Here is a 53,875-nt window from a genome sequence, read left to right on the forward strand (position 1 = left end):
GTTTTACCCTAAAATCACTTTTTGGCAAAAAAAAAACCATTGATTTGGTTAATAAATTACTGATTCAGGTGGTCGAATTGTCAAATCAACTCGAACAACGGTTTTTAGCCATTTTTGTTTTTTATTATTTTTTTATTTGTTAAATTTTTTGTCAAAGTGGGTTGTCTGTTTGGTCCGAACAGTTGGACCATTTGACATGGGAATTGAACCCCAAAACGGTTCCTTGTCCGGTCCATTTTTAAAAACCATGGGACAATTCATTGTTAATCTTAAAAATTAGTAACTAACAAAATTTTGAACGGGTATAGAAGGTGAAGCATGACAAAGAGAATAGGGAAATTCTAACAAGGACCCAATTTTATAAATTCCTTAAATGTATGATATAAGTTATTGTGGCTTAGTTGGAAAGATTACAAATACAAATATTTACTGTGCAAATACATATGAAATAATACAAAATAATATAAAATACAAAGTTTGCATTCTATTTGTATTTGTAGTCCTTCCAAATTAAGCCTAAATTATCAAATTCGTACCCAAAAATTTAAGACAATTTAGCTTTACTGTCATTTAATGGTCATGTAAGTTTTCACAAATTACGGATCTGTTTGCATTAGGCCAAAGGCTGACGTTACGATTGCTCTAACACATCATTCAGGGGATACAGTCTATATTGTGGGGGATAACTTGCATGTCATCAAGTTCATGCAAGGCCATAACTACTCTTGCTCATGGCGTAGTAAACCTGTCCTCACTGATGCAATATCTTTGGTGGCAAAGCACCCTTCTATCCATTTCTTTGAGGATATTCTAGTCACTAACCATCGGGAAGTGACCTCTAGAATTTGCTGGGCGATCATCGCTCCATCTGTAATTACTTCTTATTTCAATGCATAAATTCCATTTTCATGTTAAACATCAATATATTGGTCAATATTGATTGTAATACTTGAGATAAGGATAATTCCACAAAAACATGGCCATCCCTCATCTGCTCATCCACTCTAACACGTATAGGTTCTTTAGCAGCAAGTAATCCTAATTGTTTAGGTCATGGTTGAGCTGGCCTTAGGTGAGACGTGGCAGCCTAGTTATCGCTTGGTCACCCCGGCCATGTCGGTACGGCCTGGTTAGCTCCGCAGCATACACTGATTATGTGGCCCTGGCTGAGCTATACGCTATTACTGTAACCCCTCATCTTATCTACTCAGCCACGTCAGTTACACGTCACGTGGATAAGCATGACCAAGGATAGGAGGAGGGATGAGGACAATTCTACTGGGGAATAGGACTCTATCCCAAAGACCTCGGCGGTTAACTTCATCCCGACAACCCCGGAAGCCCAATCAGACTAGGACACGGATCTCCGACTATAAAAAGGTATCTCCCACTCAAGGTAAGGGATTCCAACTTCTAGCACCTACTGTTACTTTTCTTAGACCATCATCCATATTGCTCGGCCCGGCCATCCATCACCTTCTACTGACTTGAGCATCGGTGTATTTACCCAGGGATAATTCCTCGGGCCTCTGACATCCTTTCTTGATCACAGGTCTTGAAGCGAGATTCCGTCCTACAACCTCGGCTCTGCCCTGTTGGCAAGGACTATCTGACTGCCTTACTCGGTTCGTGCACCACCTCGGATTGAGCAGCATCAGATTTGCGTCGTCTGTGGGATTTCACAAAAAGCCTTTCTCGAAATCTCTTCTTTACTGCGCAACCAAGAAAGCGATCAAGATGCCTAAGAACCAATTTGAGCGATCAACAGGCCGATCCCCATCTCGGGAATCTCGCTGTTGTGGCCCTCCACATCAAGAAACCCCACAGCCTTCGACCACGGTTGACCTCGTACAGTTCCAGGCAATGCAAGAGAAGGTCGGCAAGATTTTCAAAATGATGCAAAATCTGGGTTCCGTAGCACTGCCCAATTAGGCCACTCCTCTTTCCCCAACTCATACAAAGGATGATCCTTGTCCCAAGGACCCCAAAACGCGCCAGCAGACAAGAGGGGAGTGCAGTCTCATCAAGAAAGACTCGACAAGCATAATAGGACAACCATAGTCCAATTTGATAAAAGACTGACAAGCGGATGTCACCCCACGTGGTCTCTGTCGCCGAGTCCAGTTTGGTAAAAGAACATTTTGCACACCCCTAGACGGAAAGGGCCACGCATACCGCGGCCCTGGACAATAGGGACGCTGAGATCCATGAGCTTCAACAACACCTAGAGGAGTTAGAGTGCAGCCAAGTTCAGAAGAGCACGACACCACCCGTAGATCAACTTGCATGGCCAATCACCCAGCCCAGCAAGGAGCCACCCTTTGTCCAAGAGATAATAGATAAGGTAGCCCTTGCAGGGTGGCGGGCGCCCAAGTTCGACAAGTACGACGGGAATATTGACCCATCCAACCACATCGCGACACTGAAAGCTCAGATGATGTTGCACTGATTGTTTGAGGGCTTGATGTGCAAAGCCCTCGTGGCCACCCTCAAGGGCCTGGCCCTGGCTTGGTATTCCTCTCTACCCCCGCGCTCCATAGCATCATGGGAGTAGCTGGAGACCCAGTTTCTGGCGCAATTCATAGCAAGCCATAAGCATTAGAAAACTATGGCTAGACTCATGCAAGTGCGGAAAAGGAAGGTAGAATCTCTTAGAGACTACCTAGCGAGGTTCAACAAGGAAGCGCTACAAGTCAAGAACCTGAACTTGTCCGTGGCCATTACCGCCATACAGCACGGGCTCCGCCCCTCACCGTTCAACTTCTCCATCTCCAAAAATACTTCCCAGACCCTAGCCGCGCTAATGAGCCATGCACAGAAATACATCAACACAGAAGAGGCTCAAACGCAGCTACAAGACGAAGAAGAAAAACCAGACAAGAAGAGGAGAGACACAAAGGATCAAAAGTCAGAGAGATCGGACTGGGACCATAAAAGACAGGATCGTCGGCCTGACTGTAGAGCATGGACACCCCCACCAACCTATCGAAACTTCATGCCGCTAAACACTCCGTGGTCTGAAGTTCTGATGCAAATCCACGATCGAAGCTACGTTGGTGGCCCGAGAAGATGAAGACGCAGGGCAATAAAAGGAACCGAGACAAGTACTGCGAGTTTCACAGCGATCATGGTCACGACATGGACAACTACTTCGACCTCCGCAACCACATTGAAGACTTGATCAGGCGCGGGTACCTCGGTGGGTTTGTCGAGAAAAGCGAGAAGCTAGCTCGTGAAGAGTCGTGCATAGAGAATGCTCGGCCACCACCCCGAGCTCCTTCGGCCGGAGTCATTCACGTGATATCAGTAAGCATAGCTGTTGGAGGGGAGAGTAGTTTGGGGCGCAAGAAGTATGTGCGACTATGTGAAATTGACAATCGAGGACAGAAGAAGAGGCTAGACCAGAGGACTGCATGGCAATGTTACCTAACCTCTTGCCGAGGACCACGCCCGGCCGTGAAAACATTGATGGATGAAGCTTACGATTTGCAGGACGAGGTGAATACACAACGTGGTCAACCTGTTGAAGACCTCATCCAGGTGTCGCTCAATGAGGAAGACCCCGAAAGGACAGTTCAGATAGGCTTTCTCCTGTATGGCTGTCTCCAGGAGGAACTAGTGCAACTGCTAAGGGATCACGCTGACGTATTTGCTTGGTCGGCGGCGAATATGTTAGGGTTGACCCTGAGGTAATCACACATCGCCTGAACGCCGATCTATGCTACCGACCTATCAAGTAGAAGAAATGGAGTTTCGCTATAGAACGGTGGCAAGTGATCACTGACGAGGTGCAGAAGTTGCTTGATGTCGGCTTCATTTGGGAAGTAAAATACCCTGGCTAGATGGCCAACGTGGTAATGGTGAAGAAGGCCAATGGGAAGTGGAGGATATGTATCGATTTCACCGACCTAAACAAAGTCTGCCCCAAGGACAGCTTTCCCCTACCGAGGATCGACCAACTTGTCGATGCAACGGTAGGGCATGAACTCCTAAGTTTCATGATGCCTTCTCAGGATACAACCAGATTTGGATGCACCTAGACGACCAGGAGAAAACAGCCTTCATCACCGACCGTGGGCTATACTCCTACAAGGTGATGCCTTTCGGCCTCAAGAATGCCAGCACTACCTATCAGCGGATGGTGAATGAGGTCTTCAAGGATAAGCTCGGCCGAAACATGGAGGCTTACGTAGACGACATGTTCGTGAAGAGCAAGAAGGCCGAGCATCACCTTGCTGACCTAAAAGAAGTCTTCGGCACCCTCAAGAAGTACAAGATGAAGTTAAACCCGACCAAATGCGCCTTTAAGGTCAGCTCCGGTAAATTCCTGGGATTTAGGCCATCCTCGACATGCAATCACCTTGGACTCACAAGGAGGTGCAACGCATCACCGAAAGAATAGTTGCCCTTAGTAGGTTCATGTCCAAATCCGCGGACCGGTGTCTGCCCTTTTTTAAAGCCCTAAAATGTCCGAAGGACTTCCAATGGACCGAGGAATGTGAATGGTCCTTTCAAAAACTGAAGCAGTATCTAAGCTCGCCACCTCCCATCACCAAACCCTTCTTTAAAGTCCTAAAACGTCCGAAGGACTTCCAATGGACCGAGGAATGTGAATGGTCATTTCAAGAACTGAAGTAGTATCTAAGCTCGCCACCTCTCCTCACCAAACCGAGCCCAGGGGACGAGCTGTTGCTCTACCTCTCATCCGGGGATGAGGTTGTCAGCTCGGTGCTGGTCAAAGAGGAAGACCGGGTATAAAGGCCGATCTACTACACCAAAAAAGTCCTCAGCAGCATGAAAACCTGGTACTCCAACCTGGAAAAGATGGCTCTATCATTGGTCACCTCGGTAAGAAAGCTCAGACCGTACTTCCGGGCTCACAACATTCGAGTGCTCCCCGACCAGTCCCTCAAACAGGTACTCCAGAGGCCGGAAGCATCTAGCCGCCTAATCAAAAGGAGCGTGGAACTAAGCGAGTTTGACATTGATTACACACTCCGTCCTGCGATCAAAGCCCAGTCTTTGACCAACTTTATCGCTGAATGTACCTTCATGACTCAAGTCTCGGCCCTAGCACCACCAGTATGGACTCTCCATGTGGACGGTTCATCAAACTAACAAGGCAGCGAAGCCAGCCTCATACTCCTTGGCCCAGATAACACGGCATTGGAGCACACCCTCAGGTTCAAGTTCAAAGCATCAAACAACGAAGCTGAGTATGAAGCCCTGATCATCAGATTCCGACTTACCCTGGACCTCGGTGCACGAAGGATAGAAGCGTTCAGCAACTCTTAGCTGATCGTAAACCAAATCCACGGCCAATTCAAGACTCGGACACCCACGATGGCGAGCTACTTACAAAAGGTGTAGGAGCTCATCCAAAGGCTCAAGCAGTTCAACACCTAGCAGATTCCCCGAGTCGAGAACATCCAAGCATATGCCTTATCGAAGTTGGCTAGTTTGTCGAAAGCAGACCTGAGTTCGACAGTGCGGATAAACACCTTGGCCTAGCCGAGCATTGCACCAATGGCCCTACTCATCCTCCCTGTGTAGCACGGCCCATCCTGGATGGACCCCATCATTCAGACCTCCGGCATGGCACACTTCCAGAAGATAAGATAGAGGCTAAGAAGCTCCAGCAAAGATAAGCCTGATACTGCCTCATCCAGGGATAACTCTACCACCGCTCACATACTCTCCCGTACTTGAAATGTCTTTCCCCAGCCGAGGCCAACTATGTCCTCCAGGAGATACATGAAGGCATCTGTGGAAATCACCCCGACGCTTGAACCCTAGCTCACAAGGCACTCCGGCAAGGATACTTTTGGCCGACCATGAAGCAAGATGCAACATAGCTCGTGCAGAAATGCAACAGTTGCTTGTGACACTCCAACCTTCACCATCAGCCAGCAGCCCCCTTGAAGTTGATCACCAGCCCATGGCCATTCGCGCAGTAGGGCATGGACATCCTTGACCCCTTCCCTACTGCGGTTGTATAGAAAAAGTTTCTCTTGGTGGCAGTGGGATACTTCACCAAATGGGTGGAAGCTGAAGCACTGGCACGCATTACCGCACACAATGCCTGTAACTTTTTTTGGCAAGGTATTGTCCGCTGGTTCGGTATTCCATGGGTCCTCATCATGGATAACGGGACGTAGTTTATCGACCGAAAATTTGAAGCTCTCTGCATCAACTTGAAGATTGACCATCGAGCCGCTGTCATACATCAACCCCAAAGCAATGGGCAGACCAAGGTAACCAACCGGACCTTACTACACGGCCTGAAAACCTGACTTGACCAGGCCAAGGGAAGGTGGGTCGAAGAGTTTCCGAGTATACTCTGGGCATACAGGACTACTCCGCGGATGGCTATTGGAGAGACACTCTTTAGTCTAACCTATGGGGCCAAGGCCATGGTACCTATGAAAATAGGCTCCCCATCTCTCCGGATCGAGCTTTATGATGAAGATCAGAACGACGAGGATCTGGTGGAAGAAGCACGGGACCAAGCACATGTAAGGATGGTAGCATAGCAGCAGAGGATGGCCAAGTGCTACGATTCCAAAGTCTGAAGACAGGAGTTCAAAACAGGTGACCTCATCCTCCGCAAAGTCTTTGTGCCCGCGCCAGGAGAAGGAAAGCTCGAATCAAACTGGGAAGGGTCATACGTAATCACTAGAGTCCTCGGACCCGACACCTACAGACTCGAAGACCTCGATGGCTGACCAATACAAAGAAGTTGGAACACCGGGAATCTTTGAATGTACTACCAATAGTTCATTATCAATAAAGAGTTTATTCAAGCTATAAGTGATTGCTCAGCACACTATACACACCCACCACGCACGACACGCGACACACTACACACAACACATTGCACACACATCATGTAAGCCGTGCAACACACGCCGCACAACACATGTTGTGCAACAGACGCATAGCTTGGTGCACAACACTAACTTGGTTGACCTTTGAACGGCCGGAGCCCATGACGCATTGCTCGATGGCATATTTCCGACCAAGCAAACTGCCTTGGATGACCACGACCTGAGCTTAAAGAGGAGAAGAACGCCCCTGCCCATTAGGGCCTGAGGGCGGTCATTGAATTCCACACACCCACTGACTAACAATCAAACCAGAGCTAGCCGAGTAACGGCTAGCCCTCAAAGAGCTAAAATGCTCCCGAGACTAGTAATTGGGCATCCCAAAGATGAGAGCTTGGAACACACTCCGGCTGCCCAAGTCGGAGACCACAAGATCTTGGCCAACTTCCAACCTCGGCTGGAATAAGACCAAGGACTAAGGTTTCACAAAAGAGGAAGGGGAAAACGGTACACATGCTTGGAATGTGAAGGTAAATATGTTTCCATTAATTGAAGTAGCGGTACATAGATTAAGGCTCGGCATATCGAGCCACTACAAAAAAAAAGAAGGAAAAGCAGTACATGGAATAAGGCTCGGCATACCGAGCCACTACAAAAAAGAGAAGTGAACCACACAGGGCTCAGGGAAACTCCGTGGCAGCTCATTCCTCGGCAGGGGGATCCGCAGCCTCTTCCCCTTCCTCCCCTTCCTCGTCCCCGCCATCGTCGGTAGCAACAAGGTTGTCCACAGCATGCGGGGTCTCATCATCGTACACATCCCAGTCTTGTGCAATGTTGGCCAGTTCCGGACAGTGATGCAGCGCCCTCCTCCGGAAGAGGTTGAGCCCTGTCTCAAAGGAGCTCAAGGCGTACTCATCCATCTCCTACTTATATTTGACCGGGCCCTTGAACTGAGACACGGCCTCTGCCTTCTCCCGCTCTTTCTCTACCCTTAGCTCGGGGATTTGCTGCTTCAAGCCTCGAATGACGTCTGCCTGCTTGGCTATTTGCCTCTTCAGCTCCACCACCTCTGCCTCCAGCGCAGTAGTGCGCTTGGCAGCTACTCAAAACTCGGCTAACTGTGACTTCAGATTCAGATACTCGGTATGCTCTTTTTCGTACATACCGCGCAGTTGCCAGAGGCGGTCAACCATAGCAATCGCCGAGCATGCATTCTGTGGACAAGAAACGATTTCAACACAAAGAGACTTCGATAAAATGATGGGGACAAGTATGAACTTACCTGAGTTGTAGCACAGACGAGCGAGCACTCTAAGGCTCTACTTCCAGATTCCTGGCTTCACGATTGATGGCCACGGTCAAGAGCCCGCGAAGAAGTTGCTCTGGCACCTCGGGCGTCTCAAGCCTATCCTCGCTGCGGACCAACCACCGCGGCATGTGGATGGCCGAGCTGCTGCCCCCGACTTCCGTCTGTGGAGGAATGAAGGCCCGACAAATGTCCTCTAGATCCACCACTACCACATCCTCATCATCATTCCCCTACTATCGAGCCCTCTTTTGATGTCGGGACGCCCTCTCAGAAGATCTTAGCGAGGGGACAACCTTTGGGCGGACCTGTGGCCGCACACCAGCCCGGTTCTCTTTCATTTGGCGAACAATCTCTTCCTCACTCACCATCTCCACACCTGCACCACAGAATTATAATAGAGTAAGCATAAGATCGAAAAAAGAAAGGATTCAACAAGTAAACCGAAGCAAAAAAAAATAAACCATCCACCCTGTGCATTAGTCCGACGAGCATCAACATCTTAGAGCATGTGTACGCCACCACATCTATCTCACCTATCATGCTCAGGGCTGACCTCTCCTCCCAGGTAAGCATGGGCCACTTGGGCTGCGGTACCTTCGTCCTCGGCGTCTACAGCGCGGCCGTGAAAGGTAGGCCCCCAGGACAGTGCACAAAGAAGAACTCCTCCTTCCAATGCTTCATAGAGGATGGCCCCCCGACCAACACTCTGATGTTCTTCCTGGCTGAGAAATAATAGTAACCCTGCTGGTGAAGCTTCAACTGGAGGAGATAACTCACCATGCCCAGGGTCAGTTCGATGTAAGGACTGTGCAATACGACATAAGGTTGGACATAAATCTAAAAGAGTTCGGCATCAGTTGCACCGACAACACTCGGTACCATTCAAACACCCTGACTACCCCTTCGTTCAAAGGAAACCTTCGCCCGACTTACAAGCTGCTCTCGTACACACATACCTTGCCCGACCAAGCATTTGTTAGCCTCTCGTCGGCCTGTGGACACCTCATCTCAAACTCCTCGGGAATGTCATACATGGCTCGGATCCGAACCAAGTCCCCGGGAGTCAAAATGCAGGGGGTGGTCCCGAAACAATGACCAACACGCATAGGAAGCTCTACCTCCACTCTAGAAGGACCAGCATCGGCCTCCTCCACCTTGGCAGCCTTAAATTCCCCGACCTCAGACTCATAGTTGGAGCCACTAGAACTGGAAGAAGAACTAGAAGAAGAAGAAGAAGAGGAACGGGAAGATGGGGAAGACATCTTACTGAACTTGAAGCCACGGAATCAGAGCGCAAGTCGAGTAACGCCAACAACCCCTGCTGAGCTATCTAAGCAGCTCCTCTCGCAAATGGCGAAGGAGGAATGCCCTTCCTCCCCTTCTTATAACCCCAGAAGCGCAAATTGAAGCCAGATCAACGGTGGAGATCAAGTGCCACTCTAACAAAGCTCGGGAAGACTAATCGATGCGATTGTCACCGCATGCATGAGACCTCGAGAACCGAAGCAACGGTAAAGACATTAATTGCATCAGTCCGCCCTGAAGTGCCGGTCCAACCAACTCTACAGACCCCACGGTCTGCAGAGATCGTCGGTCCAACCAACTCCTCAGATCTCCTCAAGATGCCCAACGACGGACCCTGACCAAAGGAACTCGTGCTGCACCCCAACTGGGCACTCCACTCCTCGACTTTGAAACTGGGGGAGTGATGTTCGGATTCCGAAATTTCAAACACAAGTTCCTCATCTGCTCATCCACTCTAACATGTATAGATTCTTCAGCAACAAGCAACCCTAACAATCACAAAAAAATTAGAAATGAAGATTTTAAAGGGGAAACGTCCTCTTAGTAGTTGGTACTGTTTCTGTGGCTGAGTGAAGTAGCTCTTGTTCTGGGCAAGAGACATGCGAGTGCTGCTATGGACTTTTTCTGAGAGAGAGAGAGAGATACACTCATGCTTTCTACTAAGTTGGGTAGAGCATAATGGTGGGACAAGATTGGTGTAGACGACCCCAATTGGCTGAGATCCATCAAGACTGAGTTGAGATTAAGGAAGGATTGAGTTGAGTTGAGTAGATTGGTTTTTCCTGTCATCAAAATTTCACCCCTAATTAATTACAATTTGTCCCTTAATTAGCCAGTAAATAAAGTGTTGCATTGCTTTTCCTTTCGACTTTTAAACAAGACTTTTTGAAAAAGTGCTTATTTAAATAAGTACATTTTAACATTTGGTATTAAGGCTGTAATTGAATTGGATTCAGCAAAATCTGAATATGACCCATTTACTGAAAATTTTTAACCGAATCCAATCCGAAAATCTAATTAGATTTAAAGACCTCAGATTTGAATTTGAATCTAATGGATTCAGATTGGATTTGGATTTAATTCAATTCCGTTTTTTTAATACAAAAATTAAAATTTTAATTACTTTTCAATTTTTATCTTTAATAAATTAATGTAAATATAATATACTGAATTTATTTATATAAATTCATATATAATATACTATATAAAAATATATATTTTTATAATTTCAAATATATAAAATTTATATCAATAAATGTTATACTATAATCAGATTCGGGTTTTAACCAGATCGGGTAGAGTTAAATCCAAATCCAATTTGATTACTTAAATACATAATCCAAAAAGCCCAAAATGTTTTACCTTTTCTAAATGGGCGTTTTGGGTGAAAAAGAACTTGTTGGTGAGAAACAAGGTTATCTAACTGCTAAAACAAATATTTTTTTTTTTCAAAAAATCTCTAAAGTAAAAGTATTGGTGACCCACCGATACGATACACATATCAACCAATATGGTCCAATGCAAGGTTTTTGAACCGTCATTGACTCGGACGGTCGGACTGTTCGGTTCGAGAATGTCTAGGCAACTGGTTCCGTTTTACCCCAAATTCGGTTTTGATAAAAAACCGTTAAAAAAATCAACAACCTGTTGACCCAAGTGATCAAACCATCAACCCGTTGACCCATTCAATAGTTTTGACCATTTTTTATTTTTAATTTTTTAATTTATTTATCAGAATGAGCCATCCGTTCAAACCGGATGGTCAGACGATCAACCTAAAAACCGATGGCTAGAACGGTTTCGTTACATGATATTTTTTAAAACGTTGATCCAATGTGTAATAAAATCTTGAACCTTGCAAATAATTGCTTAATATAGGAACTCCTGAAAACAACCATAGTGAGCGCACCAAGTAACCATTCACTATATATATATATATTTTTTTTTACAGTTATAACATAAATGCCCCCGGTCTACGCTGCAAAAGCTGAAACCATTCAAAGCAAATTTCTATGACAGCTGTCAAAATATTTATGGGCTACTTGTTCACAAAAAAGCAAAAAGGTGTGCTTATTAAGAGAATACAATCAGTCATTTAAAGAAACTACTTAATATGAAAATCACTACTCATCACTCCAAATCCTAAGAGAATACAATCAGTTATATATAGAAATAGAAACTACCTAAATATGAGAAATCATCCAAATTGGCTTCCCAATATTGCTAGATTTACGCACGAATCTGTGCAGTGGTGCAGCCATTAAATGACCCAGAAACGTGCAAAGTGCAGTGTTTACAACCATGATTTTGGCTATTTAAAGAGAAGAGGAACATTTTGGTTGTTCATCTTACCTCACCTCCCCGCATCCAGCAACCAGCAGCAAAGAAAATGAAGATGTTCAACTTCAATGGAAACATTCTCATGAGTGTAGTAGTAGTACTGGTTCTGTGCCTGAGTGAAGCAGCTGTGGTTCTGGGCAAGATAGATGTGCGTATTACCAATGAAATAGGGAATGGATATGGTCTGAGCATTCATTGTCGATCCAAGAACGACGATCTGGGGCAGAAGATGCTCAAGGGGAACATGTACGCAGAATGGGCTTTCGATGCTAACATCTGGGGTACAACGCTTTACTACTGCGACATGGTGTGGCAGCTTGGGTGGGGCCATTACGACGTCTACGTGGCCTCGAGAGACAAGTCTAGGTGCCATTATAACTGCTGGTATTCCGCAAGGCAGGATGGGTTGTATGCGTATGATGAAGTGAATGGAACTTATTCCTTTTGGGCTAGATGGGAAACCAACCCTTCAGAGTAAGGCCTTTGTCAAGGGACAATAAAGAAAAAGCTAATAAGGGTTTGAAAGAGAATGTTCCTTCCACTTTTCTTCTTTCTTTTCTTTTTAATGAATCCCTTTGTTGTTCTTCTGCTTCCTTTATTTTCTTTGTTGTGGGAAGGAATGAAGAATTGAGGTCGGGAGGTGCTTTTTATGAATAAATTGAATGGAGCAACAATGAACAATCTGTTGCTCTAATGGTAATTGTGTTGATATCCCCTCTTTCTATGCATTTTGAGACAAATTAAGAGACTTGGTAGCCGGAGAGCACATTCAGTAATAGCAAAGTTCTTATACTACATGCTTCTTAGCAAGGTCCCTTCTTTTTTGGGGATTTTGAAGGAGGTGATCAATGGGTTGTGATTTCCATTTACTAATTTATCTATGTTAATTGATGGTGCTCATGGTTCGGTTAACCAAATCGTATGCCTAGCTTTCAAATTGAACTGATAATACCGATTTTGAAAAATCGGTAACCGAAATTGAATTGAAGTTGATTGGTTGATTGGTTGATTGGTTTGGTTTGTCGGTTTTTTGATTTTTTAATTTTTAAAAAATATATTATAAATAAATATATAATAAAAAATTAGAAATACAAGTGGCATGTAATAAATGAAACGTGTTTTTTTTTAACCAACCTAAGAAACAAAAATAATTCTTTAATCCCTTGATGTCATATGGGGTGAGTTCTTGATGTCATAGTTAAATAATAAAGTTTTAAATAAAAATAATACAAAAAATATATAAAAATTTAGGCACATATCTAATATTTCATATTAAAGAAAAAATATAAGTATGATAAACAAGAATTATTTTTAGAGATGATAAAAATGAAATACAAAATTTAAAACTGGCCTAAATGAAAAATTTTCCCCTTTTGACAGTTGATCAACAATCTAACCTTTCAAGCCAGATATGTCACCACTCGAAGTCATAATTAAATAATAAAATTTAGAAAAAAAAAATTAAACATAAAAAATTTTGTAGAAAATATTTGAATACTTCTCTAATATTATATATTCATCATATCAAACATAGAAAGTGATGAGGGCAGATTTGACCCTCCAGTGAAATTGTGACATGTGGCACCTCGTGACAACTAGGCGGCAGCTCTCCAAGGAGCTCGCCAACTCACCAAGGAGCTCGGCAGCTCTCCAAGGAGCTCGCCAAGGAGCTAGGCAGCTCTCCAAGGAGCTCGCCAAGGAGCTCGGCAGCTCACCAAGGAGCTCGCCAAGGAGCTAGGCAGCTCTCTAAGGAGCTCGCCAAGGAGCTCGCTAAGGAGCTCGCCAGCTCACCAAGGAGATCGGCAGCTCTCCAAGGAGCTCGCCAAGGAGCTCGTCGCCATAGGTAGCTCGCCACTTGCAGGGTAGCTCGGTACAGAAGAGCAGTTCGGCATATCGCAGGAAGATCTCCTGTCTGACAACCGTACCTGACAAAACTGGTGGCAACACCTACATCTCTTGCCAGGCGGCGTCGTACCTGCCGTCTTTGAAAAGCATGGCACGCCTGACGAGTCCGTACCCTGCAGTAGCAGCCTGCACTTGTCACCTCAGTCCTGGTAGTAATGGCTTGGGCAGTGGCGGTTACGCCTGATGTGACTGGGCACCACTATATAAGGACTCCGACCCCCAAAGCCAAGGAGGAGAGAATGGAAAAAATGGAGGTAATCCCTGCTCTCTAGCTCTCTCATTTCTCCAATATCATCTTCAAGCTCTATACAATCAGAGTGCTAACTTAAGCGTCGGAGAGTCCCCGCCGGGAAAATACCTCCGGGTCCTCTGATTCAGTTCTCGCAGGTCCCTCAGCTCCTGTCGCCTACAAAGAGGAGGAAAAGATGGAGTTCTCGCAAGTCCCTCAGCTCCCACTGCCTACAAAGGAGAGAAGATCACCTCATGCAGAGGGCAGTCGGGTTGCGCTGCACCAGGGAGCTCCACCATTCTCTGAGTCACAGGCCGCCTAGGAATAGGGAGCTCGTCACCAGGGAGCTCGTCACCAAGTAGTTCGTCACCAGGTAGCTCACCACCAGGGAGCTCGTCACCAGGTAGCTCACCACCAGGGAGCTCGTCACCAAGTAGCTCGTCACCAAGTAGCTCGTCACCAGGTAGCTCGCCACCAGGCAGCTCACCACTAGGGAGCTCGTCACCAAGTAGCTTGCCACCTGGTAGCTTACCACCAGGGAGTTCGTCACCAAGTAGCTCACCATCAAGCAGTTCGTCACCACGCACTTCACCACTGGGTCAAATGACGGGGTACTTAGCCAAAAAAATTGATACATCACAAAAAAACGATTACATCAGAAAGTGTGATAAATAATTATTTTTATAGTTGTAAAAGTATAAAAATTGTAAAAATTTTTAAGCACATATCATCATCAATACAGTTATACGAGTTGATTGGTCACCATTTTTATTGATTATGCCACTTTTTCGGTTTTTCTAGTCCGCCCCTCAAACTTCCGTACTTGGGGCGGCCCCTTCAATTTTAAAGAGTGTAGACCTGGGCCCGGCCCCTCAATTTTAAAGAGTGTAGACCTGGGCCCGGCCCATAAAATTTTAAAGAGTGTAGACCTGGGCCCGGCCCATGATCACCCGTTGCTAGTTGCTACTTAGTACTTACTGAGTTACTGGTCGGATACTCGGATACGTTTTTTTTTTTCCAATTGTAAGTCTCAACTCGATTTCTCTTCCAAAAAAAACCTCGACTGGATTGCATCCTTCTCCATCGTCTCAACTCTCAAAACCCAAGACACCTGGTGTTGTCTCGAAGAAGCAAACACATAAACAAGCACATCAGAGAGAGAGAGAGAGGGAGAATGGGTCCTCGACAGTGTGAAGTCTGCAAGGAAGCACAGTCGAAGTACAAGTGCCCCTCATGTCTGACACCCTAGTAAGCAATCACTCTCTCATCTCCTCCTTCCATACCTAGAAGCGTTAAGGAGGAGAAGAAGACGAAGAATAGCTCGTTATTCAATCTCTTCTGAAAAATTTAGGGTTTTATCTTATCTTACTAATTATCTTCGTTTTTTTTTTCGGGTTTCGATTTTTTTTTTCTATTTCTTGTGGGTTAAGATATATGCTTGCTTTTGTGCTTGGTCAGTTGTTCGCTGGCTTGTTTCAAGAAACACAAAGGTATGCTTCTCTTCTTTTTGTATAGTCATTTACTGAATGGAGATGGTGCTGAATGTGTCCAACATGAGAGAAGAGAAGTTGTTTAATTTTATATTATAATTAATAGTATTTAAAAATAAGTTGTGGATGTTTTGAAGTTCGAAGTTGGGATTTGGGTAACATATCGTATTGAATTCGACATTCTTGAATGTAACCCCTTCCCATCATAGACAATGGTAAGGGGACATCGCTAAACACTGCCAGCACAAATCACTTGCAGATAAGTAACAAACAAAACATAACACTGGGGGGAGGGGGCATTGCAATCAACGTACCTCTGTTATCTCCTCAAAGAAGACGTTCCTTAATCCTTACCAACTCGTCATGGGAAGCCACATGGTAGAACATTGTAAAGGCTTTGGAATTCTGTTCAATGAGCTTGTCAATGACCTTGTCTTTCTAATGGAATGTATATGCATCCAAGTACCATCCTCAGCTGCCTACATGCATCTATTTATAACTTATAGTTACCTTCCACTTCAATATTATTAAAACTCAAAGCAAACCCCCATTTTTAGCATTGAAGAATGGAAGCCTGATCAGCTTGGACGGCATTCCCTTTTCTTATTGCTCTGAATATCATGGAAAAATTTCCTTCCCCCCTCCACAGACACCACCTACACTTGAAAGGATCCTAGTTGTCCAGGTTTGTTTAGTTGTATTGTAGTAGGATTAGATGATTAGTAGTGGGAGTTTCATTGGTAGTCTAATTCCTTATTTGAGTGTTCCTACGGGTTGCCTACTTGTGGGTTTGTCTTTGTTCTAAAGCAGTTAGGAATTGTATCTATCTATCTTGTCAATTTTCTAGTAGAAATTGGAGACCATAAGGGGAGATCTGATCCCCTATTGTGAGTCCATAAATTGAGTTAACACCTCATTAGGATATGTTCCTGTCATTTATAACCATTGTTAAGTGTATTCAATGCCTTCGTCCTGATTTATTTGAGTGATATATTCAGTAGAGTTTAGTATTTTCAAGCCAAGGAATGTTGATAGGGAGGGAAAATGGTGAAATAATCAAATTGTTATCTGTCAACTGGTAATCTGTTCTTGTTGTATTTTACCTACTATCTTTTTTGGACAGATCAGGGACCTTTTCTATGCATATAATCTATTAATTCATAAAAAAATGTTTTCTTCTAATTTGTAAGATTTGACTCTATAAGTGGCCATAAAGTAAGACTTTAGGAAGACTTGTGGTGTGGTGACAATCCTTTCTATCTATAATTTCCTAGACTCTATTCTTTAACCAATCATGGAAACAAATGAATTGTAGATCTTGTGACCTTTTCTTCTTCTGGGTTATCTTGCGATCTTGTTTCTAGAAAGGTTTTTAGGAATATTGAGAGTGAAGAGTAATTCAACTAACTGATCACCTTAAACAAAATTTCCTTCTTGATGGCCATGACAAGAGAGTGTGGTTAATGGCCCTAATTGGCCATTTCTCTTGCAAATCATTCTTTTAAGTCCTAAATAAATCCCCTCTATCTCTCTCTTTTCCCTACAAATGAAGTTTGGGATAGACGCGCTCCACCAAAAATCAAGGCATTCATGTGGGAGGCTGCTCTTAGGATAATTAATGTGTGTGGCAATTTTCGAAGAAAAATGAAATCTTGGTGCCTCTCCCCTTGTGTGTATGTTTTTTGCTATGGTTGTGGGGAAAGCATTGACCATCTATTCCTTTCCTGTTCCTACTCATCTAATGTGTGAATTTATTCCTCTCTACACTTTGGATTGAATTAGTCTATCCTGCAAACATAATGGAGTTGTCTTGCACTCAATTGTGCCCTATAAAGACAAAAAAGGGAAATTTTCTATGGTCATGCACTAGAACAAAAATTCCATGGAGTCTTTGGTGTGAAAGGATGGTGAAGATAGAAGGATTTTCTTCTACCTCAACACATCATACATTAGGCTCCAAAGAGAGACCAAATGCGGAGCATGATTCTCCGAACCTATTTGTAATCACCCCAACTAGCTTTGATTGCAGAGAGAAGTAGGGATCTCAAGTTTGGTAGGAAGGTTCGTGGGTGTGGACTTGGAGGAAGATAAGGTTGAAGTGTGGGCTAGATAGTGGGGGTAAAAGAAACTGATGGGGGTGAGAAAGCTAAATGGAGGACTGTTTCTATTTATGTTTCACAATAGAGAATGGGCGGAAGAGGTTCTAGAAGCAGAATTGTAGAGGACAAGGGAGCTTGACCTTAGGCTGGGATGGTGGTTCCTGGCAACAAACGCATTAAGGGATGATAGGGTGGGGAGAAGAGTAGTTTGGATTGCGGTAGTGGGGATTCCATTGCATGCCTAGAGTATTGTAACTTTCGAAGAGATACGACAACAAAAACAGAAGCTGGGACATGTTAGACATGGCAAGATTGTTGGTTGAAGTAAAGGACGTGTCGGGCATACCAAGTCAAAATGAAGTTGAAGTTTGTAGGGGACACGATTTAAGGATAATGGTGGAGGGAGAGGATGGAACAACACTAGGTGGAGATGGTCGGAATAGAAGGGCTAGAGGGAATGAGGAAGGAGGGAAGAAAGAGGGGGGGAAGAGGGTGGAGTGAGAATAGTGCTGAAGTTGGGAAGTCGGACAATCAGCCAGAGGAAGAAGATGATGTAGAGGTGGGAGGTGAGAGGGGTAGAAGTGGAATTTCAAATAGAGTTGGGGAGATGGGAGAAAATGGGATGGACACGTGGAAAAAAGACCTAAGGAAACTCAATCGACAAGCCCAATGATAAAAGAAGAGGTTTTAAACAAGTGGCGGGTGAAGTAGGAGGAGATTCGAACTCAAATGGGGCCCACTTTAAGGAAGTTGAACCTGATAGAGCAAAGTCGGGTCTTCATATGCAGTTTGGGAATAAGGAGGGAAAAGGGCTCGATTCGAAAACAAACGTCGAATTGCACAGGTTCAGATCTGAATTCTTGGTTCAAGATTCGAACCTGTGGCTCTGATACCACTGAAAGGGACGGTAGAATCCATCGAATGGACGCCAAAACAGTTGCGGAATGGGTGGGCGAATTTCAAAAATTTTCTACCTACCTTTCAATTGGGAATCGCATTCCCTAATTTTAGAATCAAGATTCAAGGATCCTACTTGAACCAGAACCAAATCAGATCTGAACCAAAAGTGAAGGGAGTAATTATACCTGATCCAGAGAAAAAGATTTCTCCCAAAGTTGGTGTTTACACCCAAAGAAGGAACCAAGATCTGCTCCTGTTGAAGATGACACAACAACTGTGGAACAGAACCAGCAGGGTGCGTCCTACACACTGAATCCTTCACAAGAATCCTTTGGATGACAATGAGCACCAAACCGAATCAACCTTTCAACAAAGATTGATAACAAGAACTATTCTTGATCTTTTTCTGACAGAGAAAACGAACTGTGACAAATGGATGGCGGCTGCAACAGGAGGAAGCTAGAGAAATAGATAGCAAATTGCTTTTTTTTTTCTCTAAAGTTTCTGAGATCCTATCTCACAAAACTGCAGGGTGTGTTCTGTTTCCCTAGGGTTCGAATTCATGTAATTCGATTAGGGTTTCTTCCAGTTGCTTAATGATTAAGAAAAAGATTTCCTGATCATATCAGGAGTTGCCCCTTATCCAAATCAGTATTTGGATTAGGACTCTTCTTAATCCTATCTGCAGATTAGATAAGCTTTTGGGCTCATCTTAATCTCAGATTCGCCCCTTATTAATGACTGATCAAATCAGCCCAGTTCGAAATGGGCTTTAGGCCCAATAAGGTTATGTGCTCAAAAGTCTTTCAAACTGCTGCCCAGTTGGGCTTCTTTGTATGGCGTGGGACCCAAGCATTGATCTACACACCAGCCACATGGGTTCGGCCCAACCTCTGTTACAAGGCCTGACCAAATTCACTGGAGAGCCCAGTGAACCCCCTGAGCCCATCACATGGACCCTATGGGCCCAACACTTACACTAAGTGGTCCCTGGACGAAGCCATCTTATAAAAACCCAGGGACTGTGGGCAGGTGCAAGATTAGCCCATTAGGTGTTATCCCAAATGGCCTTACACTTAACCTCTCAGCTCATAATGATCAAGCACTGCCTGACAAGAGAGGACCTCTCCCTCGGCTGCAAGGAACAGTGTTGCACTCTCCACTTACATGGATCCCGGGAATTAAAACCATTTGCAAACAATTTTGAAACCATACTAAATATATATCATATATATAAATTTTGCAAAACAAAATTCCAACGATTGAAATCAACTGCCGGCAGTTTGGTTTCCATCAGAGAGAGTGCATCCCCGATCATTACCTTTGTCTGACAAAGGGGCTGATCCCGTCACTATGATCACTCACTCAGATGAATTCTTAGACTGTCCCAACATACCTAGGTTTTGACCCCCGCTAAGGATCTCACTGATTGGCATATCAAAGACAGCCCAATCTGACACCTAGTGCAGTACCATAATCGGGTCTAGGGGTCAGGTGTAACTTTCCAGTTTTGCCCATCAATCTCCAAGGTCCAGGGCAATACTGGAAATCTGGTCCGGTTCAAGGGTTCAATTAATCATACACTGCATGTGCCTTGGGTTTCACCCTGGCGGCTAAGACAAGCCACCCCAACAGTTGGTAGCACACCAGTGTCATCCTTGGCAGGATAAATCTCCCCAGACTTATCCAACGGCTGTGAACATTTAAAACCAACACAAGTCTCATTAAGTGTCCAGTTTTAGGGTCTTACATAGAAGTATACCACACAACATGAATCAAACATGTACTTCATTTATTTACATTAAATATCAAAAGTACATCAAAACTGATTGAAGCTAAGGGCATACAAAAACTGTCCAACAGTAAAGGTGGGAGGTGAGAGGGGTAGAAGTGGAATTTCAAATAGAGTTGGGGAGATGGGAGAAAATGGGATGGACACGTGGAAAAAAGACCTAAGGAAACTCAATCGACAAGCTCAATGATAAAAGAAGAGGTTTTAAACAAGTGGCGGGTGAAGTAGGAGGAGATTCGAACTCAAATGGGGCCCACTTTAAGGAAGTTGAACCGGATAGAGCAAAGTCGGGTCTTCGTATGCAGTTTGGGAATAAGGAGGGAAAAGGGCTCGTCGAAAACAAACGTCGAAGAGTTTGTGCAGGAACAATTTGAAGAGTAAGAAATCAAGAGCTCAAGAAGATGAATGGGTCTGGGTGGTCGCTCATTTTGATGGAGAAAATAAAATAGTGAGTATCTAGGGACACACTTCAAACACAGTTGTAGGCGTTAGAACGGGAGCGAGGGAGGAGGAAGAAGAGATCGACTTAGTGGGGAAGTAGACAACCGGAGGAAATCAGGTAACCTCGGCTTGCGATGATTGTCAAAACCAGGAAGCGATCACAACTCAGAAGCAAGACCAGTAGCCAAAACCAGTGTTTGAAGGTCTTCTAATCTCAGGAAAGGTGTGCCTGGAAGGTGAACCGACTACGACAACAACCAAAGAGAGGAAAGACGAAAGTTGGTAAGGCTTGGCATCGTCCCAGGTGACCCAAATAGTGGATGAGGTATGAACTCGTGAAAACTCAGTTCCTTCAGTATCTAGATTGGAGGGAGAGCACCAATTGAGGGAGAAGAGGAAGGCATGGGGAGGGGGGGGGGAGAAGAAGGAGCTGGGGGAAGAAAAAGAAAGCCTACTACAAGGGGGGGGAGGAAGAAGAAACGGGGAGAATGTACAATAGAAAGAGAAGATCAGAGGGAGGCAGCCTAGGTACTGAAGAAGGAAATAGATAAGGAAGAGGGGCAGGAGATTCGAAGAGAGGAGAGGGAGGAGGAGGGGAGAAGGGGTGAGAAGCTGGGTGGGTTGGCAAGTGCTAAAAAAGGAGAAGCGGAGATTAATGGACTTGTAGAGAGGGAGGTATCGATTGGTAAGTCTCTAGGATTGTTTTTCTGGGGAGGAGAGGAATTTGCAAGAAGAGTCTCCGCACAATTTGAAACAAAAGGGAGGAGAAGGGTAAGAGAAAGGAACTAGTTGGGCTGAACAAAGTGTGGGATGAGGAAGGGGGCGAAGAGGAAATGCTAGAAGAGGATATGTGAGAGTGGAGTAAGATCTGATTAAGGAGGGTGGAAGAGGGAGGTGAGGATGAGGATACTGAGTTGGAAGTTGGAATGTGAGGGGTCTTAGTGAAAGTAGCAGGAGGGCATCCGTGAGGAACTTGATTCGACACTACCGTTCAGAAGTAGTCATGCTGCAGGAAACAAAACTAGTTTCCTTAACATGAGTTTGAAGGAGGAGATTTGGGGAAAGGGAAGCAGGGAATGGTTGGAGAAGGATGCTGTAGGGTTGTCGGGGGTCTAATCATTTTTTGGGATCCGGGGGTCTTCAGAAAAATTGGTGAAGAGGTGGGTAAGTATTCAGTCTCAGTCTGCTTGAAGGAGGTGAATGGAGATTGGTGTTGGGGGGTAACAAATGTCTATGGGCCAAATTCAGAGAGGGAAGAGTGGAATTTCTAGATGACCTGAAGAGTCTAAGGGGGGTTTGGGAGGGACCTTGGTGTGTGGGGGGTGATTTCAATATGGTAAGAAGGAGGGGGGAGATGAAGGGAGGTAGGGATAAGAGGGTGAATATTGGGATTAGGAGGTTTGAACAATTCACTAACAGTTGTGAGCTTATTGACCCACCATTAAATGGTGGGAGATTCACATGGTTGAATGGTCAAGTTCCGACAATCCTTAGAAGACTGGATAGGTTTTTATTTTCTGGGGATTGGGGGCAGTATGTGGGGGAAGTGGTTCAGGAGGTTGTGGTTTCAAGTTTATCGGATCACAAGCCGATTCTGCTGAGAAATTTCTTGAAGATGAACGGACCAAAGCCCTCCAGATTTGAGAATGTCTGGTTATCTGAGCCGAGCTTTATGGAGTGGGTAGAGTAAAAATGGAAGAATTTGCAGGTGGAAGGTTCAGCTGCTTTCAAACTAGTGAGGAAGTTACAGATGTTAAAAGAAAAGATTAAGGGTAGGAGGCCAGAGATGGTGGGGAGGGAGGAGGAAAGAAAAAAGGAATTACTAGAGGAGATGGCAAGGCTAGACAGACTAGAAGAAGGAGCCTTCACGAGGGAGGCTAAGTTAGAGAGGGAATACCTGAAGGGGGAACTGGAAAGACTAATTCTGAAGGGAGAAATTAGATGGAGGCAGAAGTTGAGGGCCATTTGGATAAAGAGGGGGCAAAAATTCAGCTTATTTTCATATGTTTGCAAATGCTAGAAGAAGAAGAAATATGATCATGAGGGTTAAGGTGGGGGAGGAGCTTATGGAAACCTGGGAAGGGATTCAAAGGAAGGTGGTGGAATTCTACAAAGGTCTCTTTAGGGAGAGAGAGGAGGGTGGAAATGGGTGTCTTTAGGTGGCTTGGAGCCCAAAAAGCTATCCACCTTATCTGCAAACTGGTTAGAAAGAGAGATAGAGATAGAAGAAATCAGAGAAGCACTAGAAGAGATTAGTGGGGACAATGCCCCTGGACCGGATGGGTTCAATTTCAAATTCATTAAGGCTGGTTGGGGCTTTTTGGAAGGAGATTTCTCTCAGATGATTCAGGAGTTCTGCATTTTAAAGGAACTAGACAAAAGGATCAATGCTACATTTCCACCTTCATTACAGTAGAGGGTGCAGCCTTGCTAACTCGGGGAATAGAGGGTGCAGTTAGAGATCACAAAGGAAGAACTATGAGCTTCATAGGACTGATTGGGGTTGGAAACTCCTTGGAATCTGAGATTCATGCACTTCATCAAAATCTGAAAATAGTCTAATCTTTGGATGGCCAAATCTAATTGTGGAAGGGGACTGCAGTGTGGTGCTCAGTTGGATGGAGAAGAGAAGTGAGGGTCCTTGGGTCCTCCAATAAGTGATCAGAGATTCCATTATCATTGGTGTCCAATTTGAACTGCGTTTTCAGATGGATACCTCAATCAGCTAATACTCAATGTCCTTGCAAGAAATGGAGTAACCAGGAATCAACTTATTTGGGGAACACCTGGGCTGGGTACTGAATAGTTTTCAAGGCGCCAAGGTGAGGCTAGGCGACAGGGGGGCAACTTGTTGCCTAGTCGCCTAGGCGATGGATTTTTTTTAAGTGAAAAATACACATCCTAGGTAGTTCCCTAGGTTTCATAACCATCTTTCCTTAATAACTATCCATAATTTTCATAAGAAAATTATAATCTTCATGTTTATGTCTAGAAAATTAACATATTTATGAGAAGAAAAAGAAGAAAGAAAAGAAAATTCAAAAAATATGGGGACTGAACCCCTATTTTTGTTATATGAAAAGAAGAAGAAGTTTTTCCCTTACTTATTGGTTCAAATTCTGAAGTCTTGGTTCAATACAGCAGTTAGCAATGTTTGTGTTGATTAAGCCCTTACAAATAAGAAAATAATAAAAAGAAATTAGTTTATAAACACAAAAAATGAATATTTTTGTTTAATAATGTCTATTTTATAATAATAATCTAAAAAAAGTAACAATGTAAAAGTATTTTATAAGACACTATACAAAACTGCTAGGCGACTGGGCGAGGCGAGCCTCCAAGGGCGCCTTGTTGCCTAGGCATTGCCTTGACAACTATGTGATGATATATATATCCAATATCAGAAATATTGGATACTCTTAGAAGCTTTATGTTGATTGTACTGCCTTCAATAAGGCATTTTTTGATAAGTAATAAACTTTATTAATATAAGTTATATAGCTAAGTAGTTGCATACAGTACAAGCATTCCCTAGAAAGAGGCGCAAAATGTGAACTCTTCCAAAATAAAAAAAGAAGGTGCAAATTACAACTAAGCCCAAAATAATTGTTCCCTTGAAACTCCTCGCTTAGCTAATGTTCCATCCATTGCATTAGCTGACCTCCCAACCCAATGAATGCTCATCCTTGTCAACCATTTAAATTTCTTAACTTCATTTCTACAGCACCAAGTGTCACAAGGAAAGATCACTATTAATTGTAAATTTCATATTCTGTAATACAATATAATCAATGTCATTTAGCAAAATAACAAGTTAGAATCATGAATTTTCATATGACAAGAATTCGAAAACATAAGCAAAATAACAGCACAATGATTATGAACAAGTACTCTGGTATTGTAGTAAAAATCAGAGCAAATAAGTAATGAGCAACATACATATTATTAGAGTACAATACAAGTACGGTGTAGTACACAAGGCACCTGCATAATCCTTGCCTAAGAGGGTGTGGAAGATTTATGCAATAAAGGCATGATATGAGGCATTCCCTAGAAGATGCCTTATTTGAAGACATATGTAGAAGTACCAGAAGAATTGTGACTGATATTGTATTGTCAATCATGGATTAGTTACTTGTGTCATGATTTTTTTTCGACTAAAGGTAAGGTAAAGTTTTATTGAATCAGGAATAATGATACAAGAAAGTCCCCTCAAAAGTGTCTTTTGGGCCGGGACACTAGAGATTCCAATCCATTACAAACTCCAGAAATTCCCAGGATACAGCCTAGCCCCCAGTTGGGTAGCCTGATACCCCTTTACAGCCGAGACCCAAGTTAGAAGCTTTCCAAAAGCAAATGCAATCAGATCTTCCGAGTCTTTGGAAGTGCAGCGGAAAATTCTTTTGTTTCTCTCTGTCCATATAGAACTGATTACAGCAGCCGGAATGGTTCCCCAGACACTTCTTGCTAGCTTTGACAGCCCCTGCAGTTTCCAGCAATTCAGCAGCTCCTTCACAATGCTTGGCATAGCCCAGCTAACACCGAGTGCTGAAAGGAAATGGTTCCAGATCTTTGTCGAGACAGATCAGTGGAGAAACAGGTGGCCACTGTCTTCCAGATTTTGCCCACATAGCACACGTAACAAATGATCTGCACACTTCTTTTTAACAGATGGGTTTTAGTTAAACATCTGTCTAAGGATGCAAAGCCCAAACCAAAGCATTAACCTTTGAAGGGGCTATAGGATTCCAAACTTTAGCATCAGGAAAATCTTCTGGACTGTGGTTAGACAGATGCCTAACAAAATATTTGATAGAAAATTAGTCATGTGGATTCCAACTCCAAGCCCAGCTATCCTCCAAAAGCCAATCCAGGGGCTGAATGTAAATCAGCTCCAGCAGTTCAGTTAAGTTTTTAATTTCCCAATCTTGAAGGTTCCTTCTGAAAGAAGGGCACCTGATTACAGAGCTGCCATTAACCTCATAACACTCTGAGACGAAAGCATCTTAGGGATCTGCAATTTGGAATAGCTGAAGGAACTGATCTGAAAGAGGAGATTCCCCACACCATGGGTCCTTCCAAAAAAGCAGCCTATCCCCTTTCCCCAGCCTGGGTCTCAATCCTCTGCTGAATACAGGAAGAATGTCCATGATCTTTTTCCAAACTGAACAGCCCAATCTTATTTGATTGGTGTAAACTTCTTATTTCTTCTATTTTGGAATTGTGTTGTAGTTTTAGTGGTTGTTCTTGATTGGTTGAGTTAGATGTCAGATGGGATCTTGTTGTAATCTATTTTTTTAATATTTTTTCTATTTTCTTGTAAAAAATTCCTTGTTGCGCAGACATCTCCTTTATAATAGGGATGATCATCGTGGGGATGGACTTTATCTTCAAAAAAAAAAAAAGAAATCATGGTAGGGCTGAGCTTACCACCTTTGCTAAGGGCTTTTGTCTGGTGCAGACCCCAGGCTCGAAATATAAGCCAAGGCCTGGGTAGGCATGTGGCCAGGATTGGTTTTCGGGCCTATGATTTTATATACATTACACATGCCATGTGTGGTAGAAAGATGTACTTTAAAAATTTAAATGTCTTAACTCAATGATTAGATTTAAAGATTAAAATATTTGGACAACCACCATTTGCAATCATTAACATTATATGATACTATTGAAATATTCTGATACAACTTTTATTGCGCCAAGATAAGTATGGGTATTATGTAGTAATAGATATATAACATTTTTGTTTGGAAAGGTAACGTAAATTTATTTGATATATAACATTTTATATTATATGGTATATAATGTATATGAAAATATATACCATATGAATGCATTGCAAGCCTGGCTAGAAATGATTACCCCAGTGATTTAAAAGGCGTGCCTAGGTGCATTTTAGGGTATGTGCCTCGCCTAGGTCCTAGGTGCAGCCCTTTCAAAAGGTGTGTGCCTGATGCACCTTGTGCCACAGCCCAGGTGTGCGCCTTTTGACAATTTCACGCTTTTTTTCCCCTTTTGAACCTAGTGGCTGGGCTGGGGGACCATAGATCTAACATGGACTTGTTTGGGCTTGCATTGAGGGGCGTGGCACAAAGGTGGCTAGTAGAATCAGGAATGTAATATGTTTTATATCACATTAGCTACTTGAAGTAATGCAATTGAGTAAAAAAAAGAGATTGTGGGTTTTACATGCTTGAAAATGTTTTATATGTTTGATTTTATTTTTAAATTTTCATTTGAATACGCTTTACATGTTATGTTTATGTATTTTAATTTTAGATAATAGGTTTTTTAAAACATTTATTTTAAAATTTAAGTTTATATTTTTCTTAATATTATGTTTATTATTTTTATTTTTGCATTTTTTTTTATTTTGTTGACATTTTTTTGGCGCCTTGCCTTGTGCCTTGCGTCTCGGGCGCAAATTGGCCCTTGCGCTTTTAAAACACTGGATTACCCCTACTTGATAACTATGCTTGCATAAAGCACTACGAGAAATTTGTGGTGGCCTACACTGTTGTGGGGTTGTTTTCATTCAATTGGAAGCTATGCTAATGTCATCTTTAACTAATTAACCAGTTTAGCAAATTCAAAAGAAGCCTATAGTTACCCATCTATGTGTATCATGTATTACTGTTTTCCTCATTAAGCAAATCCTTGCAATGGTTTGCATCTTTGTACTGACATGGTGCTTTTTTTTTTTTTTTTTGATGAATGTACTGACATGGTGCTTATTTGAATATAAAGAAATTCCATGCTCAAAGGCAGTAACATCTGAGGCATCTGAAGCAAAACCAGGTAACACTATAACTCAAGTTGCTCACATCCACTTATATTGCTACATTTGTGCTATGACATGAAGGTGTTTCTCAATTTATTGTATACAGAGACTTGTCAAAAGAAAAAGAATATTGTAGATAGAGTTGCAGTTACTGTGTCATCCCCTCCCCCCCCCTCTCTCTCTCTCTTTATTGTACATCATGGTATTTATTACAGTCTATATCTTATAGGTCATCTAACCAAATAGCTTTTTATTTACAATCCACCCCCCAAAAAAATTTGTTGTCTTTTTCTGTTCACTCCTTGCTTTACCACTTTGCAACTCCCCCCCTTCTCTTCTCACCCAAGAGAACTTATAATATTTATTGTTTGTGCATTTGATTAGTTCCACCCTATATTGAAGATGATTTATAATTGGGAAAATGAATTCATCACTCGTATTTAGAGTTGATACTTGTAAGCTTGATGAGGCAAAAAAAAAAAAGAAGAAAAAAAATGAAAAAAAATGTGAATGTATTCAGTTTTACATGTTTTTTGTAGTAGGATCCCAAATTGTTGTTTTTGGGTAGCTTTGTTGTCAGTTTGGGACCAGGGGTATTTTCATCATTTTATAAGTCAGATTATGGTCGGGGGCAATTGGGTGCATATCTGTTGGGTTTTGGTCTCTTGGGTCTTTTTGTAACAAAAGTTATATTTTGGGGGTTCATTTGAAGTTAGTTTTGTTCTCAAGGAGTTGCTTGTGAGAGGGAAACATTCTAGAGGCTTATGTGTAAATATTTTAACTGGCTTGTCAGCAAGCTAGTGGGTCTTGTAAAAAAGAAGGGGGCTGTTTCTATAGAGGCCTTTTTTTTGGGTTCTTTCTCTCTTGTTTGAGCTGTAGCTCAGCCCTAGCTAGGGTTTTCAAGTATTAGGAGCTTGAGTTTTGAGGAGTCAACCAATTTTGGCACCTTCCAACCCCTATATCGCTGCGTGTCCATGCGGGAGGCCAACTTGCTGCCATTGTTACTGTATCAGAACTGTTCCGGGAGGAGTTTTACTTCAGGTTCAGGTCTGAAATCCCTAAAATTCCAACTTGTTTTGTGTTTTCAGCTTTGGTATTTCTTGTGCTTATTGCTGTATCATTGAAGTGTTGCCATGTAATTTGTTTTTCTGTCCACATCAAGTGGTATTAGAGCAAGTTCTTTCCTTGGGTTTGCTTCAAAGTTCATCTCCTTGTTGTGTTTTGCTATATTATCATGACTGCAAGGGGTGGACGTGGTAGGGGTGGTAGAAAACCACAACATGTCACCGTAGAGGTTTTATAAGAGACTATAAGAGGGCTGTAAGGACAGATTGAACATCTTGCTCAACTTGTAGCTCAAAATGCTGCTAGGGATAGTGACGTAGGAAGTGATGTGGGGCTAGGAAGCAGAAGACAAGCTCCTAGAGTTGATAAACAACCCATTGGCATTATTAGTGAAGAATCAATTGAAGACATTGGGCAACTTGAAGGTTATCAACATGAAAGGGATAACAACCAATGGTGGGAAGACCGAATAGTGCAAGCTTTACAATTCTACAATCCTATCAAGGTGTTCAACTTCATATTAACGAGTTTGATGGTGCGTTGGAACATGAAGAGTTTCTAGATTGGTTGGACAACATTGAAAATTATTTTGATTGGAAAGAAATGAATGAAGAAAGAAAAGTGAAGCTTGTAACAACAAAGATGCGTGGGGCAGCCTTGGATTGGTGGGAAAATTACCAAAGGGGCAAAGAAAGGAAGGGGAAACGAAAGGTTAATTCCTAGGGAAGAATGAAAGGAAGATGAAATCCCAATTCTTACCACCAGATTATGAACAAATTCTTTACCAAAGGGTGCAGAATTTAAGGCAACGGGAAAAGAGTGTAAAGGAGTACATAAAAGAGTTTATTAACTCTTCAGAGTAATATGACAGAAACTGAACAATAAAAGGTTAGTAGATATATCAATGGTTTGAGGTTGCCAATACAGGACTAGGTTAGCCTACATTGCTCATATAAAGTAAAGGATGCATATCAGCTAGCTTTGAAGGTTGAAGCTCAATTGAGTTGGAGCTCGGGGCGAAAACTAAGTGCCGTCCAAGGTACATCTTCATCAGTAGGCCAAAGTGTTGGGGTTGGTAAGGGTCGTGTGATCAACCAAACACGGCCTATAGTCCAGGGGACTCCAAATGCAACCAAGAGCAATCAAGGGCAGCCCATTGTTAGATGTTTCAGGTGTATGGAGTTGGGACATTGTTCCAGTGAATGCCCTAACAGAAGGATTGAAGGGCAAACACATCTGGTTGATGAAGTCATTGATGAACAACAAGATGATATAGGCCATGTTCATGATAGACAAGTTGTTGAAACTGCTGAAGCTAATGCTTTAGAGGAAGAAAACTTGGATGGGGACATTGAGGTTGAAGCTCTAGTGATATGACACTCCATGGTTGCACCTAAAGAACCACTACCGGGGGATTGGTTGAGAAGGAATATCTTTAGAACACGTTGTATAACTGGTAGGAAGTTGTGTAACTTGATTATTGATAGTAGGAATAGTGAGAATCTTGTTTTTCAAAATTTAGTGGATAAATTACAACTCAAAACTGTTCAACACCCCCGACCATATCGTATTTTGTGGTTCGACAAAGGAAATGAGGTAAGAGTTTCTTCTAAATGCTTAGTTAATTTCTTTATTGGTAATACATTTGAAGAATCACTATGGTGTGATGTTGTCTCAATGGATGCATGCCATATTCTTATGGGACGCCCAATGGCAATATGATTGTAAGACCATTCATCATGGGAACAAGAGCACATACAACTTTGTGAAAGACAATAAGAAGAAGATAATTCTTAAACCAATGCAAATTGATTCATTTCCAAAGAAGGAAACCAAGCCAACCACTACTCTCTTCACCTCAAACAAATTGGCCCAAGAAGAAGGAAATTTGGATATTGTTTACGTGCTGGTTGCAAAAGAAGCTAGAAAAGAAACACCTATTCTAGAGATGGTGAAGAAGCTACTTCATGAGTATGCTGATGTGATGCCCGAGGAATTACCCAATGGCCTTCATCCTCTAAGAGATGTACAACGTCATATAAATTTAGTGCCAGGAGCAGCATTGCCTAACTTACCCCACTATAGAATGAGTCCTAAGGAGCATGAGGAGATCTAAAGACAAGTACAGAGTTGTTGAAGAAGGGGCTGATCTGTGAGAGCTTAAGCCCATGTGCTGTACCAGCTTTGCTCACACCAAAGAAAGATGGTAGTTGGCGTATGTGTGTTGACAGTCGTGCCATTAATAAGATTACAGTTAAATACAGGTTTCCCATACCCCGCCTTGATGACATGTTAAACACATTGGCTGCCTCACAAATCTTTTCAAAGATAGATGTGAAGAGTGGGTACCATCAAATCCATATCTGAGAGGGGGATGAGTGGAAGACTGCATTTAAGACTAAGGAAGGTCTTTATGAATGTCTAGTTATGCCATTTGGGTTGTCTAATGCTCCTAGCACCTTTATGAGGTTTATGAACTAAGTTCTATGACCACTTATGGGGAAGTTTGTGGTAGTTTTCGACTGAAGAAGAAGAAGAAGAAGAAGAAGAAGAAGAAGAAGAAGAAAGGGAGGACTGGCGGAGCCTCTGTTTTTCAAAAAAAGAAAAGTAAAAAATGCTGAAACTCTGAAATCTGAAGAAGAAGAAGAAGAAGAAGAAGAAGAAGAAGAAGAAGAAGAAGAAGTACCTGCTCGAACTAAGGTGCAAGTGTGACTGCGATGGAGCTGGGCTGCTCGAGCTTGCAGAGTTCGCCTCCCTCTCCAGTCGAACCAAAACCCTTCTCTTAGTTTAGTTGTATACCCTCGTCTTCGTTTAGTTGTATACACTATTCTATAGTTGTCTTAATACTAAACTGATACAGTGTAACAGGTTTTTTTTAAAGGAATACAACAACCAATGAAATATCAAACTAATAAATTAAAAAAAAATAATTATTTTAGATACATTAGGCGCCCGCCCAGGTGCCTAGGTGTCCGCCTAAGTCTCTGGCAGGCGCCTAGTGCGCAAAACATATGGCGTTTGGGCGAGGTGACCTTCAAAAACTGCCTAGGCGTCGCCTTGACAACTATGGCTGCATGTAATTTGTTTTTCTGTCCACATCAAAGCTCTAGTCTACTCCTTTCCAAGGAGTGATTAAACTTAATTTTGATGGATGCTCATTGGAAAAACCAGGGTCTTCACAAGTTGGTGGAGCCTTTAGAAGCCGTGGTGGGGAGATAGTACAGTTCTAGTCAGGTCCCATGGCACATGGTGACTCCATTTGTGCAGACATTTATTCCCTTCTTAAAGTGATTCATTTGGTATCTTATTCTGTATAGTTATTTTTTGGAGTGTGTACAATCCTCTCTTTTATAAATTTCTATTTTTCTCAATGATACTACAAGTTACTTTGTTATCCATCCAGAAAACAATGAGAGTGAAAAATTTTGTATTAAAAATCTTAAATAATGTTTTGTTATTACCCTTAAAAGAACAGGTCTGAAACTGTTTTAGTCATTGGGTTGTGTGAAAAATAAAAAGAAATTAGAAAAATACTAAATGGTTCCAGATTGTCTTTAGGCTATTTTGTATCAAAATAAGCTTAAAACAACAGATATTATAAGCTAACACCTACTAATACATGTATTTGGCTAACTTTGTATATGCAAAACTATTTCAGCTGCTGGTTGCCAGTCCAGGTGATCTGATCATCCAGTCTGATATATAGTTTGACAACATTGTTTTCAACTTCGATGACATTTTTTTATGGTTTTTAGCTCCATGTGGAAGTGAGTTCTGTTGGAGAAGCACTTTCTCTTACGGTGCTTCCTATGCTAAACCCAGGATGTAATGTGATTAATATCCTAAGAGATTTCCCTGCCAATGGGAATGACTTGTCAACAAACAACCTGGGCTAATAAGCATAGAATCAGCAGTCAGACTAGCAGATTTAACCAGTGTTTGGAAAAATTCTTCTCTTCAGGATGTGTATTTAAGGGTTGTTCTGAATATAGTTGTCAAGGCGTTGCCTGAGCAAGTAGGTGCCCAGCAAAGGGTGCCTTGCCTAAACACTTTGTTTATAGAAGCTAGGCGCCTACCTAGGTGACTAACATGACAAGGCGGGTGCCTTATTACAATATTTTTTTTTGAGAGAAGGTAAAGTATAATTGTATTAAAGAAAAAGGACCTGTGTACAATGAGAAGCTGTACATAAAACTAACCAGAAGGACCTCAAAAAAGTACAATCAAAAGTATCACCTTTAAAATCAGTATGTATAGACAACCAACTCCTAATAGCCCCTGCAGCTGAATTGATGACCTTTGCTTCGGTAGAAGCTTTGTGCTAAAAAGTCCTGTCATTCCTTTCTAACCAAACAGCCCACAGTACTTCCATAGGGATGGAGGACCGGCAAATTTTCCCTTTCTTAGTCAACCGAGGTATTTGCCATTCCTCCAACAAAGCTTTCACTGAGACTGGCATGCACCAACTTAGATTCAGGGCCTTCAAAAAATGATTCCTCACTGCTGTGCTAAACTTGCTATGTAAGAAATGATGCCTAAAGGACTCCACCTCCACATTGCATAGGTGGCAAACTAAATCTGAACAATTAAAGCCTTTTTTCAGTAACATCTCTTCGGACAGCACCTCTCCAAAGCTGCCACCCAAACAAAAAGCTTTACTTTTGAGTGAGACAGTCCCCAAAATGGCCTGGCTAGGAAAAGGGGCTTCATTCTCTCCCACTAGAAAGTTGTAAAAGGATCTGACTGAGAAAACTCGTGACTTATTCCACTGCTGTTATATTGCAATATCATTTATATTGCTGCATCTTACTAATAGTATGTTACTACATCCTATATATATATATATATTTTGATGAATATTTCTACATCCTATATATATACATATTTTGTTTTAAGCTTTTATAAAACTAGAGAACTAGGGAAAACATAGTGTTTTTTTTTGTATGAAATTCTTATTTTCTAGGTGTTGCCTAGGCGCCTTGACAACTATGGTTCTAAATTTACAAGAAGTAATTCTGGTGATTCTCACATATCCAAAATTGAACCTTATTCTCAGAACCAAAGTCCATTAATTGCAATATTGTGTGGTCACATGCTTTGATAAGGAGCCTTGATGTACCATGTATTGCTATATTACTATCAAAGAGAAACGTACTGCTGAACTTCCATATAAGGCTACCAGGAAAGTTTATTAAAACTAGAGTATATTTCCAATCCCACAATCATAAATTGGGAAGGCAAACAGCCATATAAGGCTACCAGAGAACAAGAGACACAAATAGTTAGTTAAGTCTACTAGTTTACTTATCATGTGAAAATTCATTTTACTTGAATCATGCTTTTCTTTATTGCAACTGTTTTGATCTATTCTGCTACATGTCTTTCATTTATGTGATGACAGGTCCAATATTATATCCAAAAAGATCATATCAAGTGGATGACCCGAGTCAGGTGCTTCAGAAGGTTCAACTAGAGGCCATAGGTGCAGTCCTTTAACTAGCCTTAGGGCCATTGCTTGTTATTTAACTTACATTTGATTTTCATTCATATAGTACTTAGCTTCTCTGACATCCATCGCTGGTTTAAAGAAAAAGGTAAGCATTCCAATTTAGTTCTTGTCAATGATATATGAATACACAAGCTGAATGTTTTTGTTCAGTTACTCTCCTACTTTCTTCCTGAATATCTACTCTTGATCTAATAAAGTTTTGTTGAAGTTTTTAACTTGCCTTTTTTGTCTCTGTACAGTGGATTCCACTGAAATTCGCGATGCCTTGAAGAATGAAGAACTTCAGAAACTCATATACCAGATTGATTGTTCTACAGATGCAGAGAATGTAATAATACAACTTCAATCAAATTTGTGGAGCCAATTTTCTTTACTTCATCTTGTCAATTCCAAATTTCCTTATAGAATAAATAACCTTTTAAATAAAGGCCCAAATACAGTGCATTTTGAATATTTGTTGCACGTTAAATCGAAATTTCAATCAATCACGTTAAAGACGTCACATGGTCTATCTACTTTTCATTGGGTTCATGTTTCACAAAGTGTACTTTCATGTTCCACAAGGTGTACATGTACTTACCATTAAAGACCTTAACAATGACAAACATTCAACTGTGACGTGTCACCTTATCATTGGTTCAAGTTTTTTGCTTCATGGTGCAGTTCATGCACCATAGATTTTGCCTTAAACAAATGTAGAACTATTGACAGTCTTGGTTTTTTTATTATTATATTTTTTTTCTGTTTTGTTTATTGAATACTAGCAAGCAAACCCATAAAATGCATGGGGTTGAATAGAAATTTGGTTAGGTTTGGGTTGGTAAATGTGGGTTTTGACATCAGTTTTGATCCAACACAAGGTCAATGTTTAGGATTGGTGTCTTAAGTCAGTCCACCAGTCCTACCCTTCCCTCTTTCCCTGTTGGTGAGTTTGGTGTAGAGCTATACCCCCTAGGGTTGGTAGTTTTTGTTGGGAAGCCTATCTGGAAATAATCAACACTGGTGATCTACTCCAAAAGAAGAGACCCAATACTTGCTTGTCACCTCAGTGGTGTGTTCTATGTAAAGCGGATGGGGAGACTGGTTTTCACCTATTGGTGTCTTGCCACTTCACGAGGTCAATTTGGGATTGGGCTTTCTCCTTATTTGGATGCAGCTGGAGTCCCCCATCAGACTTGCAGGGCCTTTTCTCCCCTTTCTTTTTCAGGTGGCGGATAAAAAGGGGAAGGACAATGTGGAGTGGACTAAGGGTTGCAGTATGTTGGACACTATGGGAAGAAAGAAACTCTAGGATATTCTCAGAAACTTAGAGAGGAGCAGCAGATCTGAGGGCTATCATACATATTAGGGCGGTACAGTGGCTGAAATCTTTGGAACTATTCACAGATTACACTGTGGATGACATGTTGAGGAAGTGGGGTGAAATTGCAAATTGCACGTAGACCAAGTTAGTAATGAGTGTGGCTTGGACCCCCCCATCTAGTGGATTCTTGAAATTAAACTTTGATGGGTGTAGTAGGGGAAACCCGGGACAATCGGGGATAGGGGGTGTTTTTAGGGATGAAAATGGGGTCATCTCTGCTATGTTCTTAGGCCCAATTGGAGTGGGTGACTCCCTTAGAGCTGAGATCTTTGCAGTTATGGAAGGAGTCCGGAAAGCCAAGGAATTGAACATCTAGAAACTCATAATTGAAGGGGATTCAAAGGTGGTGATAGGGTGGCTGATTAAAGATCAAAACGATTTATGGAAGTACAATAATGAGAGGAGGAAATTCAAGTGGTTGGTGCGGGAGATGGAAGTTAAGACATGTTGGATTAAAAGATCGGCTAATTCCCTTGCTGACGGTTTAGCTAAACAAGGGGCAAAAAGGGATTCATTGTTTTGGGCTAAGCTGTAACGTTAGTGTCTTTTTCTTTTTTCCTTTTTTGAAGCTCTTTGTGACTCTTGGAAGATAAGTGTGTTTGTCTTCCACGTAAATTTTCTACTGATGAATTAATGAAAGTTTTATTGATAAAAAAAAAAAAAATGTTTAGGATTGGTCCTTGCCTTGATCCAAACCACCTAATCCACACTCCTGTTTTATTAAGGAGGGCCAAGGGGGTCATAGAGATTTAAAGAGGAAATAAGAATTTTAATGGGGGGAGGGGAGATGCTACAACATTGAATTATTGACTATTGGGGAGAGTTTTAAGAATTGGGGGGAGGGTAGAGTTTTAAGAATGATTTTATTAGAGAGAGTAATGATGAATTTTATTAGAGAAAATTAGAACCTAAGAGAGTTTTTATTGTGATTTCTTATATTTTTAATAATTTAATTTAAAAATAGACAATCACATGTGTGAGAAGTGAGAGTAGGAGGTTCATGTGAGCTCTGTGGTCAGAGGGCCCTTGGCTTCCTTACTTTCTTTCCTCTTTCCAATATAGATATAGATGACAACAGGGTTATTTATGTCACTCACTCTAAAGTCCTTGTGTAATGGGATCTCTCTCTCTCTCTCTCTCTCTCTCTATATATATATATATATATATATGAAAGAAAGTTCATGTCCATATCAGTTTTCCTCTTCTCAATCTTTTTCTCTACTCTCTTCCTTGATCTAATCTTTCTAGTTTCTCTGTTTTGATTCTTAAAATATTTTAAGTATAGATCATTCTTGAACTAGAAAAACAAGATGGTATCAAAGCAACATGGAGAAGACAGTAATGATGATGTAGATGTTGATAATGATTAGATCTAAAATTGATTATGGTTTGATCTGAACTGTTAGGTTCTTTTAGTGTTTGACTGTTTGTTATTCCTTTTTGCATTATTCTTGGACAGTTTTCATTCAGTTCTTGTTTAGTTCTTTGGTATCTTTGAATCCCCCTTATTAGTCCTGTTAGTTTGATCTCCCTATTCTAAATCTCTACCGTCTTTTGGGATTCCTATTATCAGATCTGGTCTTTTACTATAAATTGTAAGTCACAAATTCTAATATAAATACTAATTGTGGGAATTACCATAAATGGTAAGTTCATATATTATTATAAATAGCAATTCATTTTCTTAAAATAATAATCATGTCTTATCCTTAAATTGGTTGATTTTTTAGAAGAATGTTGGAGAGTTTATTGATGCCCAGGATGGTGTCCTAGAGATTTGGTCAAAAGTCCAAGAAAATTGGAGATCTGCTTCAATTTTGGTCGTGGTGACTAGAGATTGTTTTCTGGGTTGTCATTTGACATTGTTTGGTCACTTACATATTTTGGCAGAGATAGGAAGTTGCAAAGAGGTTTTTTGTGAAGTTGAGAGCAAGTTCCCACCTCTCGTCCCTCTCTATTATAGCATCAACTCATAATAGGGCTTATCCATGCAATATTTTGGGAGTGATTTCCTAATCTGTTGAATAAAAATTGGTGGAAATATTATTCATTCTTGAATATCCTGGTTTTAGATTGTTTTTTGAAAAATAATTTAAAATGGTCAATCTTAAGAGAAGAGTCTTGTAATTTTGCCTAAAAGTCAAGAACCATATAATGTTTTATTGGGTGGAATCTTCTGTGGTGCATAGAGTGTACTTGGATCATTCTGGAGTGAACAATTTGGATTCTTGAGGTTCCCAGGGCCTTAAGTGTAAGAGTGCCCCTTATTTCTCCAATTCTACTACTCTCTAAAGGGGTGATTTCTTGTACTTTGTGTATTGAGTTGTATTTATCTTCTAGAAAATGGCCCTTGGAGTTGAGTTGATCTGTTTTTGGTTATATGATCATCAAATCTTGATATGGATTCCTTTGGAGTGGTTACAAATCAGTCTTGTTCATATTCTACTGGAAGAGTTCAAAGGTCCAATTGATGGTTGGAGGAACATCAGGTCTGACAATTATATGACAATGGGAGTGATTTCTTGTTTGTGAGCTTATTTATTTTGGTTGAAGATCCTTGGTGATGCATGTTGCTAACTTCTGTTTCCAGCACTAAGATTCATTGTGAAATTCTTGAAATGCTACAAGTCTTGATTATGGAGGATTTCTTTTATGTTTAGGGCTAACTTGTTTTTTTTTTTGTTATTAGATTATTAAAGTGTTGCTTTCCAGGCAAGAATTTTGGCTTGGCAGGTGGTTTCTCTTCCTGTTACTTATCCAGGTCTTCCTCTAGGTGCAAAATGCACCTCTCCTGCCATTTGGGATCCAGTTATAGAAGGATTGGAAAACAAGCTCTCATCCTGGAAAGCTAAATACCTCTCATTTGGGGGGAGAGTTACTCTTTTGAAAAGCACTCTTGCCAATCTTCCCACTTATTTCTTATCTCTTTTTCCAATCCCAACAAAGGTGGCCAAGAAGCTGGAAACTTTGCAAAAGGGATATTGGAAGGTCTGGGAGGAAGAAAAAAAGATTCATCTTGTTAGCTGGGATTAAATCTTCTCCCTATGGAGGAAGGTGATTTGGGGTTTAGGAAAATTAAGGTTTTCAACCCGGCTCTCCTTACTAAATAGTTATGGAGATTTGCTCATGAAAGAAGTGCTTGGTGTTGGTGGAGGAATCTTATTGCAGCTAAATTCGGGGTGACTAGGGACAGTTGGAGTTATCTGGTTCCCTTTCCAAACTAGGGCTGTTCCATTTGGAAAGGTTTGAAATTTGTCCCCTTGTTTGTGGAAGGCCTAAGCCTCAAAGTTGGAAGAGGTGACAGAATCTGTTTCTGGAAGGACCCCTGGTGCATGGAGAACCCCCTGGCTGTTGCTTTCCCTTTCTTATATCAGTGTGCTGCAAATCAAGATGCCCTGATTGCTGATTGTTATTCCTCCTCAGATAATGGGGTGACTTGGGTTCCTCAGTTCAGAAGGAACCTGTTTGATTGGGAGATGGATGAGGTTGTGGGTCTGCTGGCAACTCTTCAAAATCAGAGTATTGACATCAATTTGGAAGATGGGTGGATTTGGAAGTGGAGTAAGGATGGTTGCTTCTCAGTTAAATCACTGGCTCTTAAGCTAAGTAGTTCAGATGCTGTGAACTTCCCAAATAAGCAGATAACTCTGTCAGTCCTTCTAAAGTTAACTTCCTAGTATGGACTATGGCCCTCAATAAATGTCTATCTAAAGTTAACCTGGAGAGGAGAGGAATTCAGCTCCCAGATGTCTTCTGTGGTCTGTGTGGACTGCAGCCAGAATCTACTGATCATCTGTGCCTGCATTGTCCTGTTGCGGCCCAGGTGTGGAGATTGCATAGTTGTCAAGGTGACACCTAGGCGGGCGCCTAGGCGACAAGGTGCCCTTTGAGGCTCGCCTCGCCTAATCGCCAAGCAGTTTTGCACTGTCGTAAAATACTTTTTTTTCTTTATTTTTTGACATTATAATTATAAAATAGGCACTATTAAACTAAAATATTCATTTTGTGTGTTTATATACTAATTTGTTTTTATTATTTTCTTCTTTGCTAGGATTTAATCAATACAAATATTGCTATATGCTGTATTGAACCCTCAAAGACTTTAAAACCTGAACCAATAAGCAAGGAAGAACTTAAAATTTTGTCTAATCAACACATTTTCTACTTCTACTACTACTACTACTACTACTACTACTACTACTACTACTACTACTACTTTTTCTTTTCTTCTATTCCTATTACAAAATAAGGATTCAGCCCCTATATTTTTTGAATTTTCTTTTCCTTTTTTCCTTCTCATGAATATGTTGATTTTCTATACTTTAACATGAACTCTATACTTTTTATGAAAATTATGAATAATTATTAAGGATATATGGCTATAGTACCTAGGGAACTACACTAGGATCTATGTTTTCTATATAAAAAAATCCATCACCTAGGTGACTAAGCGACAAGGCGCCCCCCTGACACCCAGCCTCGCCTTGGCGCCTTGAAAACTGAGTCTGTGGACTCATTTCATCAATGCTGCGGGGATCAAATGGGTCATGCCAAACTGTCAAAAAATTGTTAAGCTGTTGGAAAATCAGTGGTTTGAAGGAAAGAGGAAAAGTAATCTGGAAGACAATCCCTGCAGCTGTTCTTTGGTCCACTTGGACTAGAGAAACAACAGAGTTTTCTGCAACAAAAAGAACCCAGAAGAGATTGTGCAGTGTGCTGTCAGCAAATTAGCTTCCTGGATTGCTGTCACTCCTGCCTTCAATCATTTGAATGTATTTCAATGTCTGAGAACTCAGTCGATCTAGTGTCTGCAACAGTTTGTTGAGTAATGGCCAGTCCTTTTTTGGGCTGGCTCCTGTTGTACCTTCTTTCAGTTATCAATGAATTTACCTTACCTTTTCAAAAAAAGAAAAAAAAAAGAAGCTTTCCAAGCAAGTTGGCTTGTGCTAGCTTGGGGAGAAATGACAGTCTTGGTTTTGTCTTTTGTTATTTTACTGTTTCTGTTTAATAATTTGCAATGTGTCATCTCTCTCTCTCTCTCTCTATATATATATATATATATATATGTGTGTGTGTGTGTGATACACATTTTCCCCTTCTCAAATTTTCTCTTTGCTCTCTCATCCTTCATCTTTTTTTTTTTCTTTTTGCTTATCTTTCTAATTTCTATTTTGTTTTGATTCTTAAAATATTTTAAAGAAGCTTAAATCGTTCTTGAACTAGAAAAATAAGAAAACAAATGAACATTCAAACTGTGTATAATCTATTCATATATTTCATCAGGAACTTGATAAAGCCATGGAAAGGGAGGACTTCCGCAAATTCACTGACAAGGTATAGGCTTCACTTGCTAATAATGCGATTTCTTGTGGGTAAATAATATCTATTTGATGAACTAGATGTGATTTCCCTTGAGTTGCTGATTGATGAGGGGTATTAGAGACTTTGATACTTTGTTTTGCAGATTCTTTCCATTATTAGCCCACAAGAACAATCAATTTTTGCTGGAAGATGACATCACAGGTAATTTGGTGACTTGGTGTTGGATTTGAGAAGCATCTTGTAATGCTCTAGTTGCTTCTTCAACTTCAGTTTGCAAAAGAGCCTTGATGTTGAAATCTCTGGTTGTTGCTGGCCATACATGTAAGAGAAACTAAACTAAAAAGGAATTCTTCCATTTCTGCCACATGGGCGGTACAGGTTCCTCAATAATTAAATTATATTGTACCGTAAATATGAAATGTTTATGCCAAGAAAAGAATCTTGTTTATTAGTGTAGCTGCGTACTCATAATTTAATAGAATCCATGAATCTTCATATGCTGGTGACACTTACCACCTATCTTTTGCACTTGAACTTGATCAAACTTAATGTGATTTTCATCTATGAGAAAGAAGGGAAAATTGGGGAGCTACAGAATTGCCAGTGGTTAATGCAAATGTACATCTTGTTTAAACGTTTAGAAATAACTTTGTGATTATATTCTTTGCATTTCTTCTTTTGTTTCTTTTTCCAATCTTTAAGTGGCATATAAAACTATAATTTAACTTGACAGCCTTATGAAATAAGAATGACTTCAGCACCAATACTATTTATCTCAACCAAGCCTTGTCCCAAGTCCAAACTGTATGGGGTCGTTCTATATGAATCTTGTTCCACTATTCCACTTTGTCCAGTGCCATACCCATTGTTTAATTATGGACTCTTCAATCATCAATAATAGTTATTAAGTCAATTTATATGTGTAGCAAAGTATGCCACTGTCTCTGTGTCTCATGGCCTCTCATTGTAGTTAAATCTTTCTTTTTCATCTTTTATGAGTTCTTATTTATTTTCTCTAATAAGGAAAGCCCTCTGCCCTACCTTCTCCTCGTCTCCCCAAAACCACTTCTCCCCCAAACAACTCCTAAAATGTCTCTCTCTTTTCTCCCAAAAATCAATGTGTTTTACCCTCCCCCCTCCCTCCAAGGATACCTCTGATGTGTATTTCATGTATGTGAATTGATATTTTCCTAATCTGTGTATATATATATATATATATGGTTTAATTTATATTTTTTATATTCAGTTTCTAATTATTTATAAATAAGTACAGATAAAAATTGAAAATTGAGGCAAAAGGGGTTGTTTTGGCAAAAATGGTGGGGCTTCGGGGCCTTGGGAATGTGTAAATCTCAGAAAGTTACCTGAAAAAATATATATATATATATATATATATATATATATATAAAAGATCACCCAATCCAGTAACGAAGGCTACCAAACACGAGGTTTGGCCTCCAGAAGCTTCAATACATTTTAGTGTGCAATATGTGACCGGGTTGAGTGGGCCAATTGTGCAATTGCCCAAGTCGGCTGGTCTCTGGCTAATCAACTGTTTTTGATGAATTTGTGGGTTTTAGGAAAACCGGACCTAAAAGAGGGGCAGGGTAACATTTTGTGATTGTGGCTAATCAACTGTTTTTTGATGATTGGTGCCAAACAAACATATGTGATGAGCAATCTCCAACCTGTTTCTGAGAAGCAGAAGCTTTAGCCCATTTCAGAAAATAGAAGGGGATGTTTATTTAATTTTCCTAAAATAATAAAAAAAAAGGAATCCCATGAGGGATCGGGACCCCATTGGATAGGGTCGTTTTGGACCATCCAACTCCAAAGTAAAAAACATATTGATAAGTGGGTGGGATATTAGCGGGTCGTTCATACTTCATACTGCTAAGCGAGATGATTCAACTCTACAAAGCGGATCAGAGAGTAAGGTTCAAAGTATTGGTACGTATTGGCCTGCATCAGCTGATATGTATTACTCCAGGACTCCTCTGGTACGCCCCTATAGTGGGTGTATTGAGAGTCTGATCGGTTCAGGAGGTGGAGGAATCCTAAACCGCCCCCCCTGAATTGGTTTTAGAAAAAAAAAGTAAAAAAAAAAAAAACAGTATCGATTCGCCCGCCCCTACCGATATATCGATATTTTGAACCTTGCCAGAGAGGTGTGAACCGTGAAATGGTTGGACCACACAGTTTGAACGGCTCTGAGCAAATGGTTGTTGGGCTGTTGGGGAGATAACAAAAAAGCATGAGCAGTTCGACAGTCCATTCAAAATTATCAAATTAAGCCTTTTTTTTTTTATTAGTGTTATAGTATTTAGCTTTCATGCTGCTCCTGGCGCTTCAGATATGAGATCTTGGAAATCACCTGAAGTTTCGGCATTTGATTGGAGCAGAGCAAAGCTAGAAATCCAAATTCTTTGATATTTCTAGAAAATCAGAGGATAATAATTAATTAATTATTTATTTTTTGATAACTAAAAGAACTATGTTAAATAGTAAACTGTACAAAGTTACATACGGAAGTCATGCAGGATGATAGTCAAATCAAAAGGAATCTAGATTAACACGTTTAGTGTACCGAGCTAAACAAACATCAATTTTATTTAATATTCTAATTTGTGCTTTTTTTGGATAACACCAAGGTTCAAAATATCGATATGCTAGTAGGGGTGTATCGGGCGAATTGATACCCTTTTTTTTTTACTTTTTTTTTATTTTTTTTCAAAACCAGTTCAGGGGGGGGGGGGTGGTTTAGGGTTCCTCCACCCCTGAACCAATTAGACCCTCGATACACCCACTATAGGGGCATATCGGAGGGGTCCCAAAATGATACGTATCATCCGATACGGGCCGATATGTGTCGATACTTTGAACCTTGGATAGGGCATTTGTGCGTAAGATGTTTTAATATTTTTGTTGCATATTGCTTCCTATTCTTACTCAAACAGTCAAACCCTCTAATTTTGTCGTTATACTAGTAGGATTCGTGCAATGCATGGGATTTGTCAAGGAAAAGTAAAACAATGGAGACTAATAATTATGTTAATAATTTTAGTAATTTGTTACAAAAATAATTTAGTAATTTAGATTAATTATAATAATAAATTTTAACAAAAATACTAAATTACTGTTAATTATTTAATAAATAATTATTTTTCATATTATATTTTAGTATTCTATGTTATTTATTTTACTTTATTAATGATTAAATATTATAATTAAATTAATTTATAGACTAACATTTTTAGTATAATTAAATTAATCTAAGCCTAAACTCAAGGTTTAAGACTTTAGGTTGGGCTTTGGTTTATCCTCAACCTGACCCAACCCCCTAAGTTGTACCCCTAAGAGCAATGTGAAATTAGTAATTAGGGTGAAGCAAAACTAAGCACAACCTATGTATGCATTATTTTTGGGTTTTTAACTATTTTTAAATAAAAATTATTAATATTGAATCCAAAGGCACTATGGGGGATGAGCTAACCCTGTTGTGTAGCATAATGAACTAAAAACATAAAAGATCTCATGCCAGATTTTGATAGTGTATTAACAATTTTATAGGATGTGTAGCCCAACCCTGCCCACACCCTAAACATAATAATATTTGTTTGGGCTTGGGATAAGGACAAGCTCACCCGTGTTAATTATAAAACTATGGCCACGGGGCGGATTTGAGGCAAGGACCATAGTATACTCCCTGTCCCCCATCTTCACCCCCATCCTCAGTTGGGTATCACTATCAATCCTCACCCTTGCCAAGGCAATCTCCATCCCTGACCCAATGCTGAGTACCCTAATAAGATGGGGAACATTGCCATCCCTATTCATATTCAAATCTTATTATTTTGTTAATTGTCAAAAAAACTACAATTTGAAACCTAATAAGTAAAATTAATAAAATATTAAATTTTAGCAAGTTTTATCTAGCAACTATTAAAAATTAAGAAATTAATAAAAATCAGTAAGTTATAAAATAAAAATTAAAATACATTTGAATTCTATTTAAAAATAACTAATATTAATAGGATAATAATAATAATAATAATAATAATAATAATAATAATAATAATAATAATAATAATAATAATAATAGAGTCAAAAGCTCGAAAGTTCAAGCTTGACTACCTTTGATTGCAGGTCTCTCAAGCAACCGAGGTGCTGAGTCGAGCTCAGCTACATTTCAACTTAATATATTTATATAGATATTCAACTTAATATATTTATATAGATATAGATATAGTTATATATGTTTGTATTTATATTCATTTATTTATAAGCTACAGATATTTATATTTAAGGTCCTTGAATTGGCATATGGTAGTAGGTTAATAGACTTTTAAATGTATGTTGTTGCAGCACGTACTGGAAATCTGAAGATGGAGGAGTGGTTGGATTAGGGGCCAATGAGAATCGATTCTCATGAATCTCATCCATATGTATCCTTCACTATCAGTATCATTTGAAATAAGTCGGCTTTTAATGTTACCTGCCGCCCATCCAAATCCCAGTTTAGACTTTACAGGGTTACTTTTTGCCTAATAAATAACAATGGATGGGGAGTACAGAGCGTAAGTTACCCACAATTCATTGGTTTTTTATTTTATACATAGATTGCCCCATCTCATTAGAGGGCCTTTTGGGTGTGGGGTGGTCTGACGTTTTAATTTTGTATTCTAGATGCTTGGAGGTCTAAACCTAATTCAAAATCTTGATGCAAATGTTCCTTTTCCAATAAGATAATTTCTAAATACATTTGGTTCCCAAAGCAGATACATTAATGTAGGAATCAATAGTGTAAAGCTTTATTAATGATAATGATTATTTTTTAAATAAAAAATAAAAAAATATATAAAAAAAAGGAAAAAATAAATAAATACCTTTGCTCAAAAGAGAGGCCTACTGACATGAAGAGTATTGTTATATATATATATATATATATATGCCAAAATTTCTCATTTTTTAACTTCTTATTGTGCATTAAAATTTTGGCTAAGATAAACTGAAATTTCAGAAGTTTGGTGCAATTGTAAACTAGAAGAACATTGTATTCCCTTGTTATCTGGGATTCCCTCGAGCGATGGTGAAAACCACTCACAGGGGCTAGCTAGAGTCTTGTTTTTGCAAAAGAATAAACTTGTCTTTCCATTAGACATATGTCATATATACAGTGGCATTCTGAATGGGTCGGGTCCTCGGGGATCCGCATCATTTCTTCCCCCCCTAGCATTAGCCTTATCCTGGGAAAACTTGTTCATCAAGCTAGTCCACTTTTACCAGGTGGCATTAGTTTCTGCAGTTCATTCCCACCTAATAAAGACTTCAGTTTCAGCCCAATTCCCTCTCTTAATCATCCGTAGGTCCAAAATAGCTGTAGGGTGAGGAAGTAGTGGAGGTAAGTCGGGACAATCTTCTTTCTAAGCCAAGAGATGTGGAATAAGCAGACAAGTTGTGATTATTCCTTGCAGATATAGTTCTTTGCATTGCCTGTAAGGCTGTAGTTTCAGGTAGGCGTGAACGTGATCCCCTATTTCAAAACTCCTCTCAATTTGCCGTAGGTCTGCTTGTTTCTTAATTCATCCTCTATTGAGCAACTTATGTGTTGTTTTAGTTTTGCCAAGGCATGATCCCTATCTCTTTTACTCAGCTTCTATTGCTTCCACTCTTGTCGTTCTCGGAATGTAGCTAGCCTAGCTTAGTAAGGTTGGGGGCGGATAATCGTATACAACTTGGAAGGGGGTGCTTTGAGTAGCCAAGTGGTAGCTAGCTAGCTAGCTAGTGTGTTGTACCACCACTCGGCTAAGGTAGCCATCTAGTTCATGTCTGGGGTTGGGAGTTTGCGAAGCATCACATATAAGTTTTTGAAGTTCAGTTTAGGACCTTAGTCTACCTGTTGGTCTGGGGATGATACGGAGAGCTCTTGTCTAATGATGTGCCTTGCAGCAGCTTGAAGAGCTCAGTCAAGAATAAGCTTGTGAACACTGAATCCCTGTCACTAACAATGCTGGTTGTGAGTCCATGCAGCTTAAAGATATGGTCTAGAAGCAATCAACTTCTGTTGAACCAGGGTGGAGGTTTTCTGTTGTGAAATGAATCATAAACTCCGATGATTAGTCAACATTTTGAACTTCTAGCCCAGAAGATAAGGTCTTCATCGTTGGATTTCCATGACTTTAGCTAGGAGTTCTTTCTCATAGGTTGAGAGGGTTAGGTGCTTCCCTTCGAGAGCCTTACTAAAGAAGTCCATGGGTCGTTTATCTTGGGTCATGACTGCTCCAACCCTTGTATCACTGGCAACACATTCAATTGTGAAGGGCTTGTCAAAATCAGGTAAAGTCCAAAACTGGAGTTTTAGTCATGGTTTGCTTTAATTTAATTGGTTAAAACCACAGTTAGCTTCCAGGTCCACCCAAGCCCCTTTTTTTAGCATCGTTGTGAGAAGTGCCACTATTTTGCCATAATTCTTAACAAACTTCCTATAGTAGTAGCCGACCAACCCAAAAATCCCCTCAACCCCTTCAAGGTTTTTGGTCTAGGCCATTGAAGCATTCCTCCCATCTTTGAAGGATCAACCCTTACCCCATAAATGAGGATGTCGTAGATCGCGAAAGAGCATTTACTAATCTTGGTAAATAGTTGATTTTGCTGGAGGGTTGTTTGTGTTCTTCCAAGGTTCGACTATAAATGAGGATGTCGTTAAATAAGACAAGAGTTGGAATAGCTCATTCATCAGTGATTGGAAGGTTAATAATGGAGCATTTGTAAGCTCGAAGGGGTTACAAATGTCTTCCTCCCAGACCACAAATTCATAGTGTCCATCGTGGGTGTGAAAGGTGGTCTTTGGAATGTCTTCCTCTTGGACCTGATTTGATGATTACTGGCCCTCAAATCCATATTTGAGAAGATTGTCGAATTCTTCAACTCATCCAAGAGTTCATCTATTATGTTCCTCAGTGTAGCTTGATTTAATGCCCTATAGTTGATGCAAAGCCTCCACCACCCCTGTCCTTGTTCTTAACCAACAAGATAGGTGAAGGAAGGGGGCTAGAGCTAGGTCTGAAGGGATGAGGGATCCATTGTATGGACGCCCGAATCTTGCGGAATAGAACGGGCGAATTATAAAAAATTTTTCTCCATCCTACTAGGAATCGTATTCCCTATCAATCTTGAACCAAGAACCGAACCAGATCTAAACAAAAACAGTAGGAGAGGGATATACCTGATACGGAGAAACAATATCTCCCAATGGAGGTGTTCACGCCCGAGGAAGGAACCAAAGATTGCTCCCACTGAAAATGGCGCAGTGGAGAATGGAGCAGAATCAACAACGTTCTTCAAAATAACCAAATCTTTTGCAAGAATCAGCTGGACGGCACGTGAGCACGACTTCCAATCAGTCATTTCACAAAGAACTGATATCAAGATCCAATCTTGATCACTCCTACTGAGAATAGGAAATCGAACTGGCAGATATGGCAGCGGTAGGAAGGAGGCGGTAAGAAAGAATTTTCGCAGAGGTGCTGAATTCTTTCTTTTGTGATTTCCGCTCTGAAGAGAATGTGAATATGAATCTCTATAAAGGTTGCCGCCCCCTCATCCTTTTATAAGCTTAAAGGGATCAGTTCCTAATCCCATTAGGAGTTGCTGATCCAAATATGATTTGGATCAGATTTCCCTTTAAGTGATAAGAGTAAACTCTTATCTTATCTGCAGATTAGATCAGCCATTTCCTAATCCCATTAAGAGGTTTCTAAATCTGCTAATCTAATCTCAGAATTCACCCACCATTTAAATGATCAAATCAGCCCAGTTCGAAATGGGCTTTAGGCCCAATAAGGATATGTGCTCACTTAGCCTTCCAAACTGCTGCCCAGTTGGGCTTCCTTGTATGGCGTGGGACCCAAACATTGATCTACACATCAGCCACATGGGTTCAACCCAGCATATCAAAGACAATCCAATCCGACACTTAGTGCAGTATCATAATCGAGTCTAGGGGTCAGGTGTAATTTTCCAGTTTTGCCCATCAATCTCCAAGGTCCAGGGCAATACTGAAAATCTTGTCCGGTTCAAAGATTCAATTAATCTTACACTGCATGTGCCTTGGGTCTCACCCTGGCGGCTGAGACAGGCCACCCCAACATTTGGCAGCACACCAGTGTCAGCCTTGGCAGGATAAATTTCCCCAGACTTATCCAACGGCTGTGAACATTCTAAACTAACACGAGTCTCATAAATGTTCAGTTTAAGGGTATTACACAGAAACACACCACAAGAACATGAATCAAATATGTACTTTATTCATTTACAATAAATTCATAATGTACATCATTCTGATTGGAGCTAAGGGCATACAACTGGCTAACAAGGTCTGATCAGCCCCTGTTGTAGCATTTCTCTAACTATGCATACTATTTCATTTTTTTTTTGTAGTAAGGGTATTTGTAGGGTTGGAGGTTGACCGGTTTGATTTCTACTAACAAGGGTATGAAATGGTCACAAGCTTGGTGTGGAGTAAGTTGTGTCGGGGTTTGGAAAATAGAGGTAAGAATGGCTAGATGTCTGAGTTCACCGTAGGTGGCTGAGTTGGTTCAGTTAGGAAGCACATATACAAATTAAACATGGATATGATTGGCCTTATTCATCACCTTGGTTATTCGGTTTGGTCTCAACACCTTCCATTCCTTTGATCTAATGGCTCTTAATAGATTCAAGCCTTCCTGGTCTTTTAATTGCAATGTCATGTTAGTAAAATCCCATGTCACATGGCCAAGACATCGAGCTTTGGAGGGGTCTTCAAGAATCCCCCTCTTGTAGATCTATGGCTGATCTATCATGTCCATAGATCATTTGGCATTTTGGCATTTATTCTTTAAATATATGATTTTTTTTAATTTTTTGTAATTTTTAGATTTAAAAATAAATATTAATTAATTATTTTTTATTATGATTTGTCCATAAACACTGAATAAATTCTTAATATATGGCTGATCTATCATATCCATAAATCATTTGACATTTATTATTGAAATATGATTTTTTTTGTAATTTTCAGAATTAATAATAAATAATATTTAAATACATTTTGTTATGATATAGCCCTAGGGGCTAAATATATTCTTAATATATGGTTAATCTATCATATCCATAGATCATTTGACATTTGACATTTGACATTTATGATTCAAATATGATTTTTTTTAATTTTTTTTTGTAATTTTCAGAATTAATAATAAATAATATTTAAATAATATAGCCCTAAGGACTGAATATATTCTTAATTTATGGCTGATCTATTAGTTTTAGAATTAAAAATGAATATTAATTATTTATCTTTTATTGTGATTTTTTCATAAACACTAAATATATTCTTAATATATGGCTAATTTATTATTTCCATAGCTCATTTGTTTTTTTTTATTCAAATTTGAATAATGATTTTGAAATGTGGATCATGAATAAATATGACATTTATATTGAAGAAATATGAATATGATTATGAAGTGCTTTTTAATTTATTTTTATGGTTTACATGAATTATGAAGTGCTCTTTACTGAGTATTTGATATAGCACCTAAAAGGGAAGATACCTAGATATTGGATGGAGATATGGTACTAGAGTAAATAATAATAGACTCCATATCAAATGTAATTTTGTGGGCAGATTACAAAAGGCGGTGGTATAACCCGTCTTAAACATCACTTGGCTAGAAGGTATCCAAACGTTTTTTATTGTCCAAAATACCCAATGGAAATTTCCAAGGAAATGAAAGAACATCTCAAAGAACAGGAGATGTTGAAGAAACAAAAACAAAGAGAGAAAAAAATGTTAGGAAGAACATTGAGGCCCAAAAGGGATGACGAGGATGAGGAAGAAGAAGAAGATGAAGAAGAAGATGATGATGATGATGATGAAATGTCTGAATATGTTAACATTGATGATGATAATGATGATGATGATGAAATGTCTGAATATGTTAACATTGATGATGATGATGATGATGATGATGCAGAGCAAATGGCATTCAATATGGGTAGACATGCATCACGAGCTTCTCAATGGGAACAAGAACAATTACAAAGATTCCATAGCACTAGCCCCAATTTAGAGAATCACAACACCAAGAGGAGGGTTCTTCACAACCACAATTACCTAAAAGCAAGTGTGGTATATTTCGAGCAAAGAGTTGGAAAAAAGCATTTAACATATTTAAGCCCTTTTAGTCCAAAAAGTCCTCAAAAAGTGACACTCCTAATATAAAAGAGATGGACAGATTTTTATATAGAGACAAAGATGCTGGACAAAAAAAAAAAAGGGAGTGTGATGACCATGGATCTAGAAATGATGATAGAAGAGTTGTTTCAAAGTTATTTCTATACAATCATATCCCTACAAATTCAGCAACCTCTCCATATTATAAAATCATGACAGATGAAATTGCAAAAGCAGGAAAAGGTGTACGGGGGACTACACCTTATGAAATTTAGGGGATGTTCTTAGATGAAGAAGTTAAAGAGTTGAAAAACCATTTCAAAAAATTCTTCCAAAAAGCTTAAATATATGGGCTCACTATTATGTGTGATGGTTAGACATGACCAAATAGATTGTTAATCATCAATTTTATGTTGTATTGTAATGGGAAAACAATGTTTCATAAATCTATTAATGCATTTAGTGATCAACATAATGCATAGTATTTGTTTAAGTTGATGAATACAGTAGTTGATGAAGTTGGTGCAGAAAATGTTGTACAAATTGTGACTGGTAATGGAAGTGCTTATAAAACAGTTGGCAAAGTGTTAAAAAAAAAAAAAACACTTGTATTGAACACTGTGTGCATTGCCTTGATTTAATGTTAGAAGACATTGCTAAAGTTTCTATGGTGTTTAGAGTCATTGAAAGGGGAAAAACGATTACTAATTTCATTTATAATCATTCAATTGTTTTCAACTTGATGAGGAGTTTCACAAATAATAGAGAGTTAATACGTTTAAGGCCAACTTGCTTTGCTACTCACTATATTGATCTTGAAAGTCTAAATTCTCAAAAGACAACATTAAAATGCATGGTTGACTCAGATGAATGGAAATCACTGCCACAAGCAAGAACAAAAAAGGGAGAAGAAGTTGAGAAAATTATCAATGACAACAACTTTTGAAAATTAGCTTAACAATATGCTTTGATGACTGAGCCCCTTATAAAAATGCTTCGAATTGTTAACGGTGAAAAAAGAGCAACAATGGGAATTGTATATGAGACAATGCATAGAGTGAAGAAGATGATTGTAAAGAAATTTCCAAATTCAAATAAACACATCTTAGACACTAAACAAGAGATGGAATGCTCAACTCATTCACCATTTGCATAAGACAACTATTTTTTTATTATTTAATTATATCATTAATTTCCAATATTTTATATTTTTATGCTAATTATTAAATGAGTATTTAAGATGTCAATTAACAATATTTTTTTTCTTAAATTTTAACATATTATTTAAATCCAACTTTTCAATATGATTATGATCTTTGTTGTAAATGAGGATTTATTGTCATCTTTGAAAAAAGTCATTATAATGCTAGAGCCAGATGAAACCAGAGTTGCCCTTACCTTACAAGAGGTAAAAGTATAATTGTGTAAGTTGATAAATTATATAATTATATGATACTAATATCTGTTATTTTCAATTTAGGCAAAAATATTCCCTGAAGCATTAAATGGTTTTGCAGATCCTGTGGTCGTTAAAGCAAGAACAAGAACTGACCCAGGTAGATTAAAATTTTAATATATTCTTGATTTTTCTATTCTTTAATGTTAATTATCAAGTTGTTAACTAATTAATTTTATTTTTAATATTATACATTTTATATTTATATTAAAATATATATTTTTGTTTTTTCAGTTGAATGATAATTGATTTATGGCCAATATGCCTATATCTTCGTAAAATAGCAATAAGGGTATTATCACAAACAACTTCTAGTGGTTGTGAATGAAATTGGAATACCTTTGGCCTTATTCATACAAAGCAAATGAATCGTCTATCCTATGACGCTTTGGAGAAATTAGTATATGTCCACTATAACATGATATTGAGAGTTAGACATCTCATTAGAGATAAAAGACATATAGAATGTTACTTCAACCCAATTGATCTTGATGATATATATGATGAAAAAGATCCAGTGATATTTTGGTTAGAAGATAAAAACAAAAAGACAAGAGTCTTAGATGAACCAAGTAATCCTCCAAGACTTGATCCCTATATTGCAAATCAAATTGGGATAAATGTTGATGATTGGGTCAGAGAATAGACAGGCAATAGTGTGACTGATAATGGTAATGAGTCTACTGATGATGGTGGTGGTAATGGTAGTGGTGATAGTGATGGTGGTGATGGCGGTGCAAGATTTAATTCTAGCTATGAATATGATAGAGGTGGCTATGATAGAACAAGTGGTCACAATGAAAGTAATGCTACTAGTACTTTTGTCAAATATATATACTACCTATGGATGATTCAATGCTACGTAGTCAAGAGTAACACCGTCCAAGTCGTAGAGACATGCAATTAATGGATAGTTTTAGTTGTGATTCTTATGGTTATAGAAGATTAGATGAATGGAACCAACATTATGAAAGATCAATGGAAAGTAATGAGATGATGCCTGGATTAAGTAGCATGAGTTTGAGTTCAACTTCTAATTATGGCTAAGCTCTTCTCAGTATGGATATGTATGACACGGGTTGTACAGCTATAACCCTTAGAACTACAAAGAGTTTTGCTGAATGAGCAATTTGAGCATTTCAGACAAATATATACAACATCATACTCTAATAGAATGAATTGGGGCGAATATTGCACTTTGGTTAGATATTAACACAATATAGATATAAGCAATTATGAGCCTACAAGAAACTCCCTATGGTATTGAATTATTGGTTGTCATCACATGATTTTAGGTATATAAGTAAATAACTTATTAAATAATTAATTTTTATTATGCTTTTAATATTCATTTATTAATTATTTTTGAATTGTATGCTATATAAGTTATTAACGGACATTATCATTCATGAAAGTATGTTTTACACTTTTATTACTAAATGTTTTTTTTTTTAATTTTAGACATTAATATTTTGTGTTGAATTATGTTGTACGTGTTGAATTGAATTATTAAATATTGATGTGAT

General features: G+C 39.9%; 2 protein-coding genes across 4 annotated transcripts; both read left to right on the forward strand.

Annotated features, from left to right (window-relative positions):
• Positions 1-11,827: 11,827 nt before the first annotated feature.
• LOC104589164 (self-incompatibility protein S1-like) lies at positions 11,828-12,256 on the forward strand. Its single transcript, XM_010247384.1, has one exon. The coding sequence runs from the start codon at positions 11,828-11,830 to the stop codon at positions 12,254-12,256; it is 429 nt and encodes a 142-aa protein (XP_010245686.1).
• Positions 12,257-14,899: 2,643 nt separating this feature from the next.
• On the forward strand, positions 14,900-41,182 carry LOC104589148 (HIT-type Zinc finger family protein). 3 transcript variants are annotated; one of them, XM_019196272.2, is made up of 9 exons: positions 14,900-15,160; positions 15,371-15,402; positions 27,382-27,432; positions 33,882-33,962; positions 34,033-34,074; positions 34,229-34,317; positions 40,636-40,686; positions 40,817-40,860; positions 40,901-41,182. In XM_019196272.2, exons 1-9 carry the CDS (start codon positions 15,087-15,089, stop codon positions 40,902-40,904), a joined length of 468 nt encoding a protein of 155 aa, XP_019051817.1. In that variant the 5' UTR covers positions 14,900-15,086; the 3' UTR covers positions 40,905-41,182. The 3 variants fall into 3 exon arrangements, with proteins under 3 accessions (XP_019051817.1, XP_010245666.1, XP_010245667.1); XM_010247364.3 differs by having other exon boundaries at positions 14,901-15,160; positions 40,817-41,182; XM_010247365.3 differs by lacking the exon at positions 34,033-34,074 and having other exon boundaries at positions 14,904-15,160; positions 40,817-41,182.
• Positions 41,183-53,875: the final 12,693 nt, after the last annotated feature.

Source organism: Nelumbo nucifera, chromosome 1, assembly GCF_055504915.1.
Source record: "Nelumbo nucifera cultivar China Antique chromosome 1, China Antique-T2T, whole genome shotgun sequence".
Classification (NCBI taxonomy): domain Eukaryota; kingdom Viridiplantae; phylum Streptophyta; class Magnoliopsida; order Proteales; family Nelumbonaceae; genus Nelumbo; species Nelumbo nucifera.

Excerpts from the sequence above, each read along its gene's own strand:
- LOC104589164 (XM_010247384.1), top strand. The coding sequence starts at position 11,828 with ATGAAGATGTTCAACTTCAATGGAAACATTCTCATGAGTGTAGTAGTA.
- LOC104589148 (XM_010247364.3), top strand. The coding sequence starts at position 15,087 with ATGGGTCCTCGACAGTGTGAAGTCTGCAAGGAAGCACAGTCGAAGTAC. Across the intron at positions 15,161-15,370 it reads CCCTCATGTCTGACACCCTA|TTGTTCGCTGGCTTGTTTCA; the intron begins GTAAGCAATCAC and ends GTGCTTGGTCAG. Across the intron at positions 15,403-27,381 it reads TTGTTTCAAGAAACACAAAG|AAATTCCATGCTCAAAGGCA; the intron begins GTATGCTTCTCT and ends TTGAATATAAAG.